General features: G+C 33.3%; 1 protein-coding gene and 1 long non-coding RNA gene across 2 annotated transcripts; one reads left to right on the top strand and one right to left on the bottom strand.

Moving 5' to 3' along the window:
- Window positions 1–4,701: 4,701 nt before the first annotated feature.
- Window positions 4,702–13,693, bottom strand: LOC127715197 (uncharacterized). Its single transcript, XR_007988217.1, has 3 exons — window positions 13,198–13,693; window positions 7,006–7,093; window positions 4,702–4,873 (listed from the first exon to the last, which is right to left on the bottom strand). It is a non-coding gene; the product is annotated as an uncharacterized LOC127715197 (long non-coding RNA).
- A 28,732-nt stretch (window positions 13,694–42,425) lies between these two features.
- Window positions 42,426–46,748, top strand: LOC127715188 (uncharacterized). Its single transcript, XM_052221228.1, has 4 exons — window positions 42,426–42,551; window positions 43,047–43,241; window positions 44,360–44,477; window positions 46,608–46,748. The coding sequence occupies exons 1-4, from the start codon at window positions 42,506–42,508 to the stop codon at window positions 46,624–46,626; spliced, it is 378 nt and encodes a 125-aa protein (XP_052077188.1). The 5' UTR covers window positions 42,426–42,505; the 3' UTR covers window positions 46,627–46,748.
- The last annotated feature ends 15,451 nt before the right edge of the window (window positions 46,749–62,199 follow it).

Below are 62,199 nucleotides of genomic sequence, written 5' to 3'. Positions count from 1 at the left end.
ATTCTGAGTACCATCTTCTTGTCGGTAAAACGTAAACATATAATTGCGCACCAGTAACCCAAATATTTGTTTCTAAAATTAAGCACACGGGCCATATGCAGCGTCTATCTAGCTCATATCACAACTTCAAAACATTATCTCATCACACTCTGAATTTTGAAAATTATTCATTGTCGATCCGGCCTAAAATTTTAACTGAATTTTTTTAGCAAATACGGTACTGTTCAAAAGGACAGGAAGATAATGTATATTTACTGCCTAATTTTTTAAAGGTCATCCAGCACTCATTGTATTGCCGACAAGACCGTTCTGATATGGAAAAGCTACATAGAATTTTGAAGAATGGTTTAAAATGAAATCATTTCCGGTGTCAATTTTTTATAAACTCCGCGTTGTGCACGCCATGGCGTGACAGCGTATATGGAGCTACGCCACAGAAAGAAAATTGAGTAAATTGAAGTTATATCGAAGAATATTTAAAAAATCAACTCTGCTAATACAGCTATAGCCAAATATAAATATACTTCCAAAGTAAGTTCTCGTTTGAGGATTGTGTAAGGTTGGTTAGATCCAAACAAGCTACCTTTTTGCAATAAAATGAAGATGTTTTATTATTAAAAGTATGTTCTCTCCATTCAAATTTCTACCCAAGCATCTTAAAAGTTACTTCACTAGATCGAAATGAAAATTCTATGACTTTCTATCAAAGAATCTTTATCATATTCTGATATTTAAAAAAACGATTTCTTGCATCAAAATTTAAAAACAAAATGTTTCTTTATTAATAATTGATTTTATAGCAGAAAGATTGTTTTGTCTATTTGACTCGCAAGTTTCACAATTGTATAACATTATTTTTGCTCTTTCAATTAAAATATGCCTATACCATATCTATTTTCTTGTTAAATTATATACTTTTCTGATGCACAAATCATTCTTAATTTATGTATAATGGCACTTCAAGTATTCCCTTATTCCTGTGCATATTTATTATAATGATTTGGCCTTGTATTTATGGTTCTTTTCTTATTTAAAATCACAACCGAAATTAATGACAGACGGACATATATAAAAAACTTAATGGATAATTGAAATCAAGATGTTTGAGTTATAACGCAAATTTTTGCGTTATTTTGCAAAGGTTTGCATTATAACGCAAAGGTTTGCGTTATAACGCAAAGGTTTAGGTTATTTCGCAAAGGTTTGCTTTATAACAAAAAGGTGTGCGTTATTTCGCAAATGTTTGCGTTATAAAGCAAAGGTTTTGCGTTATTTTGCAAAGGTTTTCGTTATAACGTAGGAAGAAAAATAAAAAAAAAGTCTTGTGGCGCTAATACGCTTCCGTAGTAATGTAGGTGTTTTCATGTTTATTTGAAATTTAATTGTGTGGTGGACCTTTTGTTCGCCCCTTAGGTGTTTGTGGATGGGAGTGTCCAGAAGAGAGAAATACAAACTTTATTACAATATATTATCATATTGCTGCTTATGTGCATTTTTTCTTATATATCATATATTTAGGATCACAATTCTAGTATATCATATCGATGCACCTCACTTGCCATCTTATTGGCGACTAATTATTTATGAGCTACTGATCTGCATTCTCAAATAAATTTAGGTCAATAACCGAGTGTCTTGGCTTGTCGAGTTCAACTGTAGAATGTGTTTATTTACAGTTTATTGTTGGCATCTATGTTTAGAAAAGTTTATACTTCTGACAGTTTGTTATAAATGAATTTTGTGCTTTGTTTCGACTTTTATATAATATTCATCGATTCTGGACGATCCCAAGACTTCATTCGATTTTATTTAATTATATATTTATATTCAATTTCAAATATTTTATTCGATAAAGCAGAGACATATATACGGAAGCGATTAAGCGCCACACAACTTTATTTTTTAATATTTCTTCCTATGTTTGCGTTTCAACGCAAACCTTTGCGAAATAACGCAAACCTTTGCGATATAACGTAAACATTTGCAAAATAACGCAAACATTTTGCGTTATAACGCAAACATTTTGCGTTATAACGCAAACATTTGCGATATAACGCAAACCTTTGCGAAATAACGCAAACCTTTGCGTTATAACGCAAACTTTTGCGAGATAACACAAACATTTGTTTTATCTTATTTCTTATTTAAGATTCAAAGGAAGCAGCAGTTATAAAAGGAGGAGGCTACATATATTAAAATGTATCCCCCTTTGTACCCATTGCAAAGTGAAATGCTTCAATATTTAGAACATATCTTTGACTTATAACAGCAAGCTATAACGGGTCCCAAAAATTATATACATTATATTATAATATATGTATATATATTTTACAAAGAAAATTGAGTAAATTGAAGTAACTGTTATATCAAAGAATATAAAAATCAACTCTGCTAATACAGCTATAGCCAAATATAAATATACTTCCAAAGTAAGCTCTCGTTTGAGGATTGTGTAAGGTTGGTTAGATCCAAACAAGCTACCTTTTTGCAATAAAATGAAGATGTTTTATTATTAAAATTATGTTCTCTCCATTCAAATTTCTACCCAAGCATCTTAAAAGTTACTTCACTAGATTTAAATGAAAATTCTATGACTTTCTAGCAAAGAATCTTTATCATATTCTGATATTTTAAAAAAAAAACGATTTCTTGCATCAAAATTTAAAAAAAAAAGTTTCTTTATTTATAATTCATTTTAAATTGGGCTGGCGTTACTTTCACTGTTTTCGAGCTATGCCCCTTTATAAATGGAAAAATTGCTAAATTTGCCGTTTCCACACTCTCACTTTATTTGCCTCAACCAATGTGATGAAACTTACATACAATGCTTATTACCACTTCAACAATGAGCAAACCCCTTACTTCATAGCAAGACATAAAAAGCCCCGATATCAATATATGAAAAGGAGGGCTGCTTCAAATGCCATCAGTACCACTGAGCCAAAATGTACATACATTGTATGATACATATGCGAATAATTGGCATGTTCCAGAGAGGTATACAGCCAGTAGAAACATAAATTGAAGCTGGTACTCCCGGAATTTATTCGCATAGGAGTATTTTAACCTAATTTTTCACAAAGCTTCTTTTTTTTATCTTTATTATACACAAAACTTCTATAGCCTTTTGTACTCGTCGCTTGCTATTTTAGGAGGGAAATGACAACTTTATTTGGAATTATTGTTTTTTTATTTCAAATCTATTTTTATTTTTACTACCAGAACGTTTTCTTGTGAATTTATAACTAATAGTGTCCTTGCTAAAACAGAACCAACATTGAAAGATAAAGTTTTCAGTGTTTACAGGGGAGGCATTATTATGACACTAGATTTCCTACTGACAGTGTTAAGATGCAAAGAAAAAATCCGGAAGCCCTGGGTGAAATTGATATCCAGAAACATTACAAAACATTTTCGCCCTTTACAAAGGCGTTTTCGGGTTAAATATATAACAGAAATAAATTAATAAATAATCATTAAAAAAATGATTATAGTTGAAATTTTATAACACAATCAAAGTATATCAAAATTATGTAAGCATCCTCTACAATGTAAACTTATCGATCCTTTAAATAAACTTATTCTAAAAGGTTACTAATTCAACACTCTTTGAATATTGTTTTTATTTGTATTAATATTGATTTTGTTATCAGTAAATAAGAATCAAATTAAATATTTTTTTTCTGTTGTGTATCGATCTGATGAGTTAAGATATTTTCAACTGATTTTTATAGTTTGTTCTTATGTTGTACTGTTACACCACTCTCCCAGGTAAGGGGAGGGTTGGTGCACCGTCAAACTAGTTTAACCCCGCCTCATTCTGTATCTGCCTGTTCCAAGTCAGGATGTAATTAAGTGGTTGTCGTTTGTTGCTGTATATCATATTTGTTTTTCGTTCATTTTATTTTGTACATAAATCGTTTGAATTGTTTTACATTTTTCACCTAGTCTCTTGTGAAGAGTTGTCTAATTGGTAATCATACCACATCTTCTTATTTTTATATTATGAATCATTCTCAAGTTATGAACTGAAGAAAAACATAAAACATTCGAATACGGATTGAAGTGACACTCGATATCCCCCTCTCCCTGAGTATTAGTGATAACAAGAAATGTTTCACTTGTTTGACATAAATATGCCGGCACATATCCTTTCAAAAGTTTGATTGTTTGATTGATTCTCTGTGTACAATTATATTATTAATCTACGGTATATCTAAGATCAAGTGATAAGATTGTGATAATATTTGTTGTGTTTGGATATCAACTGCAATAAAAAAGGATTATCTTTCTTGATTTGCGAGTTCTGAATTTTGAATTTTGAATTCTGAATTATGAATGATCCTTCTCGGCTTTCGTGACCACCAGCTCGTAATTGAAAGTAAGAGCAAGTCGGAAATATGTGTCCAACAGATCTTAAAAGCAATCATCCATTGAGCTGCTATCGAAATAGGAGTTCATTGTTTTCTGTAGGTTCTGAGAGATAATCATCTGTTGGACAGACAGACAGACAGACAGACAGACAGACAGACGGACAGACAAATGTACAAGAAGATTGTTTATAGCCCCCGCTCTTATAGTGGGGCTATAATTATTTTTTCCACCAAAAAGGTATTTGTCTGGTGACACAAATACACATAAGAAAGTTAAGTTTAAACATTTTTTAATACTAGTAACTGAATAAATAACTTCTATAAAAGCAGTCTTTTGTCACTATGATTAATCAAAACTGACTTTTGTCAATAAATTATATACATGTAACTCTAGATTCTTTAAAATTTGTCACATTTCTTTATTTTTCACAGTTTCTTCACACATGTTGTATCTTTAATTAGTCCTCTGTACCCAGCTAATATATGTTTGAAGCGATAGCCTGTAAAATAAGGAAAAATCATAATTAAAGTTTAATGAAAAACAACAAGTTAACTTAACATAATATTATAAGCCTTTCTTAAATCATGTAATGATGATCTCAATATTTTTGAACAGGAATTCTTTTTGAATAAAAGATAATTTAAATACAATGTGCAATAGTATTTTGGCATTTTTCAAATTTAATGTACATGTATAATTGATTAAAAAGTAGTACTGTAAAACATGTGCAACATAGGCTCATTCTACAATTACACAAAAATAAAATATTTGAAAATCGAATATAAGTTTATTTTTAGGTAGGTAGCATTAAATGAAGTTTTATTTTAGGTGGACATGCATGAATAGTTTTGCTAGTTACTATATTTCTTCGATTTTGTCCTCAATATGCATGAAGTATTTGCAACTGGACATTAACATTAACAACAATAAATCCATCAACAGATTTTTATAATATCCCAAACATATAAACTAGACGCTCTAAAGAGCATGTGTTGTTCACCTAGGCCTATGTGCATTTTCAACAATTTAGACTAGAATATTATTCATGACTAAAATCTCTTTTTTGGGGGGTTGAAATTGTATTGTTGATTTTTTTTTTTTTTTTCTTTTTACAGTTTCTATCTCATATCGTTTTTGGCCCAAAACTCAAAACGTGTCATAAATCGTCATTTAAGGGGAATAACTCCTACAAAATAACAACTGACAAGTTCATCTAAATGTTAGCAAATCTATTTGCAGATCTTGTTTTTGCTTTTTAAAATTTCCATCTATCTATTATAGTTTTCAAAATAAAAGGCAATAAAGGGCGCATGATACGCCTGTCGCTTTTCCAAAAAAAATAAAGTTCCGTAACTCCTCAATGTCATATCAGAAATTTCTAAAAATAAAACTAAAGGGTGGTTATTTTAATAGATATAAGACAGTCACCAAAGTTTCATGAAAACTGCTCAAAGCACTTTTGAGTTATTGTCCGAAAACTGAATAGTCCCCCTTTTTTATGAACAAAATCTATTAACTCAGAAACGTAAAATCTAATAAAAATGGAAACGGAGCTTACGTCAATAAATATAAACAATTTACCAAAGTTTCACGAAAACTTCTGAAAGCATTTTTGAGTTATTGTCCGAAAACTGGAAAATCCCCCCTTTTTAATAAATAAAACCCCATAGCTCGGTAACGTAAAATCTAAAATTTATAAAAATCGAAAGGTAGCTCACGTCAATAGATATAAACAATTCACCAAAGTGTCATGCAAGTTGGTTAAAGCGTTTTTGACTTATACTTACTCACGTAAAAAAATTGCCCGACATGTTGACGACGGACGGACAAAGGTATACCATAATACGTCCCGTAAACGGGCGTATTTAAAAGGGAAAAAAAAGTAAAAACCATCATTTAATCGTGATAACCCCAATATGGTCATCAACTGACGATTTCCGTAATACGACTTATTTGTAGATCTTGTCTTACTAATCATTGCTGCTTTAAATGTTTCTATCTATATCTTATAGTTTTCTAGATAATAAGCAAAAACGCAAAATGAATGGTAAAATCGTCTTTAAAAGACAATTACTCCAATTAGAAACCGACTGTCAATTTTAAACATGCCAGACCTATATTTAGATCTTGTCTTGCTGATCATTTTTGCTACATAAAGTTGATGTTTATCTTTTAAGAGCAATAACTTCTACATAAAACCGTCTATTTAATGCTTACAGAAAGATGGTAGATAGCATCGTTCTGAACATTTTGCCCCAGTATAATTTTCTCTATCTAAAGTGGTCTTAAAGATTATAGACTAAACTTGCATTTTACTCCTGCTCTTTTTTTAGCCATGTCGAACATGTTGGTTGGGGTTGGGTCATCGGACACGTTTTTAAAACTAAATACCCTAATGATGATTTTGTCCACGTTTGGATGAATTTGGTCCAATAGTTTCAGAGAAGATGATCATTGTAAAAGTGAACGGACGCCGACGACAGACGACGGACACCAAGTGACAGCGTTGGTGCAGGCGAGCTAAAAATGATGATCTGTCGACTGCATGCATTTTCAAATTTGTATTCGTGATACAGAATTATATTTCGTGTCCTTACTTTAAACTTATATCTATGACAAATAATAACTTACCATCTTATAATACTGCAGTTACATCAGCATCATGACATTACTTGACATTTGAATAATATGCAGACAGCTTTTCTACTTTAGTAAAGACCTAAAATAAAGAGTTAATTATTAATATTTTCACATACATGTATATTGTTTAAATGATTAGTTTAGAAGTAATTTTAAAAATAAATTTGATATTAAAAATTATTAGTTACGTTGCTGTACTTGTGTAAGACATCACAGATGTTATATTGAAGTTGTGCTTTTTAATCCGATGAGTCAAGGCTTTTTTCAACTGATTTTTATAGTGAGTTCTTATATTGTGCTGTTACACCTTTGCCCCCCCCCCCCCCCCCCCCCAAGTCAAGACACTCTTCCGTATAATCGTTGTTGACGTGGTATTTGAACTACTCTTTCTTATGAGTATATCACAGAAACAGATAATATTATTATACCTCAGTATGTTTTTTCTATATAAAAAATACTGAAATAGTTGTGCTATTTCATTCCACAGACTATTTGCCAGTCAATAGTTTCAAAGACTATTACCCCGGTTAATAGTTTTATAATCATATTTCCCGTACTTTTTCATACTTATTTTTCATTGGACAACAATGACGTCATTAACTATTCTGCTTGGATTTGTGCGCTTGGCAACGTCAAACTCTGATATCGTAAACGGTATAATCTGTTTGTGTCGGTCGTAATTTCAAATTAATATATCACTTACCAGAAGCAATTAAAAAAGAAAAAGAAAATCTTCGCGACGAATTTTTAAAAGATCTAAAATATAGTAAATGTATAATATGGGTTTATTGTCGTCATCAGAAAATGTGATTGCTTTGGTGTACAGTACTTTAGCTAGTCTAGTAGAATTTATCATACGCACGGGAATGTTTAAACAAATATTCCTAGTCTTGATTTCAGTAAATGAAATATTTACAAATACAACACGGACTATAAAAAAAACCTTATAGTTCATTTTGTTTATGTGACATTTTTCTTTTCTTTCAGATGATGTATGTAGAATTTTTTAGAAAGATGGTTTGTTCGGTATAATAAAACACTTATTGACTGGTTATGAGGGTAATAGCAAGTTTGTTGTCCCTTTGATACTAACTATTGCCCTCGGCTTCGCCTCAAGCAATAGTTGGTATCTCAGGGACAACAAACTTGCTATTACCCTCATAACCAGTCAATAGGTGTATATTATTAAATCGAGAAAAGGGTTATTTTCCTCGAGGTCTGTAGGAACGAGGGAAAATAAGTTTATTCGAGATAAATCATTTAATAATTTTGGATATTAACTTTGATGAAGGCCATAACTGTATTATTATACTGAACTGAACGTGAAGTTTTTATTTGAAAGACGTCGTGCAAATTGCCGCTAAAGGAGTTATTTTGCCTACGCGTCATTCCCACACAGTTATTTTGCCTACGCGCATTTTCCCGCGGGAAATATGGGGTTATTTTTTCGACGTGCATATTCCCTAACAGTTATTCTGCCTACACGCAGTCACCCGCGGGAAAGAGGGGTTATTTGTGATGGTTATTTTATTTGGATATTAACTTTTATGAAGGCCATAACTGTATTATTATACTGAACTGAACGTGAAGTTTTTATTTGATAGACGTCGTGCAAATTGCTGCTAAAGGAGTTACTTTGCCTACGCGTCATTCCCACACAGTTATTTTGCCTATGCGTATTTGTAATTGCATATGAATAAAACAACAAATTTGTGTTGGGGTGTCGGATTAATGGGGCGTTGGACTAATATGAAACAAACATTTTAAGCTTTTATTAAAAAATTTTGGGAAAACAATAAAATACGACTGAGTTTTGAAAAAAAAGTTTATGATTGGTCTTGATTTTTTTTTAATAAAGATAGAAACAATTTTTTGTCCCAAGTAAAAAAAAACAATGCCCCCTTTTTGGCCACACCGACACACGCCATTGGGGACACCCACTTTTACGACCCATTGTCTTGGTAGTTCTTTATGGCTAGGGATTATAGACGCTGCCCTAATGAATAGCTATTGGATAGTACTACAACGTGAGGGTAAAGAATTTCTGGGGTAAGTATTCTTAACGGCCGAAAATTTCGTCCGTAACACGGAAAAATGGTCAAATTTGATAAAATACAAATTGTGGTCACCCACTTGTTCAAATCCATTGCCTCGGCAGTTCTGTATGGCTAGGGATTATAGACTCTGCTTTAATAAATAGCTATTGGATAGTACTACAACGAGACGGCAAAGAATTTCTGGGGTAAGCATTCCTAAAGGTCGAAAATTTCGTGCGAAACATGAAAATAAAGCCAAATTCGATCAAATACGCATTGGGCCACTCACTTTCAAACCCATTGTCACGGTAGTTCTTTATGGCTAGGGATTATAGACGCTGCCCTAATGAATAGCTATTGCATAGTTCTACAACGTGAGGGTAAAGAATTTCTGGGGTAAGTATTCTCAACGGCCGAAAATTTCGTCCGTAACACGGAAAAATAATCAAATTTGATAAAATACACATTGGGGTCACCCACTTGTTCCAACCCATTGCTTCGGCAGTTCTGTATGGCTAGGGATTATAGACTCTGCTCTAATACATAGCTATTGGACAGTACTTCAACGAGACGGCAAAGAATTTCTGGGGTAAGCATTCCTAAAGGTCGAAAATTTCGTGCGAAACATGGAAATATGCCAAATTCGATCAAATACGCATTGGAGCCAACCACTTTCAAACCCATTGTCACGGTAGTTCTTTATGGCTAGGGATTATAGACACTGCTCTAATACATAGCTATTGGATAGTACTACAATTTGAGGGTAAAACATTTCTGGGGTAAGTATTCTTAACGGCCGAAAATTTCGTCTGTAACACGGAAAAATGGTCAAATTTGATAAAATACACATTGGGGTCACCCACTTGTTCAAATCCATTGCCTCGGCAGTTCTGTATTGCTAGGGATTATAGACTCTGCTCTAATAAATAGCTATTGGATAATACTACAACGAGACGGCAAAGTATTTCTGGGGTAAGCATTCCTATAGGTCGAAAATTTCGTGCGAAACATGGAAATAAAGCCAAATTCGATCAAATAAGCATTGGGGCCACCCACTTTCAAACCCATTGTCACGGTAGTTCTTTATGGCTAGGGATTATAGACGTTACCCTAATGAATGGCTATTGGATAGTACTACAACGTGAGGGTGAATAATTTCTGGGGTAAGTATTCTTAACGGCCGAAAATTTCGTCCGTAACACGGAAAAATGCTTACCCTAGAAATTCTTTACCCTCACGTTGTAGTACTATCCAATAGCTATACGTTAGGGTTCCGTTTATAATCCCTAGCCATAAAGAACTACCGAGACAATGGGTCGTAAAAGTGGGTGTCTCCATTGCGTATTTGATCGAATTTGGCTTTATTTCCATGTTTCGGACGACATTTTCGGCCTTTAGGAATGCTTACCCCAGAAATGCTTTACCCTCCCGCTGTAGTACTATCCAATAGTATTTATTAAAGTAGAGTCTATAATCCCTAGCCATACAGAACTGCCGAGGCAATGGGCTGGAAAGTTGGTGACCCCAATGCGTATTTTATCAAATATGACTTTTTTTCCGTGTTACGGACGAAATTTCCGGCCTTTAAGAATGCTTACCCCAGAAATTCTTTACCCTCACGTTGTAGTATTATCTAATAGCTATACGTTAGGGTTCCGTTTATAATCCCTAGCCATAAAGGACTACCGAGACAATGGTTCGTAAAAGTGGGTGTCCCCAATGCGTATTTGATCGAATTTGGCTTTATTTCCATGTTTCGGACGACATTTTCGGCCTTTAGGAATGCTTACCCCAGAAATTCTTTACCCTCCCGCTGTAGTACTATCCACTAGCTATTTATTAAAGTAGAGTCTATAATCCCTAGCCATACAGAACTGCCGAGGCAATGGGTTGGAAAGTTGGTGACCCCAATGCGTATTTACTCAAATTTGACTTTTTTCCCGTGTTACGGACGAAATTTCCGGCCTTTAAAAATGCTGACCCCAGAAATTCTTTATCCTCACGTTGTAGTACTATCCAATAGCTATACGTTAGGGTTCCGTTTATAATCCCTAGCCATAAAGGACTACCGAGACAATGGGTCGTAAAAGTGGGTGTCCCCAATGCGTATTTGATCGAATTTGGCTTTATTTCCATGTTTCGGACGACATTTTCGGCCTTTAGGAATGCTTACCCCAGAAATTCTTTACCCTCCCGCTGTAGTACTATCCAATAGCTATTTATTAAAGTAGTGTCTATAATCCCTAGCCATACAGAACTGCCGAGGCAATGGGTTGGAAAGTTGGTGACCCAAATGCGTATTTTATCAAATTTGACTTTTTTCCGTGTTACGGACAAAATTTCCGGCCTTTAAGAATGCTTACCCCAGAAATTCTTTACCCTCAAGTTGTAGTACTATCTAATAGCTATACGTTAGGGTTCCGTTTATAATCCCTAGCCATAATGGACTACCGAGACAATGGGTCGTAAAAGTGGGTGTCCCCAATGCGTATTTGATCGAATTTGTCTTTATTTCCATGTTTCGGACGACATTTTCGGCCTTTAGGAATGCTTACCCCAGAAATTCTTTACCCTCCCGCTGTAGTACTATCCAATAGCTATTTATTAAGGTAGAGTCTATAATCCCTAGCCATACAGAACTGCCGAGGCAATGGGTTGGAAAGTTGGTGACCCAAATGCGTATTTTATCAAATTTGACTTTTTTCCGTGTTACGGACGAAATTTCCGGCCTTTAAGAATGCTAACCCCAGAAATTCTTTACCCTCACGTTGTAGTACTATCAAATAGCTATACGTTAGGGTTCCGTTTATAATCCCTAGCCATAAAGAACTACCGAAACAATGGGTCGTAAAATCGGGTGTCCCCAATGCGTATTTGATCGAATTAGGCCTTATTTCCATGTTTCGGACGACATTTTCGGCCTTTAGGAATGCTTACCCCAAAAATTCTTTACCCTCCCACTGTAGTACTACCCAATAGCTATTTATTAAAGTAGAGTCTATAATCCCTAGCCATACAGAACTGCCGAGGCAATGGGTTGGAAAGTTGGTGACCTAAATGCGTATTTTATCAAATTTGACTTTTTTCCGTGTTACGGACGAAATTTCCGGCCTTTAAGAATGCTTACCCCAGAAATTCTTTACCCTCCCGCTGTAGTACTATCCAAAAGCTATTTATTTAGGCAGAGTCTATAATCCCTAGCCATACAGAACTGCCGAGGCAATGGGTCGGAAATGTGAGTTATGAAGTTGTATTGTCGGTATACAAGTACCATGAAAAATTTTATTTTACATCAAAATTCTATATTTTTAGTCGTTAATATGAGTTTTGAAAATCGCAAATGTGGGTTCAACATGCGTTAATACGAATCACGTCCTGGACTTTACAGATAATACTTTGTTTGAATCGTTGTCATGATGTTTTTATTGTGAATGCTAATTACAAAATCGTAAATATGAGTTAAAAATCTACAAACTGAAGTTAGAATTTTGTTAATGGGATATAAAAATCTTTGATTTTCTATATAAATCTTGTTTTCGAACAAAAATCTCAAAAACTATGATTTTAAAGAAAAATAAAAATGTCGCTCAAGTAGTTTTCCAAACGCAATTGCAGGATGACGAATTGCAGGATAGCTTTTCATAAAGAGAATTGCAGAATGGGAATTGCTGGATAGCTTGACACTAGTCAAAGCAATGCATTAAAAGAAGAATAAAAAACAGTTTTAAAATAAAAATAACGTAAATCGTTAGTTTTCCAAAAACTCTTGATTACTGGACCAGCGGTTGGGAAGAATAATTATTTCCAATATTCCGATAAAATAAAACCCCTAAAAAAACAGGAATTTGATTTAAGTTTTGAATATATTAAAAACTTTTAAAGGCATTTTACTTTGACGTTCTCCTGACATAATGAAATAGTATTTGATTTAAAAAGCAGGACCAAAATATTGGCTGTGAAATGAAAGTAGTTGTAACTCAAATGTATGTATTGACCTAGAATGGTTTACTTTTATAAATTGTAACTTGGATGGAGAGTTGTCTCATTGGCACTCATACCACATCTTCCTATATCTATTGATTTAAACTGTAAATACAAAAAGGATAATTCCTCACAAAAATATTACATGATTTACATTCATACTCACAATCAGGAAACATAAACAATTCCTCCCTTTTCTTTGTACTGTTGTGTCACCTCATGTCTATAACGCATTTTTTTTTTTAAATATTTTCCAAATTATAATCACTAACACTAATCCATAAATGAAATGCCGAAAAAGGACGTCATGCATCAATAAGAAACATTGCACTGACAATGAGGCTAATTATTGAATATAACCATTCAAGAGATCATTTGAGCCTTGAGCACTTTACAATATTCTAAGTTTGTAAGAGAATCTTACACCTCAGTTCTATTGTTATACTTCATAGTTTCTATTTCTGAAACAAGTGTAAATTGAATAGATCTATTGTTACGAATAACAATGGATTTTGACCACAGGGTGTGACGAGCGGGTTTCTGGAAACCCCTGCTTCTACATCCCGAAAACAAAGTCCATTGTTATTCATTACAATAGAAATTGATTATTTTCTAAATAGCATGAACATAAGAAATTACTAATAGTGTTCACTACAAGTTGTTTCAAGATATAAAAAACTCCGACAAAAAAAAACATACCCCCCCCCCCCACCAAACCCCTTTGAAGTTAAATGGTTGCTCCCTAAATACTCCTTTGCTTGAAGGTAAACTTTTTTATCTTAGTCAATTGTCTCTATTCTAAAGTATTGATCTTAAAAAAAAACAGGGATTCAAACTCCTGGACTCCCCCCCCCCCCCCCCCCCCAACTGAATCCCGGTCGTCGGGTTTCTAATCCAGACACACCTATCCCTCAGTGTGTCCGAATATGAATGTTTGTTTATTCTCGAGAAGGGGGGAAGGGGGCTTTAAAAAAAAAAACCGTAACATAAAAAATACTTTTATGATTACCTTCATTAAACTGATACAGGTAAGTATTTTGGGTTATAATATTGCTTTATCTCTAGTCTCTTCTATCAAATCCAACGCTTGACTCAAAAGGTCGTCCGTCTTATACCCCTCTTTATTGACAACTGCATACAAGGAGCATGATGTATTTTTTTTGTGATTAGAATGCACGAAACGGTCAACCTTGAACTTCTGATCCATATTAGCACCAGGATTTAACGGGAATATGTAAAACAACAACTTTGACATTTGTAAAATCTACTCACTTGTCAAAGTTTGAAAGAACATAGCCAAAGTAAGGTTACTAGTTTCATGTAAAAAAAATATTTCTCTTATAATTCATGGTTCGATTTTGTCAATAAATATGCTAACCATTCTTTTTCATTTAATAATCAATGTTAACAAATATAGAGTTTAGCACTGGGTGTAAGTTAGTTATACACCTCGGGATACGGCGTGTCTGGATAAGAAACCCCTCCGGCCTCCGGCCGTCGGGGTTTCTTATCAAGACACACCTATCCCTCGGTGTATAACTATTACATAATCCCTTACTTCATGATAAGTACTCGCTAACGCTAGTACTTAATCATGAAGAAAGGGATTATCATTCTCTTACATATACCAATTCACTGCACCACGGCCGACACTCGGCTAACCGAGAGATTGGTCGGTTAATCTATATTGAGTATGCGGCTATATGGGCGGTTGGTCTGTTAATCGGGTCGGTTATACATCTGTTAAGAGTAAAACGCACAATTTAAATGTTCAACTCTGTTAAATATACAGATTTTTGGCATATTATAAGAACCAAATAAAAAAAAGAAAAGTGTCTGACAAAATGATATCTATCATAGAACATTTTCCACCTGTAAAAACATTTCATAGTCGGCGCAAACTTCAGTAAAACTAAAAGGCATCGCGCAAGTATGTGGTATTTATGCTTTTACGCATAGCTATTGTTTCAATAAAAGGCGAAACAAACAATTTTAGATATCATTTAAAGGACACAAAATAGTACTTTGGTTCTAAAAAATAAATTGACATTAGTAAATATTTCATAATTGTAATATAACGTGAGTAATACCACGTTTTAGTGATTATTAGGGGAATAAAGTCTGTTAATGGGTTGGACAATTAGAATTGTGTCAGTTAAGAGTTATTTAGCCACGACAATAGTTTTGCTACCTTTATAATTTCCCATTAAAAAAGTTAAGAATGAGATGTACTTGAGTAAAAAAAAAATGACAATACGGTGCAACAGTATCCTTGTAGTAAGAGGATTTTTATTTTGACTTTCTTTGCATTTTATTGAAAGGTGTGTCACTGCAATATAGCTTGATATGGATTGGCCGCTGGAATATGCATGCATTTATTATTAACGTTTTCAATCAGCCTTGATTTTTGTTTCTGTTCAAAGAAGCACGTTCAAAAATCCGACTGAAAGTGTCTGTCTTATACAACACCGGGTACATATAACGTGTTGTCGTTCTCATATGGACATGATATTTGCCACTGGACGTTAAACCCTAATTCGTCAGCATCATCCAATTGGTTCTTTTGTTCTATTACTTAATCATATGTTGTTTACAAAACATTCTAAAGAAGTAAATGGAAAGAAGCGAATGCAGCTACATTTGATTATCTTAAGTTTTAATTAATTTTATTCCGTTTAATTACTTTCTACATAAGTGCAGAGGAGAACTGCAGTTGTGCGCTTGTAAAATTCTAGCATTTGTCACCAATTTGAGTACATCGCAATCCGTTACTGTTTCAACCACCCCCTCCCCCTGAAATTTTGTTTTGTTTTCACTTTACAATATTTACTGAGCTATCAGATTCAGCGGTTGACAGGAGGCCAATGTTTATCGGACTCCAGTCTCAAATAACATAAAGTGATATACAGTAAAAAAAATTGCAAAGCATCTATATAGATATCGTTGTCTATACTATTAATTTAAAAATAAGGAGATGTGGAATAAATGCCAAAATTGTTTTAACAATCATCTTGGAGGGTCTAAATAGTAAAAAGGGGTGTTTCATGTCTATATTCTTAAACAATTGTTATTTTTCTCTCTTTTTTAGCAATGCATCACTCTCTACTGTCCTTATCTATTATTCTATATTCTGCGTCTCCATCAAGATTCTCGTGTATACCATGAGGGTCCGGATTGGGGATGTTGTTTATTTCTTTATTCTTTAAATTGTTATGTCACTTTTCTCTATATTCTATTTATTTTTCTCATTATTCTTTCTCTATTCTTTGTATTTTAGCATCCCAATATATTTTACTTACTGATGTTTAGTTACATTACGACGTTTATCTCTGATATAAAAAAGCAGATGTGGTATGATTGCCAATGAGACAACTCTCCACAAGAGACCAAAATGACACAGAAATTAACAACTATAGGTCACCGTACGGCCTTCAACAATGAGCAAAGCCCATATCGCATAGTCAGCTATAAAAGGCCCCGAAATGACAATGTAAAACAATTCAAACGAGAAAACTAACGGACTTATTTATATATAAAAAAAAATGAACGAAAAACAAATATGTAACACATAAACAAACGACAACCACTGATTTACAGGCTCCTGACTTGGGACAGGCACATACATACATAATGTGGCGGGGTTAAACATGTTAGCGGGATCCCAACCCTCCCCTAACCTGGAACAGTGGTATAACAGTACAACATAAGATCGAACTATAAAAATGATGTATATACTGGTTACCAATGTAGATGACAAATTGGTGTCATTCATAACAACGAAACAGAATTCACATGATATATGCAACTACTCTTGAATGAAATTAATATTACTTTAATATTACACTTTTTGAAACCATTTTTATCAATTTCCAATTTCCATTGTCTAAATTTATGTTTCATTGTTCATGTGTTGTTTCCGTATATTTTAGCCACTCGTCTTGAGCCTACCCATTTGATCCGATAACTCCCCATAAAGCAATCAAATTATATTTTCATTGCCATTCATAACTCTTAACAGACCAAATAACAGACCGGGTTTTATACATCCGACCCATTAACAGACCAGGTTTAAATTGATTAATATCACCAAAATACAGATTTTCGTGTAGATTTTTCACATAATGATATTAATATGGTTAACAAACATAATGCCTGTCTTTTTTCGATGTTCAAAATATTGCATGCAAGTAAAATCAGCCAAGTTGTCATTTTGTGTACATTTTGTGTGTGTAAAATGTGTATAAATTTATTGATGAGTAACCCGCCTTTTCATTTTATTGATTGTTTATCGAAGCTAGAAAAAAAATAATTACACCACTGGATTCAGAACATTGAATTGTTTTGTTAGACATGAATAATTTTTATGATAAAAAATATATTCAAAAAGTTATACAATGAAACATACTGAACTTGCAAGTATTTTCTCCATAACACCTGATTAACAGACTTTAGCCAACCCAATTAACAGACCAACCGCCGATATAGCCGCATACTCAATATAAATTAACCGACCAATCTCTCGGTTAGCCGAGTGACGGCCGTGTGCACTGAGTGACAAATAAACAACGTTTTTACAGTCGTTCTATAGTTAGTGTGACAAGTCTTGCTAGGTCTAGGTTAGTCTATGGAAAGGTATATACTATGAAATTTAGAGCGAGGGGCTTGCCCCGAGCTCTTAATTTCATAGTATATACCTTTTCATAGACTATCCAATTTAGCACATATTTACAACTCGAGTAATCTTGTAATTGGTCTATTGATAGTTTATTTTGGCTGACTACTTGTATCACAGGTGTTTGTAAAACGGAGCTCATTAACGAAGTTTTGTAAATCTATTCACTAGTATCATTGTAAAATATGTGATTTCAAAAGGCCCTTCACTCCAGAATGAAAAGATGGTAGCTGCTGGTGTATGTATGTATACTGATATAAAACGGTGTTTTACTATACATGTTCTTCTTACATGGTAAGATGACAAAATAAATTGACCAAAAGCAGGCAATAATTAAATAGCAGTGGAAGCTTTACATGTTTTGAAAACATTTTTTAATTTCACAGTAAAACTAAAGCTATAAAAAATTTGAAACATATAGATAGTTTGTCCCCATAGATATAGTCTAGCAGATAGGCATTAAAAACCAACTACCAATAGATCAGAGATTATAGGTTTTGTGTTTTGTGTTTTTTATTATTATTTCAAAGTAAACACTTTAAGATTTATCAGAATATGTTTATATATATATATATATATATATAGGTGGCACATTATCTTCAGACATAATTACAGTTTTTCAATTCATGACATCGTCCTGAACATGCATGAAATATTTGCCACTGGACATTAAGCAACCAATAATCAATAAATCAATTCATGACGATATAAATCACCTTTCTTAAGAAAGTTTAAAAAATTATCAGCAAGTTGCTTTAATTTTCCTTCACAAGGTTTCATAGTACACACTTTTCTGTGTACAAAGTAATTGCATGGATGATACATTATCATAATTTTAAGATATCGTTGTACTCTAATCAAGGTATAAAGAACCATATGTTTTACCCTTTATTTAAATGATAAGATTTGCAATTGTCAAAAACATTTTTTTAGATCCAAAGATTTTAATAGCAGGATATTTAAAAATCAACGTGAAAACTAATTACAAACCATTTAATTTAATTTGGAACACAGCATTTTATTTCAAAATAGCCAGTGGCAATTTTTGTTTTAAATATCTTGATTACGATACAATGAAATCTTACCCTTGTGGTCATTCACGCGTAGTTACTTAGTACACAGGAAAAGTATGTACTATGAAAATTAGAAGGCAAATATAAGCAATTTGATTGGACGAGAAGTTGTAAGTATGTGCTAATAGTCGGATAGAAAGACTACAAACATTACCTCTGTACTGATGATTGACTATGATTTACTTTTGTTAGTGAATCTATTCTTTACAAGTTCGTTTAGTAACGCTTCATATACCATGATAATTACCTTTGTTTGATAAAATTATTCAATCAACACCTGATTGCGGTATAGAAACTGAATGACAAACATTTCGGCGCGGGACGTTTGCGTTTTTTCATAGGACATTTGCGCTTTTTTTAATGGACATGTGCGCTTCAATTTATAGGACATTTGCGCTTTTTATATAGGACATTTGCGCTTTTACAATATTTGCTTCTTATGACTTCCCTCCTATCTTATCCGGGCTAAGGACCGGTGAAGTTAAAGTTTTACACCCCAGTTCTATTGTAATACTTCATAGTTTCTATTTCTGAAACAAGTGTAAATTGAATAGATCTATTGTTACGAATAACAAAGGATTTTGACCACAGGGTGTGACGAGCGGGGTTTCTGGAAACCCCTGCTTCTACATCCCGCAAACAAAGTCCATTGTTATTCGTAGCAATAGAAATTGATTTTTTTTTTAAATAGCATGAACATAAGAAACTACTAATAGTGTTCACTACAAATTGTTTTAAGATATTAAAAAAAACACATTTTAGGAAATTCCAATTGCGAAAAAAAATTAAGCATCTATTTTGAATACAAAAATAATCCTTTAAATACCCCTTTGCTTGAAGGTAATCTGTTTTATCCCAGTCATATGTCTCTATTCTAGAGCATTGGTCTTTAAAAAAAAAATGGGGATTCTAACTCCCGGGACCCCCCCCCCCCCTCCCCCGGTTACCATTGGCCGATCTGGGGGTGGGGGTTCCGCGGTTTGGACCCGACTTTTATTTAAAAGATCAATGCATTTGAATGGTTGGACCCCCCTTTTTTTTCTCTCTTGGTTTGGGAACCCCAAGCTGGATCAGCCCCTGTTTGCCCTCAAAAAGGGAGTTCCTAAATATTAAATCTGTATCTTTATATGTTGAGCGTGTCTGATAGTCGGGTCACACCTATCCCTTAGTGTGTCCGAATATGAATGTTTGTTTATTTTGAGAAGAGGGGGGTGGTTATAAAACCGTAAGATATAAAATACAGTTATGATTACCTTTATTACACTGATACAGGTAAGTACTTTGGGTTATAATATAGCCTTTATCTTAAGTCTCTTCTACCAAATCCAACGCTTGCCACAAAATGTCGTCCGTCTTATACCCGTCCATATTGACAACTGCATACAAGGAGCATGATGTTTTTTTTGTTTGTAATAAGAATACACGAAACGGTCAACCTTGACCCGCTGATCCATTTTAGCACATGGATTTAACGGGAATATGCAAAACAACTTTGACATTTGTAAAATATACTCACTTGTCAAAGTTTGAACAAAGATACCCTAAGAAAGGTTACTAGTGGGGTTTCATGTAATAAAAAAATATTCTTATAAATCATGGTTTGATATTGTCAATAAATATGCTATCGGTTTTTTTTTTTTCATTTAATAATCAATGTTAACAAATAACGGGTTTAGACTGGGGTGTAAGTTAGTTATACACCTCGGGATACGGCGTGTCTGGATAAGAAACCCCTCCGGCCTCCGGCCGACGGGGTTTCTTATCCAGACACACCTATCCCTCGGTGTATAACTATTACATAATTTGCATTATGGTTAATACATTTCACCTTCACATCATGCAGTTCATAATATCCTAAAAAAAAAATACAGGGTTTTATAGTAATGTAACGTGTAACCAGGCGTTTATATCTTAAACGAACGTTCCAGTAAATACTTGGATCCAAGTTGTCCACAAACAATACGGCAATACTATAACTATCTATATTATGCACAATGAACTAAAATATACACACTGACTCTTTGCCGATATAAAGTAACAACGGACAATTATATATATACAAATATAATACAATAAAACAGCCTGTCCTCAAGATGGGACGGTCTGTCACTAAAAGACAGTATGGCTGGTACAGTCTGTCTGTATCAGACAGTGTGTGTTGGTACAGCCTGTCCTCCGAGTGGGACAGTCTGTCACTTCCGGATAGTGCGGGCTGGTACAACTTGTCCTCCGAGTGGGACAGTTTGTCACTACCAGACAGTGCGGGCTGCTACAGCCTGCCCTCCGAGTGGGACAGTCTGCTATGTCAATCCTATCAACGTGTACGTCCACTTTGTACCTAGTACAAAGTGTCCTCTGAATATCAAGGCTCTTCTAGCACTTAATATATCCGACGTACGCTCTGTTGAAGGATGACAGCTCATCGACAGCCAACCGACAGCCTCAAGTGCCGTTTCTCATTCTCTTATATACTCGTGGTCGATACTACTATTTCCTTGATAGGGATGTTCTCTATATATTACCCTTACGGAGCATAGAGAGTCCCTTACGGTCACCCCTATAACTCTCGACCCGGCCACTAATTTTCCCGCCAAACGTCTAAATCCACACAACGCTTCCTTCAGAGTGAAACATGCATTGATACAACAAGATTCTCCTGATTTGTAACCATAACCACCAAAAAAACATTACAGTAATTACGTTCACTGGATTAAAAATATTTAACCTTGCAGTTTCAGACAGAAAAGAAATTTGAAAATTGACAAAATCAGAATGAAGAAGCGATTCTGGATGAATCAATATGAAAGTAATGCATATGTCTCGCATTCAGCCACACACACGGCGCGATTCGGTATTTCTGAACAATTTTTTCTACAGTAGTGTGTGAAATTTCACTATGTCGTCATATTTGACAAATTGTGAATAAGGGAACCTCCCTGCTTTGTAAAGTCTTTTATCACCTTTTCCTGTAATGTCTGGTTTTCATGTTTTGTCGAGTCTGCGACTTTTGTTGCAGAAAGCTCGACATAGTGATAGTGATCCGGCGGCGGCGGCGTTAACTAACTTCTTAAAAGCTTTATATTTTAGAAGGTGGAATACCTGGATGTTTCATACTTTGTATATAGATGCCTTATGTTACGAAGTTTCCGCCTGTCACATGTCCATTGTCCTTGACCTCATTTTCATGGTTCAGTGACTACTTGAAAAAAGTTAAGATTTTTAGTAATGTTAATTTTTCTCTTATTATGAGTAATAGGAAAACTATATTCGGTATGTGTGTACCTTGCAAGGTCCTCATGCCCGTCAGACAGTTTTCACTTGACTTCGACCTCATTTCATGGATCAGTGAACAAGGTTAAGTTTTGGTGGTCAAGTCCATTTCTCAGATACTATTAGCAATAGGTCTAGTATATTTGGTGTATGGAAAGATTGTAAGGTGTACATGTCCAACTGGCAGGTGTCATCTGACCTTGACCTCATTTTCATGGTCCACTACTAGTTCTAATCAAATGTCAACATGAAATAAACTCACTAAAATATCTAATCACCTGTTCTACTTACTTTCTTACAACTTTGTTCTGTGTTACTTGATGACATTGGATGAAATGACAGTCAAGGAATTTCTATATCAAATTGGTTTTGAGTTAAGTTTTCTCAATTAAATAGTTGCATATTTCTCGTGTAGATGCCTTTTAAAGCAGACTAAACGGTATGGGTTTTCTCATTGTTAAAGGCTGTACGGTTGCATATAATTACTTGCATCAACTTCATTTGGGACTCTGTTTGATAGTTTTCTCATTGACAATCATACCACACCTCCTTATTTTTATATTATGTACTGCAAGATGTTCAGGTGAATTGTATGTTATTCAGTTTTTATACTGCAATCAGGTGTTGATTGAATAATTTTATCAAACAAGGTAATTTTGTGGTACACGAAGCGTTACTAAACGAACTTGTAAAGAAAAGATTCACTAACAAAAGTAAATTATAGTCAATCATCAGTCCAGTGGTAATGTTTGTAGTCTTTCTATACGACTACTAGCAAGACTTGTCACACTAACTATAGAACGACTGTAAATTAAAATGAAATGCAGTCCGAACTTACCTTGACCAGAGATGTGTTCACTGTTTAATGAAGTGAAACCAAAAATTGTCCACTTTCCAATACACTAAATTATTTTTTTCTGATTCTTCATTGATTAATAATTTTTATTCAAAAAATTACATAATTTATGATAAACGATTATCATATAAAGAGATTAGTTTGATGCCTCAGTTGTTAGTACTATTTCTATTGTTTAATTATTGGAATTTCGCCGTAAAGTAAGAAAATCTGAATTAAAAATTACACAGAATATACAAGTGGTTGCTGATCAGCAACCAATTGTATATTCTGTGTAATTTGATACACATGTTATCATTGATTTTTGAATGTGAAAACATTAAAATGTTCGTCATAGAGTACGAACACGTATAACGATAATGTTAAGTTATTGCTACCTGGTGAGCTCCTGGTTGATGTTGATTTAACATGTTTGTTTAATTTGTTATAGTTATCAGCAATCATATATACAAACTTGCGGTAATGTTGACCCTGTCCAGCACCGAACTTGCCATCGCAACTAGTCGCGCAGTTACTACCAGTAACAAAAATTAGATTTACAGGAAAATATAAGACATCTCAGTTAAAAAATCAGCATATAATAACAGAGTGAAGTAAATTATGGGACGTGTACACTTTACACTACACGGAAGGTATCGTTATCGATTCACAACCAACTGTGCTGACCACATGCTTAAATGGCGGACGTCATGCATGTAGATTATTCAGTGGATGTTTACTATGAGCTGGTAAATTATAAACATGATTTTCAGATCAGTTGTCAAATATTCAAATGACAGTAATACAATATTTCTAGAAAAATGATTTGAATGTAATATTCTAATTTTACTAAATAAAATGATAAAAATTATTTACCTCACTTATGACTATAATAATATATGTTCAAAATATTTATTACCCATTATTTAAAAAAATACATAAAATTAAACAAAATGCTTCACGTATACATATTAAAACATACACAACAAATTTATATTGTCCATGTCTTGACACATAGATGTCTCATATCATAAAATAACAGTACTAAGGCTCTGTACGCTACACACTGATCGATTATCATATACAGATGTACAGGGGGATAGGATGTCCAGTGTACTGATTTTTCCCAGAAACATGCCTCTTTTTAAATAGCTTAGAAAATGTTAGCATTGTTCAGCACTAACCTCGTCATCGCAACTACTCTTTCATAGTTTAGATAATCTACAGGCAACGTGTTTGCCCCTAAAATACAGATGTATATGTACGTAAGAAGCTCCTGTCCAGTGGATTCTACCAGGGCCATTTTTCTTTTGAGCTTAGCCTGTCCAGCACCAACTTATCTCCTTCGTGTTTTATAATGTCTACACGAACCATGGTATATTGCTAGAAGTATATTTAAAAAAATCTGTTCCTTACAAACTAAAACACAAAATGTAACCAAACGTAAACACTGTCATCAGAAGGGTATCATATTAAAAATAGATATATGCGATGCTTATGACTACAAAGCAATATCACCACAATGGCAAAACTAAAGAACATTGCTTATATTGTCAATTACCTTGTAGTGTATCATAGGTCAACAGAATATAACGTAGCCGAAATGAACAGAATGTCAAAAACTACTGGCCGTCAATTTTACAAAAACTGTCAGTTGATTCTCTTGCAGATATTGTCATAAAATATAGATTTAGATAAATGTTTGACAATCTCGACTATCGTTTTGAAACATAACTATATAAAGACAAATTGAAAAAGGCAATATTGTTTTGTTAAGCCAATTGCAACTGATTTTATTGTTTGTTCTTATGCCGTGCTTTTTCACCACTATACCAGGTAAGGGTGAGGTTGAGCGCTCACTGACTTGTATAACCCGTCACATTCTTTATTTGCCTGTCCCAAGCCAGGAGCCTGTAGTATAGTGGTTGTCGTTGGCTCATGTCTGTCATATTTATTTTTCGTAAATTGTTTTGTTATAAATAAGGCCGTTAGTTTTCTCGTTGAATTGTTTCACATATTACATGTCGATTACAAGTATACGGCATGGGGTTTTCTCATTGTTGAAGGCCGTATGGTGGACAGTATTCTCATTGACAATCATACCACATTTCCTCATTTCATATTGACTAAAAATATCGACTTCTTAGGAATTATTGAATGTGAATGACTATTACGCCCATGCTAATTTTTTTGGAAGAAGCTATATTAAAAAGAGATAAGCTATAACTGAACAGGAAAAATGATTCGCAACAATCATCACAAGCAGAGAAGTTTGTTCATGTTATTTATCTGAGAGATATCTGAATAGATTGATTGAAATAACGAGTGATAGTTAATAATCTAAACGAGTCGTGTCATAATTAGAATGTGGTCAATTGACCATATCAGAAACGATGTTGCCTTGGGTTTTTGATTGGTTCATACGTCATTAGCGCGGATTGCATTATGATGTTGTGCTTAACTTCTTTGACCAGATCTCAATCGACGATGAACATGAAGATCGATGCATGCACACTTGAAAACAATTATTCTGTCGACGTATCCCGTCTCGTTCCGTTTGGAGTTCATGTGATTACATCAAAATTTATTTTCTGGTTTATTAGTGTATTAAAAAATTTACAAATTTTGAACATAAGTGTTTTGCTGCACCCTTTTACTTGTTATAGAAACCATTCGTTGTTTTCTAATAATCAACAATTATATTCTACAAAACCTAAGTTGTTTGATTGAATCTAATAAAAAGTAAAACAACAAAAAAAACGAACTCTAAACGGAACGTCCCTAAGCAAATGGCAAAATCAAAAGCTCAAACACATCAAACGAATGGATAACAACTGTCATATTCCTGACTTAGTACAGGCATTTTCTTATGTAGAAAATGGTGGATTAAACCTGGGTTTGTAGCTAGCTTAACCTCTCACTTGTATGACAGTCGCATAAAATTCCATTATATTTAATTATAGATTTAATATATCTATTGGACGTATACTTTTACTGTTTCATGCCGTTAATATAACACAAACACTTCCTCAAACTTGTTTTGTTAACATCTGTTGATAAATTTTAAACCAATAAAATGCATTGTACTATTAAACATATCTTCCTGGTCTGACTATATGTCTCATTATCTTTTTTTTAATTGTTGATGATTCAATCACCAAACAGTCATTATCAAATAAATAAACGGTACAAATGCACATTTCGACGATGTGTGTACCTTCAGTTACGCTCGAGTCAAAAACTTTTGAATATCCAAAACCTAAACAAAAGGTGAAAATCTTATACAAAAGGGCCTATTTCGAATAAGGAATCAGAGATATGCATGAGCGAGACATAATCTTTAATTCAGAATGATTGCCACGAAATTGTTTATAGTTAATAGTACTCTAATTTGCATTTTCAAATGATTCTTGGTTTATAATCACATATCGTGTGCGAAAAAAGGTCTATCTGAAAGTACTTTCGAAAAAATGGTTTTGAAAGCAAAACGGTGGTGAGCAGAAAAACTAAATCGCTCATAGTAGATAAGCAAAAACCGTCTACTGTCAATTTTACAGGGAATTCAGAACGAGCTTCATCTTTATTTATATCATAAATAAATAATCTGAATCTCTGGGAATGAACAGGTTATATGTCTAACATAATTTCTGTTTAACCAAAAAATGGCTATAAGATCTACGGTACATTCACTTCCAAAACCGTTTGTCAGATTAACTTAGGGTTCCACAATATATTAGACTAAAAAGTCTAGTGGTGCAATCAGGGTTTGTTTGAGCAATGGGGTTTATAAAGGGGTACTTTGAGGGGCAAAAAGAAAGAGGGGTTTACTATAGAACCTTCGGGGATTTGATTTTTTTTTAAATTTTCGAATGATTATCACTTGAAAACAGTTAGTAACGAACACACTCTTTATAATTAGAAATGTTCTGTATGATAAAACACATCAAATGAAATAAAGGGTAAGTTCCCAGGGTCAACCCCAACCCCTGACATTTGAGAAAGTTCTAGTATCTTGTAAATGGTCAAGATCCCCACCCCTAAACCATATGTATTTTGGTTTGTCATGCCAAGATAATTTGATTATATACAGGGAAATCCCTGTAGTCACCCGACCCCCTGCCATTTCAGAAAGTTCAAATATAGTAAATGATGAAGATCTCTACCCCTAAGCCTTATATATTCTGATTTGTCGTGATAAAACACATAAAATGAAATAAAGGGTAAGTCCCCAGGGGTCAACCCCACCCCCTGCCATTTGAGAAAATTCTTGTATCTTGTATATGGTCATGATACCCACCCCTAAACCATATATATAATCGTTTATCATGCCAATATGATTTGAATGATATACAGGATAATCCCAGAGGTAACCCCACCCCCTGTCATTTGAGAAAGTTCGAATATCTTGTTAGTAGTCAAGATCCCTATCCCTAAATCCAATATATTTTGGTTTGTCGTGGTAAAGCACATCAAATGAAATAAAGGATTAGTCCCCAGGGGTTTACCCCACCCCTTGCCATTTGAGAAAGTTCTAGTATCTTGTAAATGGTCAAGATCCCCACCCCTAAACCATATATATTCTAGTTCGTCATGCCAAGATGATTTGAATGATATACAGGGTAGTCCCAGTGGTCACCCACCTCCTGCCATTTGAGAAAGATCGAATATCTTGTTAGTGGTCAAGATTCCCACCCCTAAATCATATATAATCTGGTGTGTCGTGGTAAAGCACATCAAATGAAAAAAAGGGTTAGTCCCTAGGGGTCACCCTAACCTCTGCCATTTGAGAACATTCTAATATCCTGTAAGGGGTAAAGATCCCCACCCCTAAACCATATATTTTCTTTTTTGTCATACCAAGGTGTTTTGAATGATATACAGGGTAAGACCCAATGGGTCGTTCCTACCCCCAGTCATTTGCATATGTTCAAATATCTTGTAAATGGTCGAGATCCTCACCCCTAAAGCATATATATTCCTGTTCGTCATGTCACGAATATTTGAATGATATATAGGGTTTATCACAAAGGGATCACTAATGCATATTACTTTACTGGACCAAACCCATATTTACTAGACTTTGCCCAATGTCCGTCGACCTTGGACAGTTTTACGCAGGCCAAGCTTCAAATACAATACTGTTATCTCTATTCTAATGCAGAAAAAAAATTCAGTCATTATTTCGGTGTAAAATTTCATAGATCTAAAATTTTGCGAAATGATGTTATCGTCATATGTATGCGTCCGGCAAGAAATAACATGTCAATAAGTTCTAGATGGTCTGCGCTGAAGTGCGATTGTCACGCTGAATTACGATGGTCTGCTCTGAAGTGCGATATGGTCCTTTCGCTGATGTGAGATTATAATGACAGGTTGATTTTTTTAATAAATTGATTTGCATTTATTATTGTCAGTGTATGACCTTAGTTATAATAATACGGCATACTAAATGATTTTCTGCAAGTGGACCTAATTCTGAGTTAAAATTGCATATTTACTTTGTTTGTCTAATGCATTTTTCGTTTACCGTAATATTATAATACAGGGGGATTGTCTGCTGTCCCATATATATATATATAGAAAATGCAACGCTCCATCGTACGCAAAAAAAGAACCTTGAGTAAATTTCGAAAACATCTGCTACAGAAGGTTTCCTTTGCCCTCTAGATCTCCACGAATCATTCCCTTTTTTTCATAGTATTTTAAAGTTTGTAAGCCCTAATTAACTTTAACATGTTTAAAACCCGAAAAAAATGTTTCTTACAAAGAAAATGACTTCTTCATCAACATAAAAAGCATTGAAAATATAGTTTGTGTTATCCATCGCACATCCCTCTTTAAACGAATACACGGAATATAGGGGAAGGAACTACAATCACATCAGGTACACTGAATTCTATTAAAGCTAAGATAAAAAGAACACATAAGACAAAACTTCAATTCTGTTCTTTAAAGCAACAGCAATATTTCATTCAAACAATAGAAATTATATTATACTAATCAATCAACTATTGGAGATAATCACGTCATTTGCTATGGTTGGAGTTGATCAGTCATCTTGTATAGCGTTTTGTAGGCTAGCTGTTTTTTTTTTTTGTCTTTTCGTCTTTTCTCCCTTTGGCCTTGATATAGGGTCTGGATGATGGTTTACAGAATAGAGAATAAAGGGCGTAAAATTAAACAATAGAGAAAAATTGAGCCAAAAAATAAAGAAAAGGAGAATAATTGACAAACAATAAAATGAATAGAGAAAAATGGCATAAAAACAAAGAGTTAAGGGATGAAGACCCCCCCCCCCCCCCCCCCCCCCCACCTTTTCCCCCATCTAGACCCTCATAATAATGTCTTCTTTTTTTTGTCCACTTGGTATCTTTTGCTCCCCTTTTTCTGAACCACTTTTGTGAAAAGGAAAACACAAGTGAACTAATATGATCAATTTTACTATGTTAAATCTTCATTGATTGATTTTTATTTACACACACAATATCTTAATTGTGTGTGTAAGAAATTGTGTGTGTCAAACATTTCTTTTTAATAAGACAGAAGAAAAGATAAAATACTTTTAATTTATTGATTTGTTAAAAGTAGAAATTTCATTGATTTAAACATTTATGTTGTACAGTCATTAAGCAACAATATAACCACAAATAATACTAAATAGTATGTAAAAACATAAATTTAATAATATACAAAAATAACATTCTTTTGCGTGTAATCAAAGAATTAATTCGATAATCATATTTATTTATTTATTCACTTTTTGTATCCTATTTATGACTAGAAATAATCGTTATAAAACATCGAGATGTGGTATGATTGCTAATGAGACAACTATTTACCATGCATGTTCGTGATTTGGGACAGGCACGTCAAGAATTTGGCGGAGTTGTTTTAACCTTGCGTTATTTTTACTTTGACTGATCATAATTATGTCATCCTGCCAGTATAACGCATGTTCAGGTGCGGATCCAGGATTTTGAAAAAGGGGCTGGGGGGGGGGGGGGGGGGGGGGGCTATAGTTAGACAACCTTTTGACTCATGCTTGTAATGTATATGCAGTTATCATATATGCAGCTCCATAAGGAGGGCCGGTCCCCTCTCCCCTAATCCGCTTCTACTATTATAAGGGTTTGGATTGGGGGGATGGGGTGCTTAATTTCTGTATTATATAATTTAGTTGGGCATCTTTCTTTATCTTCACAAATAACGCTTATTCTGTAGAATTCTCATGAAAATGATGATTGTACTATTAAATTGTTATTTAATTTGGTGTTTTATTTATTCTATAGATCGTTCATTTCTGCATGCAGTACTGTATTACTTAGTTTATTTTTATTTTTTAGTTATTCTTTATACTTTTCACCCCTTTTTCCTCGATTCCTATATTTTGTGCTCGTTGTTTTTTATTCATTATTCTCTATTCTGTAAACTCCATCCAGAATCTCTGTTACAATGTATATCAATATTGAAAGGGTTTTTCGAATATCTATAAAATAATGAGATAAGATTTGTATTACTGTGAATTATGAAAGCTTATTTGTACGGTGGCAGAATAAGGCCATGCAAGAAATATTTTCCAACTTGTTCCCACAACATAGTATTTTGTTCCCACAATATAATATCTTGTACCCACAAGAAAGTTTTCTTGTTCCCACAAGATAATATCTTGTACCCACAAGATAATATCTTGTACCCACAAGATAATATCGTGTATCCACAGCATAATATATTGTTCCTACAAGATAATATCTTGTACCAACAAGAAAGTTTGCTTGTTCCCACAAGATAATATCTTGTAGCCACAACATAATATATTGTTCCCACAAGATACTATCTTGTACGCACAACATGATATATTGTTACCTCAAGATAATATCTTGTACCCACAACATAAAATATTGTTCTCACAAGATAATACCTTGAACATACAAGAATATTTTTTTATTCCTATTATTGTGTAACATATAGCATAGACACGCTAAGACTTCAACAGAAACGGACACGAATCGAATAGGTAATATAAATATGCACATTTTCTATATACTATGGTGTTACAAATTAAATAAAGCAGTGATCATAGAGCATCTTTCAAAAGGAGTGCATACTTAACTCGAACAATATATGCAAGCTTCAAAGCCGCTAAATTTGACAATTTTTCAATTTTAAATGCATCTTCAATTTGTAGTATATACGTCCTCATTGCGACGATGACCTATGTAGTGATTTTGCATTGATACTGTTTTGTTATTCAACATTCTTAATCATTTTTGAACAGGAAATTGAAACACTCCCCCTTTTTACATAATTGCTTTAATTGATAGATTGATTGACAGCAACTAAGGACAACCGCAGAATTGCAGTCTCCTGACTTGGGACCGGAACATAGAGAGAGAAGCAGTTCTAAACATGCGTCCGATAGCTCTGTCATCCCACAACGTAAAAACAAACTGTTAAAACCAATTGAAAAGTGCTTGACTTATCATATCGACACAAAAAAACTTATAAAAGAGAGGTGTAATGATTCAATGAATTTCCCACAATATTTTCTAATAATTTGATAACACCAAGACAGTGTTCATCATTTCACAGTTGTAACGTGCTAAAATGTGTTAGGGGTTTTCTTTAACTTGCAGTGAGAGGAGTGTTTATACTCCCTTTTGAAAGATTCAATGCAACTTTGAGATGGTTATTGTTTTCAATTTTTAATCGATTTGGTCATTCAATTATATAAGATCGATTCGACTCGTCTTGAATACAAAATTGTAAGTATGTTCTCCTTGAGTATATTTTAGTAGCCGTTTTTCTTGTCCTGGCCTTCTATTACAATTATGCATTGTCTTTTCTATAGCATTTACGCTAAGATGCAAATTCGGAGTTCCATTTAAAGTAGCAAAATGGATGATCACTGTGCACAATTCTTACATAGGCTTTTCAGAAAAGGATATTCGTACAAAGAAATGAAACTTTTATTTGAGGACAATCTTAATGTCTATATCAGTTTTCGCCATTTACGGCGTCATGCCAATTCGATGGGACTTTATAAGCGTAAGCAACCCAATTTGGAAATGTACTATACTTTCATCCAAGGGATCATGTCGAAGTCCAGTGGGTCGCATGGATATCCTCTGGTTCATCAGATGTGCATAAAAACAACTTGGTAATAAGCATGGAGACAGTTCGGTTGATATTACAAATATTGGACCCAGAAGGGGTTTCAGGCAGAAGAAGACGAAGACTTAAACGCAGACAGTATATATCTCGTGGCCCAAATTACATGTGGCATATGGATGGTTATGATAAATTAAAACCTTACGGAATAGCAATACATGGCTGTATAGATGGATACTCTAGGAATATTATATGGTTGAAAGCAGGCGTGACAAATAATGATCCGAAAATCGTAGCTGGGTATTATATCCAAGCTATCATAAAGAAGAACGGATGCCCGAGATCAATGAGAAGTGACTTTGGAACAGAAAATATTAAGTACGTTGAACAAATGCAGCGTTTCTTCCATCGTAATGGGATGGATTCTGATCATTGTTACATTTATGGATCGAGTAACCAAAACCAAAGGATAGAGTGTCTGTGGGCCATTTGGCGAAAACAGTGTGCACAGTTTTGAAGAGATTATTTTTTTAAAGCAACATAATAAATTTGATGGCTCATATCTGGACCAAAGTCTGGTCCGGTTCTACTTCATGGGGTTGATTCAGGTACGTCTGACCTCAAATATATTTGAAACATGTGTTCTATGACATCATGCTTTAGTTTGTTATTGTTGATCCTTATGACTAAGTAAGATTTCAGGGGTAATGCTCTATTTTCATACTATAATAGTTACTTACATGTATATTGAGAATGTTATATTATAAGTAACCTGTCCAATGGTCCGTATATGGACCAGTTGTTTTATATTGTTCGATCCGAAGGGAGTGGTTCATATTCTCGACCAATATCACGGGTATCATTCGGTTTATCGAGTGAAATGATCGTGAAAGAATAACTAACGGTGGTCAAGCATTGCGATCAGATCGTGAAAGATCTGGTATTGGATCGTGAATAAAATATTATCGAGAAGACACATGCTCCGTCAGTAAATAATCCTATTTAATCAATTATTATGAAAATATTGGAAAAACAAGACTGTCTGTCAAAATGGTATCCGAAAAAAATCAAGCCTTAAACATACACCGTTTTTACAAAACTACAAAAGGCAGATTGCTCTTCGAAATTTCAGAGAAATGAAATTGTAAACAATAATGATTTTTTTTTCAAATTTTAAATGCATAAACTACTTTTTTCCAAGAAATATCGTTCAATATTACTGTTTGAAATAGTTCTGAAAGTTATTTTGATTTAGTTTATTAAGGAACTTTGAAAAAAACGGTAATATTTGTAAAAAATTGATATTACGGATCGTGAAAGATCGGGTACCGCATTTGGATGATCATGAAAGATCGAGTACCGCATTTGGATAATCATGAAAAGGATCGTGAAAGATCTGTTGCCGCTTATACGTTATTGCAAAAAAATCCACGAAAACGCTCGAATCTTTTTTTAAACAAGCGATTATTTATGCTTGTAATCGGTATATCAACAGATTGGATTTACATGACTTATTCCGCTTCACTTTTGTTGATGAATAAGGCTAAAATGGTCCAATGCCATTGAATTTGATTTTTTGATAATACCACACCGACTAGTTTTCTTATAAGAATATAAGGGTGTCCCTCTGTCCTGCATAAGTTTTATTTTGTTTGAAAAGTTAAGATTGTCTCCTCTGATGCCCATTAATTTTTATGCATAGTCATATCTGTAAAACGAAGATCCTAGCTGATTTTTGTAAAAAATTGGGGAAAAACATTGTTTTAAACAAAAGAGCAGAAAAACAACTGTCATATTCCTGACTTTCCTGGTTTTCTTGCTTGTTTATACGCCCACTTGTATGACAGTTGTTTAATGTTCCGTAATATTGCCAAATTAGGGGAGCAACACTGACAGAATTAATTGGTTTACGTGGTCATAGCTGGCATCCAGTAGCATACATCACAGACACACAACACAGCTTATTTAACGTTCAATAGATACCAGAAGATGTGGTTTGAGTGCCAATGAGACAACTCTCCATCTAAGTCACAATTTGTAAAAGTAAACCATTATATGTCAAAGTACGGCCTTCAACACGGAGCCTTAGCTCACACCGAACAAACACTCTTACAATCGAATCATACAAATACGCCAGCTACTAAAAGATAATGCAGTTGATAATGCATAGATATAAGAAGATGTGGTATGAGTGCCAATGAGACAACTTTCCATCCAAGTCACAATTTGTAAAAGTAAACCATTATAGGTCAAAGTACGGTCTTCAACACGGAGCCTTGGCTCACACCGAACAACAAGCTATACAGAGCCCAAAAAATGACAAGTGTTAAACCATTCAAACGGGAAAACCAGCAGTCTAATCTATATAAAAAACGGGAAACGAGAAATACTTATGAACCACATCAACAAACGACAACCTCTGATCATCAGGTTCTTGACTTAGGATACAGCCAGTATAGTAAAGCATAATTAAGGAGCCCCTTAAGTGTCATGTAAATATAAATATGTTCGTTTGCTGGATATTAAATCTTGCACCCACCAGTTTGAAAACTCGTGCGGACGACTTTCGAACTTGTGTGCATGACTTTCAAACTGGCGCGCATGACTTTCAAACACGTGCTCACGACTTTCAAAAATAGTGTTCACGACCTTCAAGATCTGGTGCGCATGACTTTGAAACTGGAGCGCATGACTTTTAAACTGTTGCGCATGACTTTCAAAATGGTGTGCATGACTTTCAAACTGGCGCGCACGACTTTCAAAGATTGTGTGCAAGACTTTCAAGAATTAGCGCACACGATTTTCAAACTTGTTTGCATGACTTTCAAACTGGTTCGCATGACTTTCAAACTGGCGTGCACAACTTTCAAATTGGTGCACACGACTTTCAAACTCGTGTGCACCAGTTTAAAAGTCGAGCGCACCAGATTTTGAAAGTTATGCGCACCAGTTTTTAGATGTCGTGTGCACGACTTTTCAAACTAGTGCGCACCAGCTTAAATGTCCGGCAAACGAAAATATTTCTATTTACCTGGCACTTAAGGGGCTCCGTAAGTGTCTTCTCTCATAATGACATATACACTAACCCGATAAAATTCATAAAAACTAAAATATAAGTACAAGGGTATACAAAATGATACTACGCTATAAAAATCCTCATATGTCCTTATCGCATCCTTGGACCAACCCACATAAAGAACGATAACCTGGGACAGTGGTGTAACAGATCAACAATTGAACAAACTTTAAAATTCAGTTGAAAAAGGCTTAACTCATCAGATCGATACAAAGCAAAAACAAGTAACAAAAACACAGAGTGGACTTATAAATCTCCATTACCCTTTCGAAAACAAAAACGCACACATTAAGATATTTCCAGGGGGAAACAACCAGACCCCCTCTCGCCTCCCTCGTTTGTGGATGCATTACGCATTATGTATACACAATATTGACCTTTCGACCATTTACGCTGCTGTAGGTCTTATTATCTTGGATGCCTAGTTACGCGTAGCATTGCCTCATAAATGAAAACAGGTCTAAATATGGGTAAAAATATATATATCACCAACAAAAATTAAAGCAATGATTTACGTTCTTAGGAAATAATTACACACTTCAACCAATTACTAGTATATCAATTGGTAAACAAATGCTGTTTCCACGGTTTTGACTTATTTGTAGATCCTTATCTCGCTAATCAGCTTTGAAATTAAATATGTTTCTCTGTGTGTAATAATTTTCAAATTAATAGACAAAAACACACAAAATTGGTAAAACAATTGACAATAACTTAGAATCTATATGTCTTTGCTCCGATCATGTCTTTCAGGAGTCATCTGATAATTTGATTGTAAATGAAAAGTTTGCAGATCTCATCATTCTGAACTCGTTTCAGATTTTTCTCTATCTTTAGCGGTTTTACAAGATAAAATACAATTTTGGCTAGAAAGACATGCATTTTACCCACTTGTTCTTGTGGGTACAAGATATTATCTTGTAGGTACAAAATATTAACTTGTTGGAACAAGAAAACGTTCTTGTGTGTACAAGATATTATCTTGTGGGAACAATTTATTATGTTGTTGGTACAAGATATTATCTTGTGGGAACAAGAAAAGTTTCTTGTGGGTACAAGATATTATCTTGTGGGAACAAAATATTATGTTGTGGGAACAAGTCAAAAAATATTTCTTGCATGGCCTTATTCTGCCACCGTACAAAACTGTATTTCAAGTTTAGCTGTAAAGTTAGGATTACTGTAACTGTACATTTAAATCTAATTTTGTAGTTCCCCCTTAACTGTTAACGTTTGTCTTTTTCTAATAAATAGGAACACATTTGGCAACTAAGGGATAGTTTCCTCCAGGTCTGGGAACTATGATAAGCAAAAACAGTTTAGTTAAGGTATAAACTGTATTTCATTGTTAGCTATATTCAGGAAAGGGTCTGAATATATCTAATAATATTAAACATTTGATTATATATAGCAGGTCATATCTCAGCTATACCATAACATATCCGAAAAAAGAGGTCTTCTGACAAATTCTCTTTAAATTATGATCTATTTATTTTTGTAAGTAGTTTTGCTTGGTAATATTGCTGAACTCAGCCTTTTGTATATTTTCCGACATACTTACATTCAAAAATTGGGAGTAAACATAGTGTTATTTATATAAATAAATTGCACGGACAGAGTTATCAAGTTTTTAATTTAATTGTCTTATTGTTAAAATTGTTTGTTGTTCATTCTGAATAATATCTCTATTAAAAATATAGTAACTCAAGTATTTTACTTTTAACAAATGCCTACTCTGACCAGATTATATCATATCATACTGACTTAGTAACCTAAAAAATACAAGTGATTGAATACATGTTCATTAGGTACCCTATCTGAGCAATAGAAATTGATGCTTAGAAATTGAGTAAACACTTCAAGCCCTCGTTCGCTTCAGAAGTGTAAAGTGTATAAAGTTTCGTGTAATTACGATTAATATGTAGGAGTAGTTGCGATGGCAAGGTCGGTGCTGGACAGGGTTATCATTCCCGCAAGTTGTATATATGATTGCTGATAAATATAACAAATTAAACAAACATGTAAAATCAATATCAACCAGGAGCTCACCAGGTAACAATAAACTAACATTATTGTTTTAAGTGTTCGTACTCTATGACGAACATCTTATTAATGTTTTCACATTCTAATATCGATGATAAAATGTGTAACATATTTTATTTATCAGCAAACAATTGAATATTCTTCAAATTTTGAATTCAGATTTTCTAACTAGACAGCGAAATTCCAATAATTAAACGATAATTAAACGATAAAATAGTACTAACAACTGACGCATCAAACTAATATCTCTATATAATAATCGTGTACCATAATACTTCATCATCTACTCTTACTATAGCTAGAAGTTTTTCTTTTATTAGGTTACAAGTAGATTCGATTGTGCATGTGTATGTACAAGATTACTATTGTGTAGTTTAAGTTAAGCTTGGAAATACACACAACATAGGTTTTACTGTCTAATCTTTATTGATTCTACAAAACGTCTCTTTTTAATATTTGTGTACAAAGATTTGTGAAAGGTAAAGGATGTATTTTTCGTTTATCGCCGACGAAGTCACATGTCAAACAGTTTTGGAATTCAAAGTGGTGACTTCCCTCTACTAGACTAAGATATATTGAGATTTAGTGTTGGTCGCTATCCAAACAAATTTATGGATTCAAAATATTTGATTAAGAATCTAAGCTATGAATATCGTTAGCAGTGATAAATTAGAAATACTTTAAAAAAAACTTTATTAAAGAGCTACTAAACTTACTCTTCAAAAATTCTAAATTTAGCTACACCAACCAACAGAGTTATATCAAGCACTCTGGAAGGTAAGCTTACAATGGAATAGTTAAGATGTACTTACTTAGCTTGTTTTTGAAAGAATTGATAAGAAGGAGTTTTTCCAGTAAAAGACTGTGTTCTTCCGTACAAGATTTGAATAAACAAACTAGACCCCTTTATCAAAAGTAATGCAATTTATATATTGGACAAAAACAATGTAATATTGACATCAAATAGTTTATGAATGAGTTTACATCAACGATACATGTTTGAGAAGACAGAAACAAATATGTCAGTGTGATTGTGCTTAGAATATAAGCATTTCAAAGATAACAGAAAATAGGAGTTGTTTTTATTTTTATTTGTGCACTGGTGTTTTTACGATATGTTTTAACCAACAAGGATTAACCAGGTTCTGCATGGATGTAGTTTTGTATTTCTTAACTATATTTTAGAACAGACAATCAAAGTAAAGTGTTCTAATCGATTAAACTAGAAAAATACAGAGGAGCTTAACATGATAAATAATGATATTAAAATTGAACAGAAGTATTCTAAAGCCACATGGTAAATTGTAGAAAAAGAAAATGTATGCTCCCGTTATTTGTCTACAAAAACAAATTAATAAAAACGTTTGAATGTTGATGATAGTTGATATATATTACGGACTACAAGAAATTATTGTAAAATTCTCAAATGATAAAGCAGAACAGAGGTAAATACAAGAACAATATGAGCGAGTACCGAAAAAGTAAAATAACAAAAATACCGAACTCCAAGGAAAATTCAAATCGGAAAGTCCCTAATCAAATGGCAAAATCAAAAGCCCAAACACATCAAACGAATGGAAAACAACGGTCATTTTCCTGACTTGATACAGGAATTCATTATGTAAAAAATGGTGGATTAAACATGGATTTATCGCCAGCTAAACCTTTCACTTATATGACAGTCGCATAAAAATCTACATATTAACAACAACGTGTGAACAAAACAAAGAGACATAATGATACGGGTTATAATCTTCTCATATATTTTATGATAGTATGATTCTAAACCCCTAACGGGAGGGATTGTGCTTAATTTTCATATGATGAAGACATAATCTTTCAATCAGTTAAATCGAGGTCTGGAGCTGGCATGTCAGAAACTGCTAGTAGTCCCTTGTTAATGATGTATCATTGTCATTTTGCTTAGTTTCTTAAGTTACCTTTTCTGACATCGGACTCGAACTTCTTCTAAACTGAGATTTACTGTGCGTATTACTGTGTGTTGGCTTATTCTACATTGGCTAGAGGTATTAGGGGGGTTGAGATCTCACAAAACATGTTTAACCCCGCCGCATTTTTGCGCCTGTCCCAAGTCAGGAGCCTCTGGTCTTTGTTAGTCTTGTATGTTTTTTAATGTTAGTTCATTTATATGTTTTGGAGTTTAATGTGACGTCCATTTTCATTGATCTAGCACACATTTTTTTTAGGGGCCAGCTGAAGCCCGCCTCCAGGTGCTGGATTTTCTCGCTGTGTTGAATACCCATTGGTGGCCGTCGGCTGTTTTCTGCTGTTTGGTCGGGTTGTTGTCTCTTTGACACATTCCCCATTTCCATTCTTAATTTTATAATAGGTAAAAATGTAAAAAAAAAATGTCCGTTATTATTTTAATTATTATATAAGTTCTTCTGCCTTTTTCTGATAGCGTAATTCACGTTGCGTAGAACCATAAATCTATATTTTGTTTGCAATGCGTTTTACAAACGAGTTGATTATGATGGACCAAATCTGCAATCGATTTTCCTGATTTCCCGAAAAATCAATCTTTTAAATTAAATCTATTTTAAGAATACGATATCTACCAAAGTATATTTACACTTAATGGAACAGGAAAGGAACTGAATGAAAATTTCCGAATGAGGTTGATTAAAAAAAAATCTTATTTAATTCATTGTAAATTATTATGACCAGACAAATATATCCCCGTCTTTCACATAATGTTATGTCTTATTTAAATGCGCATAGAAAATATCCATGAAACACGTTAAAAAAACATTCAGCTAATTCTAAATTGTTCATAATAATAAAATATCTTAAATCTGAGGAAAAGTTTGGTATGCGGTTGGCTTTGGTGGATTGGCATATCTTGAATATAAACTGTGGCAGGGAGACAAATGAAATATGCATATTCTATCATTTCATCACAAATATTTACACAAATAAATTTTAATAATGTTATCTTAGTAAAATAGTTCCAACAAATAAAATATTTCGCGGTATCAAATATATTCAAGCCGGTAGTTTTATCGTTTGAATTTTTTTACATTGGTAATTTCGGGACCTTTTAGTTTACACTGCGGTAAAGGCTTTGTTCATTTTTGAAGGCCTTACGTTGTATTATAGTTGTTTATTCTATGTCATTTGTTGTATTGTGGAGAGTGGTCTCATTGGCAATCATACCACATCTTCTAATTATATATCTTATCTTATATTTGTTCTAAAACCGAGCAATTGCCACATACCTGTTTAATTGTTCGAGCCATATAAAGATATTATCTAACAAACATTTTGCTTAAATATGTAAGACAAAAACGTATCTTGAATTTGCGGTAACAATAGAACTTTCCGGTTCTGTTTTTCGGTTGAATACAATTTTTCATTTAGTAATGATATAACGCATAGCATGTGATGAATTGTAAAATATTTGCTATACATCCATTGTAAAATGAACAAAATGATTTATATTTTATTATTATAAAAGACCAAATGTTGTTTTTAAAAACAAAATATGTTATCGTCGTAAACATATTCTTTTAGGGAAATGTTGCTATTAAAAATATATTTCTCACCAGGAACTAGAGAGAAAATATATCTCGCTTTTAGTGGATTCATAAGGAGCCAACACGAACGTCTTTTTCCTTTGATTGTCAAGGACGTTTAACACATCCATCATCATCATGCCATTCCCTCGTTAATAACGTATGGACCAATCAAAAACCTTAACAATAACATTTTCATAAGGCAACATATTTTCTAAAGTACTCCATTGACCCTACTCATTTAGATATTAAAACTTTAACCGTGGTTGTTTCAGGCATTCTCTGAATTACCTTTCAGTCAGCTAACATGGGGAAAACTGCTCTGCTCGTTTTGGTTGTTGCAATAACCATGATTAAACTCTTCAAATGTAAGTGTTTATTTCTTATGACTTTTAAATAATGATAGAATAATTTTACAAAAGTATGACAATGTAGGCAGAGGTTGTTACGTCCCTCATTGAGTGGTTTTGGAAATCAAATATAAGGGACTTATTATATTTTACCTGGGAGTTTTTTTCTATAAGGGGGTTCACATTTTTTTATAAATTCAAAGTGGGGGATCAATTTTATCTCTAATGAAACATTTGTGAATTTTTAAATCTTCAAGTATATCCTACATATAACGTGTGTCAAAGGCAAGTGTTTAGCATATTAGAATATTGGCATGTTTAATAGAGGGGGATCACATTTAAAAAAAAAAATATTTTAAGGGGGGGAAGTGATAATGATAAGTACCTAAATACAACTACCATGATTTGTTTCTGTCTAGTATGCCATGGCTTTAAAAATAAAATAAGGAATACATTTCTTTTTACTATTTCAAATAAGTACATCGCATCCTGCCGATTTCTTAAGACTTCCACGTTAGTTTTTTTATGAAAGTTTGTTTTCTCTAATGATATATGGATAATAACTGCAGTTGTGATGAATTTTGATTATTTTTCCGAAAGAGAATGAGTAGGTCATTTTTGGCCAAAATCTAATTTATGTCTGTATTGTTTTTCAAATACGTATTGATTTATTGAGATTATCAATTTATTTTCATCCTATTTTTGCGAAACACTAACACATTTAATTTACTGTATCAATTTTTTTTTCAACACAAATGATTTATCATTAGTACATTTGCAATATATTACATCTTAGTAAAATAACTGACAGTTTTGCTAATATATACCTTTGGGTTCGTGTTGTTCAATTGTTATTTTATCTGTGAAGTGACTTTGAGAATTGTTGCTTGCTTTGTTTTTTTTCGTTGTTTTTTTTTCGTACCCAACTATCTACTTAAAACAGTAATCCATTCAACAAGAAGCTGTCTCGGTGGTGTCATGGTAGCGTGTTCGTCTCGAGTGCGGGAGGTCTTGGGTTCGAACCCTAGTCGGGTCAAACCAAAGACTTTAGAATTGGTATTTGCTGCACCGTCACTAAGCATGCGGCATTAATGAGTAAGAGCAATTACTGGTCGGCTCGGACTCAGAATAATGTGTCCGGGTAAGGTGATATCTCTTCCTGTTGACTGTCGCTTTGTGAACTAGGACGTTAAAAAATCCGACTCAGCGTGTCGGTCTTATAGAAAGCAGGGTAAATATTCATATTACATTAACATGTTCTCGTCCTGAATATGCATACTAATTTCCCACTGGACGTTAAGCAGCCATCCATCATTATCATCATCATTCAACAAGAATATGCTAAGTTATATCTGTTAAAGATTTTTGTACTTTTCAAAATCGTGTTTTTATTTATCTCTAAATGTATATGTTATGAAATTACAGGCAAACCAAACTCTGCATGTACCGACCGCGGTGGATATTGTTCAGACTCGAATACATGTACATCATTAGGAGGCCACGTGGAAAAAATGACAGTACGATGCAAGTGCGGAAATGCATGTTGCAAATGTACTGGTAAGTAACAAATTTATTTCAGCAATATCCATCGATACAAAGGTGTCGTCCATACAAACTTACAACAACACACACTCGACTCTATCAATCAACGGAACGACCGGATATTAACTGTCATATTCCTGACTTGGAATAGCCATTTTCCAACAAAAAAAAATGTACTGACGATTTCATTATTTTGATAATAAATGTTATAGCAAGAAACATTAACAAAACCGTTATATTTTATGGCGCTCGTTACCAAATATTATTCGAGTCAATAAGTGATTCAGGAACTTGTTACCCACCTGACCAATTGAATGCATCTCATTTTATGATACTTTTGATCTTTTTTTTCAAAGAAACTATAGAGGACTAATATTTCTTTTTATCTTTTTGCCATTTAGGTATCTTTGTTTCTTCAAAATATTTTATTTGAATTAAGAATTTTGTTAATTCACCACATAACCTCTTTGCTGTGAGAAATCTGTTAATCACTAATCATTTTATTGCTAGACACATGCCCTGATGGTTCTACATGTATGAGTGAAGGTGACACCTGTGATGGAATGAAAGATACAAACGGATGTTGTGGCAACAGGTTTTGTTGTACATCTATTATGACAACAACACCTATTATGACAACATCACCTATTATGACAACAACACCTATTATGACAACAACACCTATTATGACAACATCTCCACCATGTGAGTAATAAACATGTACCTATCAAAGATAATCAAGAAATGTTAGGAGAAACATGTATAATTAAGTACATGATTGAAAATAATCATATAATATCAAATTCAAAATATAAATAATTTATCAAAAACGTGGATGCAAAATGTAAAATGGCGTGTTTGCAATTAAAAATTCAATTTTCAAGATTTCTTTTGTATTAGAAATTTTCAAACAATTTTTATATGACGGGACATTTAAATTTTCAACTTTTCGACTTTTTTTAAAAAGATTAAGCAATACACTCCAGTAGCACAGTGATTCAATACTTGTATTAATATTGTTTTGTATTATACATTGTTGTTATAAATTACAGAAAACAATTTTGAACTTAAAAAATATTTAACTCCCTCATGCTTAACTCTAATTTCCTGTCCGAATTTGGCTTTATTGTTATTCCATCCCGGTTATATTAGCTGGTAAAAAGCTTATCAAGATTTGTTTTTTTCAGACATAAACTAGCAACATTATTTGTAGTTATGTGCAGCTGGGGCAGAAAAAAATGACTCATGTCATTAATTAGGATGGTGATATTGATATTGGTACAAAAATAAAAATCTCTTATTTGATACGTCTATTATTTGACTGTTAGTCCCCGAGGGTTTCATCAGCTCGTTGACTCAGTTCGTATGTGCTTGCAAGACAATATGGATATTTGTTTCTTCTGAAATTTGATGTTATAAATTTTAGAAAACCATTTTGAATCAAAACATACATAGCTCTGAATCCATATCTTGGTCTGGCTATATTACTATTGGTTCTTTTCGATTATAATAGCTCCCAAACAATGTCTTAGATTTAAGATTTCGAAATCTTATGGGATCCAATATAATTGAGGAGATATTAATTGTAGACACGCGCATCATGGGCAGTAAAAACAAGTACCGTAAGAGATTTTAAAATGAAAATACAAACAAGGGAAATAAAAAATCTTTAGTGGCAGAACGACAGACATTAAATTTGATGAAAGATAAAAAAACAGCATTAAAGTACATTAAAATAAGCTATGCCAAAACTTAAATGACTATTGTTTATACTGTTGGGAATACATGTATCTGAATTATAAACCAATTGGATAATTTTACAGGTGATGTAGAATGTTATCAGCGTCAAGGCCTTTTTTGTGCTCCTGATTGTAGCAAAATCGTCGATGGAGGTCGCACTTATTTTGAATTTGGCGACTGCTGCGGAATGAAATGTTGCAAGTAAGTTTAAGTTAATAAATAGATGATATGATTATCATAATAACCATTTTTTTCCAAATCGAGTTCATTTTGCATCACTCTTGTTAGGATATGTAAACATTATGTTCAAGATGAGTAATCACACGTGAATGTAAGTGTAGATATGTACTATGATCGATATAGAAAGATTTAATGTGAAGGTGGCTCCCCAATCAAGGTGTTTTAAAAACAAACTTTTTCATGTGACTGTAAAAAGTGATATAACAAAAATATCAAACTCCAAGGAAAATTCAAAACGGAAAGTCCCTAATCAAATGGCAAAATCAAAAGCTCAAACACAACAAACGAATGGATAACAATTGTCATATTCATGACTTGGTACAAGCATTTTCTTATGTAGAAAATGGTGGATTAAACCTGGTTTTATAGCTAGCTAAACCTCTCACTTGTATGACAGTTGCATACAATTCCATTATATTGACAACAATGTGTGAACAAAACAAACAGAGATAGGGGCCAGCTGAAGCCCGCCTCTGGGTGCGGGATTTTCTCGCTTTGTTGAAGACCCATTGGTAGCCTTCGGCTGTTGTTTGCTCTTTGGTCGGGTTGTTGTCTCTTTGACACATTTCCCATTTCCATTCTCAATTTTATAATAGGTAAAATGTCAAAAATAAAGGTACAGCATTTAACATTGTGTTATAAACTTAATAACTGTAAAAACAAACAAGTATGTCAACAAAGAAAAACAAAAAGGCATATAGACAAAGCACATTAGCAAAAACGAAAGATAAGAATACAAAAATTTAACATAGCACAATTATACAATGACGGGATGTATAAATACCGAGCCACGTCAAATGGATATTACCAAAAATAGACTAAACAGTAAAAGTAATAATTTAAATAGACAAATAAAAGATCACTATAACACGTTATTAAGATGTTAAACGACGTCAGTACCTAGAATCTATACTTCAAGTCCTTGATGAAAAATCCTCGGACGTAAACATTTCTCTCCGATGACATATTTTTCTGCCGCTGCTGGTCATCGTGTATTATTTGTAAAGTTGATACGGAATATTTTTCAAGAAGGCCTTGGTATCTTCTGATGCACTTTTTTAGAAAAAGGACGAGACCTTCTTTGACATAACCCTGGTTCACTGCACTGGTGCATCACTAACAATTGTATCTTGTGTTATCTTCGTGTTGTACTTTTAGGATTCAAAATCTTTGTATTTATAAAATAATTCACATTTGTTTCATATTCAGGGTAATTCGAAGTTTGATATACTTTATAGTCACCTTTGAAGACTTTGACTATTTTCCTATCCATTATGTTTCTCTCATCGATGCATGTTCCAAATCTCCTTTGATTGATAGTTGAGTCGAGTATTTCGGTCAAAGTATTTCATTTCCTATAAAATACCTTTAATTACATGACATTGCCGAAATTTGAAGGCTGTCAGTTTGAATAAATACAATTCACATTGGACGTATTCCAATGAATAGAATAAAAAAAAAAATTTCTATAATTGTTAAAATTCGCAATTTTCCATATTTCGTACATGTATAAGCTTTTGAGTATGTTTCGGATTTGATAACTGCATGCATAGGGAAACTATATTTATATACATATCAATAACACAAAATGACTTGATGATATGACTTGTCCTATAGAATGTGCAAATAAAAGAATAATAAATTTGGACTAACTATACATGATAGTATAAAGGTAAACGATAACAAATGGACATTCGAACTAATAAGTCGAAAATAAACTGTCAACGCCATGGCTAAAAATAAAAAAAAAAAGAAAACAACAGTCCAAAAAACACAACATAGAAACCATAAGGTTTAGCAACACAAACCCCATAAAACGAGGGTGTTCCAGAAGAGTAAACAGATGTTGCTTAACATGTGGCACCTGTCGTAATAATTATTCAAATAGTTTGAAGCTCACAAGCATGCCTGATCTTCTGTTTTAGTTCTACAATTAATATTTATACTTTTTGAAATTTCATATTCACGGAAACTCATATACTGTTGGTCCTTTAAAAATATTGGCCTCATCGAAATTAGAATCTTGTATAGTAAATTGTGTACCGTGAATGTTATTACAAATTTTAACTAAAAAATATCTTATTATTTCAGGCTGGGTGACAACGACTAGTACTGATCTTTAATGGTGTTTTGTACAGTAGTGTGAGGACTCTTACCAAAATCCTGAAGCCGACAAAAAATAATATTTTGGGAAAATATCTACAGTTATAACTTAATAAAAATTGTATTATATTGATTATTATGCGTATGATACACTTTCCTCGAATAACTTTCGACACCAAAACGTTAGGAGGCCACATGTATAGTTTAAATTTATAAAAAAAAAACACAAATACTACACTCGTAATTGTCGTACATGCCATTTATTGTTTATTCATTGCTATGCCCTTTATTGCATTTGTTTACTTCTAAATTGACATACCTTATTTCAACCTAGCAGGGGCCTATTGGTTTTAGTAGTTCATTTACAGTAATCACTAGACTGTCAACACTGAGTTTGTGAGTTCGAATTTCACACCTTGCAAGGTTCGTTTGACTCCCCCAAACATCAATTTACTAGGATTGCCAATTTTCCTGCGTGAAGTCGATTGACGCACAGCGACAATATAACCTTGCCGCCAAGATAAAGCTAAGAGTGCTGAAAATGGCATTAAACATCAACAACTAATAAAGAATGCTAGTGATTGAGTACAAAGAAAGATAAATGAGACCTTAACAATGGGTAGTACAAGTTACACCCTACGTCATGTATTATATATGATAGATAGTACCGCAATAAATCAGTAGATAAGAACCATAATAAAACATATCTAAAACAATAGATATGACTGTTCAGTTATGTAGTGGTTTGCACAGAAATAACTGGAAAAAGTTCAAGTTTCCATAAGTATCGAGTGATATACAAAAATATATTACATTATAACATTGTATAATATCTTGTCTTTGCGTACTATTTACATGAAATTGTTTATGAAGTTGATTTTTTGTTGTATGCTTTACGTCCTGTGGCAAATATTTCAGGCATGTTTATGACGAAAACACATTCATAATAAAATACAATCGATACTTGCAGTATCTGCAAAAAAAAGGTTGACTGTGAGGTTAGACAGAAACTAAACCGTGCAACATCTGGTCACATACGGACATATGTCCCAGTAGAGTGACATGTCTTACGGTGGAGTGTTACCTTGAGAACCAGCACGTTCAAAATCCGTCTGAGCATGAATGGTCTCAAACAAAGCGGAATTTATATTCAGGTCTTTCCACTTTGAAGTGGAAAACCCTTAAACAGTCGAGGCAAATAGGAAATTGCATAATATTATGAAATATCCTAATTAAACACATTATTATGAAATTCAATAACATTAGTTATTCGAATAATTGTATTGCTATATTATGAGATTTCGTAATTCATAAAATTATGGAAATCCATAATATAAGAAGAAATTTTGATTTTCAATTAATTTTTTCGTTTCTTTTTTGGACCCCTTGACTATTTTTGGGAAATTCTTTAACCCGAATAATTCAGTCGCTATATTCCGCTGATCTACGATTACTCCATTAACGCCTGAATGCATTGACAATGAAAAATCGTCAATCAATCATTCGGAATTAGCTCGGGATTTACCTATCTCGATAAGATTGAGCTAATTGTTGATTGGTCACCTCTTCTACAGGGCACCAATCAAAATCCAGGATTCGTGAAGAGTTTTTATCGTGTAAGGAATTCAGGCCCTCGCAAGTAGGGGAGATCGATTACGGGGAGGGACTGAATTATTCGGGTTAGAAATTCTTTGGAGAAAAAAGATATTTCTGAGTGGCGTTTATATCAGGGTGTTAGGAACAACTGTCAGATTTTCTACGAAACGCCTAAAATTCTCCCGAATCCCCGCTATATGAATTATTTCGAATATTTGACAATGGGAGGTAATCCATATCGACTAAATGGGCAAATTGCGGTTATTGCTCTTTGATAATTATATTTTTATCTTATGTTGATGGTGTGAATTTTTAAAATGTCTCTATTACTTTGCAGTGATTTACATCTGTTTACATCTGTTTACTTTAATTACTTTTATTCATCTTAAATCATATAGTTAGGCCACACCAATTAAATTCCTTGTTCGACAGACCAGTCCCCATAATATTTTTGTGTAAACAAATTTTTTTTGTATGGTGTGTAGCGGGTTATTTAAAAGTGTGCACCACATTTTTTATGTTGTTTCGAATAGACAGAAAACATATTAGAGTCATTTCTTAAAATTTAATTCTAAAAAGAAGTGAATCATGATAAAAACGTTGATAACGTCTCGGTCACATGACAAAATTATGTCTATGAGCTGATAGACAAAACACTTTCAGCCAATCAGAAGACGTGTTACATCCAAAATTAAATTATTACTAAATTATCGTCAGAGCGTTTTAATCGACGTCAAATCGCGACCCATTAAACTGTTATAACGAGCATAAACACATATTTCTTATCAAAGTCAAGGACGGTTGTTCACAATTAACATCATGCAGATTTTCGTTGTTAGAATAAAGAAATTTGAAGGAGATATTTGTGCTAATACAGACACCTTTATACAAAACTGTGAGTTTCCGTACCCGCTGTATTTTGATGCACCTGTCCTAATTCAGGAACCTGTTTTTCAGTAGTTGTCGTTTGTTTGTGTGGTTCATAGGTTTTTCGTTCGATTTTCTGTCTGAATTGTTTTGTACTAGTAATTGTTTGGCACTTTATAGCTTGCAGTTCGGTGTTAGCCAAGGCTCCATATTGAAGGCCGTACTTTGACTTAGGGAGCAACTATTTAACTTCAAAGGGGGTATTTTTTTTGGATGGAGAGTTGTCTAGTTGGTACTCATATCCCACTTTGTATATACACAGTGCCAAAAAAATGAAAAAGACAAAGAATAAAAATGAGAGCACCGAAACGACGAAGAAACACACAACCAACATACATGTATAACACAAAAAACTAAAATGTATACACATTAACGAACACAATAAATCCCTAAAACCTTGGGTAAACTCAGGTGTTCGGGAAGGAAAAACAACTCCTGCTTCTTGCAAGACACCCGCCTTGTTTCTAATTATAAGTCAGGTCTTGTGAATGAGGAAAGACATCTATGAAAGTTCAATGAAAATCATTTAAGACAGTTAAAATAATTATTGAATTATTCAGTTCGATATCTGATGTCCTTAGAAAGTAACAGTAATACAAGAAGCCATAAATATGATGCAATAAAGTGGGCATTACATGTTGGTGAACAGAAAAAAACACATCAGCAGTTGATATATTAAAGAAATGCCAAAGTTCAAGTTGTAAATCAAATTTCATACCATCTTGATCAATATTGTATGAACCTATATGATTTTATGTTTCCAAAAGAAAAATATATAATTGGTCGCCTTTACTTTTGAAGCTTCTCTACAAAAATTTGTAATTTTTTTTTTTTTTAATTTTCAAATCGCTCGCTCGCACTAATTTCTGGAGTGGAAAAATCTGTAGAACAAGAAATTAAATTGTTGTGGCCTTAAAGACGTTAAAAATTAAACGTAGTTGTTAAGACTGTTGTCATTTGAACAATAAAACATTGATAAAATAATAAATACGTTTGGTGATAATGGTGTAATTTTTCCAAATAAAATAACGACAATTAACAAATGAATTTAACAGTTAAAAGTATATTTTGTTATCAATTTTGTATATGCAGATATTTACTTTATTTATTGCGTGTATAAGACACTCTGATAACAACATAATAAGGATAAAAATGGTTGCAAGTTAAATTATAAATGACATTGCCTTTTCTCTATTTTGTTGGGGTAATACATAACCTTTTGTTAAATGATTCATTGTTTAAACTAGGATTCACACATTTTGAGGAGAATCAAACCAGTTTTCAATCAACAAATTAAGTTGTAGACATTTTTCTTGTACATGGAAGAATCCTAAAATATAGCATTGATTTATCGATAAACTCCAGATTTAGCATTATGTCTTTTTTTTTAAACTGAGCCCTATCCGTGATCAAATGATTTCCTAAATAGTATGCAGTTGTCAAATTGTCATAATGGAACGTTAAGAATTAGGCAGTGGCTATTCGTCCGGCTAGCCGAACAAATAGTCAAAAATGTCTATTCATCCGGCAAGCCGGACAAATAGCATTTTTTCTTTTTTTCGCTATTTGTCCGGCCAAAATATAATGCTGAAGATATAACATCGTGTTTTGAAGGAGATAGATAATGCATGAGTAGTTTTAAAATATATTGTCCAACATCGTTTTATGAAAAAGAACTCATTCAAATAAAAAAATAAACTATACCTTTGATTCAGATTTTTTTATTCTAAAGGAATTTGGGGATGGGGGTGGGGGGTTTTGGGGGGAAAGGGGGGGGGGGGCAAAATAGATTCTCTCTTTTGTTGTTCTGCCTATGAATTTCCTGTAAGGTAAATAGTCGGGCCAATGATTATTGGCTTCATTAGACATCTATGATTCTAAAAGATCCTGAATTTATTGTTTCTGTGTAGTTTGATTAAATTAAGGTCCTGAAATGATTATGCACGTTTCTTCATTTAAATTGTTCGGCGATTTTTAATTCATAGGAAATTAGAGAAAAGGTATAGGCACGTGTAACATGTCCCAAAAAGTAGGATTGGGTTTTCGATAGAATTTAAAAAAAAATGAATATTAGATACAACAGAAAAAAATGGGGGATACCCCAACCCTGGTGTCATATTCCCAGTCCAGGCATATCAGTGCATTTTCATAGATCTCCGTTGTAGTATAACTTAAAAATAATGCATCCAAGCAAGTTTGATATAGTATTTTTCTGAATGCGTTTTGCCTCCATAAGGTAAATGGGGGTAAATCATTAATTTCACTTTGATTTCAGGCTTATTCCTCACAGTTAACATGTATACGCTATTGTTCTGAAATCACTCCTATAGAAATTTGTTTAAATCAATCACATTTTCTCTTGTTTTCTTTATGACATCGTTAAATATAAATCACGATCTCCGATTCTCAAAACGTCCATTGCATACGCGCGTTTGTTATCCGATACCTCATCCGGGACACTTTCCGCGTCACATGACACTTTTATTGATATTGAAGATTTGCGCATCCGCAGACGGATGGCCGGACGAATAGAGATTTTTACTATTCGTCCGGCTAGCCGGACGAATAGACACTCCGTAAGAATTAAGACACATACAAAATGCAGGGTATTCGTAAACGAATGATTATCTTCTGAACGTACACTATCTAAAAAAAAATCTAATCAGATTAAGTAGACACACTTCTGTATAATATCATTCCGAATGATAAGTTTATCCGACCAGCCTACAGTTATAACATCACAGTTGTTTGAATTATTACAAAGAGATGTCTCACTATGCCTGTGATCTTGATTTAAAGGGGAATTAGTTAATATTTTTATCGTTATGAAAGTGTTCATTATACAAAATATAAATATTTAACTTAACAAATGACAAGATGGGATACTGTGCAACGATTAAACAAATTAACACCGTATAAAATCGATATATTAAATTATTTCATATATAATGTAAAATTTATTCAGAAAAAAAGTTAATCTCTTAATGAAATTTATTTTAAAATTGTTACTGATAATCTTATTTTCACAAAGTCTTATACGATTGTTAACCCTCTTACTGCCAAAGGGACATTTATGGCTTCTACACACAAATCTTGTTGATTGTGTAGAACGTCAAAGGTCCATGGTAACGTCACAATACTGAGGGGCACTGACAACGTCAAAAGACGGCGCCAAAAGGACGATGTTGGCGGGAATGAAGCAAACTGAATAAAATGCATTATTTGTATACTTAAAACGGATGTCAAAAAATGATACAGGATCATAAGCTTGTTAGTACTATAATGCCAACTTATTTAACGTGTTTTCTAATTATCTAGTTCGTCATTTTCATTTAAAATGTTGCGTACTTTCGAGAAATTTGTTAAACGTTTTTTTCATACATCTTTCAATCAGAATATCTCATATAATAATCGCATTCCTAATCCTAATAAATAATCATAGAAAAGGCAACTGTTATACTTGATTACGCGAAATATTAATATTCACAATACAAGCTTTATTTAAGAGAACTTGAAAATTTCTTTAGGGCTCAAATGCCGTGATAGAATTCTCAGTGAAGATTTTTTTTTTTGTAAAAGTACACAAATGATACCCGATATACTTGTATTGCCATACGATATTTCAATACATTTTATACCCGTTTCATCATTGAAGCACTAATCTAAAACTATTTATTTTCATTCGAAATGGGGATGTTAAATTAGCAGGTGACCCAATGATTTCTTTTCCTATCTTACATATCATCCTTTCCCAGTGGCAACCTCAATTTTCAGCCATTCATCACAAATCTTTTACTTTGTAGGACCCACTGAGCAACATATTTATTCTACATTAAATTTCAGACGTCCTTAATATTGCATGAAATACTTGCCACTGAACGTTGAGAAGAGAACAATTTATCAAACAACAGATTTTAAAAGATATTTCGTGTATGCCAATTACAGTGTGTACTTCATCATAGAAAATGAAAATGAATTAGTATTGATTCAGGTTCACTTGTAGACAATAGAAATTAATTTTAGAGAATTTCTTCCCTGGCTTTTCTGTTTTTTTTTAAATTCGTATTTTCAAACATTTCTCTGAAATTTTGAGCAATAAGTGGTCAACAAAATAATAATAAACATGATTAAAACATAAACAAAATGAATATGGATAATAGCGTCTATAAACATTATTTTCTCGCCTACCGAAACAAGGCTTGGAATGCAAATTTTAATCTGACACGTTTGATACTTTACAACAAGAAGTAGTTCATAGAATCGGCTGCTCGGAGTTTTTATTTATTTTTATTTGTACACTCATTGTTTTTATTTTTATTTTTATTTAGGGCCGTTGTTTGTTTATATAATTATTTGAGAGATTTTTTAACGGTATTTATCAATTAAAACAAGGTTTACTAAGCTAATCGGATAACAAGGATAAATATATTTTAGTATTTTAGAGGTGGTTAAGAATCAGTTATGCACACCGGTCTATTCACTTGCATCAAACTTTTAAAAAGTTTTAATGTCCTTATGAATGTTATAAGTTGAAACTAATTCTGATCTGGTCTCCAAGATTATTTTTTTACGAAAGCATTATCATGATTAATCATTTAAAACTGATTTTAACAATAATCAAAACACTAGAGGTTTTCTTGATTTGTACGATTTATTCATATCAATTATTTATTACTTATATCCAACAAACAGGCATGATGAAACATCATTGATCCTGTATGTGTTCCAACAATGTTACAAAAGAGTGTGCGTTCAATAAGCATGATAAGTGATAAAACCTTTGAAGGAAAAATGTACCTGTCGGATATTTTTATCATAGAATAAGTTGTCGTTGTGATGCATCGTTCTTTCATCACATTTAAATAAAGAAGTTATTCAAAACATCTTCGTTAAACCTGGTTTTACAGCTAGCTTAACCCCCCACTTGTATGGCAGTCGCATACAATTCCATTATATTGAAAACGATGTGTGAACAAAACAAACAGACACAATAGGTAAAAATCTAAAAAATTGGGGAACAGCAGTCAACATTGTGTAATAATCTTAATCACTATAAAAACAAACCAATATATAATAAAGAAATACAAAAAGGCATATAGACAAAGCACATAAGCAAAAATGATAGACAAGAATACTAAAATTGACCATAACACAATGACGGGATGTAGAAGTACAGAGCCACGTCATATGTAACAAAGAAACACAAAAAGACATATAGGCAAATAACATTAGCAAAAACATGAAAAAGGAAAGACAAGAATACTTATAGAATAACTAATCGAAGAATTCAAATAGAGAAAAATATTCACCGAGTGACCGAACAACACAGTAATTCACGAATGCGCGTAGCGCATGAGTTAATTATCAGTGTTGTTCGGCCACGAGTTGAATATTTTTCGATATTTGAATTTTTTGATTAGTTATTCTTTTTATTACATTGGCAAATGGTCTTTTTTTCTGAAATTAAACTAAAATATGTAAGGAACTATATATTTTTCTAAGCATTCACAATTTGTTTTGATCCGACGTCATGACAACGCCTATTGTTGTATGACGTCAGAGGAGTGAAATAACCACGTTTATTTCACATGTGAAATTATCGGTTTTTATTTCACTGGGAAATCAATGTAATTCATTGCAACCAATGTAATAAAAAAATTTACCATAACACAAAACACAATAACAGAACATTCCATCTCTTTTGAAATTCGTCTGCGATAGCCCTCAAATCATTTAGGTCGATTGGTTATGAAATCACCTCATCTTTATATTCTTCAACTATTGCTCGGCAAACTTCGGGTAAAAATTTGCTTACAGTATTCCGAGCAACGCTTAAGTCATACTGCTAGGTAGAATACTTTTCACCAGTAGCTAATTGTCTTAATGTGATGGTAAATTTGAAACTAGGCGACAAGGCTCTTCTATATAGAGTATCTGTCTTCTTGATTCTTGGTTTAACTCTTTCAAATATAGTGCATCGAACATCTCTGGTGGCATTCTCAGAAAATTAAAGAAGGAAGGTTCATCCTCGAATCGTAACTCGTTCATCAACTGACCATAATGACCACACTGAAGTCTCCTTTCGGAGGATAACTAAGATCAACCCCAACAGGCCTAAAAGTCTAAAGTTTCTTTTTTATTCTTCTTGTTCGCTTTCTCAATAACAATATCATGGCCAGGTCGTTCGGATTGTGTTTCTGTGTTAATGATTGTAGAAGAATAACTACATTTACATGGTCTTGTATTTTCATGGTTCAAATGAAGTTGATGTTTCAAACAAAACCTGGAGAGCTTTTTTATATTTTATCTGACAATGACAATGAGCATGACTAGAACTCGAAATGGTCGTGGTATGAACGTATAGTCAGGTCGTAAGAAGAGCGTGATGAGGACGGCATGAGCGTGCTAGAATCGTACTATGGTCTTGAACAGGGTGATATAAACGTGGTAAAGTCGTAGTAGAAGCGTTGTTCGGTCATGGGGAGAACGTGATTGTCGTAGTAAGGTCGTAGTAACGTCGCTGTGAGATCGTAGCGCAGTCTCTCCGACTAGAATCGCGCTTTTGCTACGATGGTACAGCAACCTGTACGATCTTACCACGACCTTACTGCGCTCTCACTACGCTTCTACAACGACCTGATTTCTCCACGACCGCACCACGATTGGGTTGAACATGTTCAAAGTTGTTCCACGCTCATTACGATTATGAAAACCTTACCACGACCGTCGACATTTGAATTTATTTTTCGGAGATCGAAGTGCGATCGTTGTCTAGTGTGACGGGTTTATCATATTTTACTATATATATATATATATGTCGAAATGATAACAAATATTTGCCACTGGACGTTTGTTTAATTTCAATCATTTGTATAGTCAGAATAATGTTTAGGGTAATTATGAACTCCCTACAAGAAACCCAATGACTAAGAAGTTAACAACTATACGTCACCGTTGGCCTTCAATAATGAGCCCACATCGTTTAGTAAGCTACAAATGCCCCCAGATGACAAATGTAAAACAATTCTAACGAGAAAGAAAACGGCCCGATTCATGTACAAAACAATGACCAAAAAAAACATATTATTACAACTACAAACGACTACCACTGAAATACATGCTCTGAGTATACTGCATGAGACAGGGTTAAACTAGTTTTCTGAATACAAACCTTCCTCCTAACCTGAAACAGTGATGAATCAATAAAGCATAATAACAAACTATAAATGTACCCGAAAAAGGGCTTACATAATTAGAAATGAAATTAAGTTGATGAGGGCTTTGATCGTTAGATCATTACAAAACAGAAAAAAAGCATCTAACAAAACATAGACCGGACGTGGCAGGATATTTATATATACCTACAACAACAAGAAAGTCACTAAGAACAGATATGAGAGGACTCGCAGTCACTGGCAGTTTATTCAAAACCAATAACAACTAATAAAAAAACATGTTTCTAAGACTAAAATATCAATCAGTACACATCCAACATCTAATCTATTTAGTGAAAAGATGTCATTAACAGTCAAACAAAATCATGAATTCGTGAAATGCTGAGATACAGTGAATGTGCATAATGATATAACAATTATATTTAGATTGGTTTTATTTTTAGCGGTAACAAAATCACCAATATTCAAACAACACAGCTGTCTTTTAATAGCCTATAACAGTCTCCGGGACAAGTTTGCACTTCCGCTGAGTGCAAAAGTTGTCACCTTAATTTTTGGAGTTAAGTCAAAATGAAGTTGATAACTTGGTTGGTATTGGTTCCCTGATATTTGTCCTAAAAAAATTTGGCTCTAGCACCACTGTTGAAAAAGTTATGCCCCTTTTTTCAACAATTTCCTCAGAGGAAAAGTAGTTTTCCTCAAGGGAAATCAAATTTCCCTAAAGGAAAAAGATTTTTCCTTAAGGGAAATTGTATTTTCCTCAAAGGAAAAAGATTTCCCTTAGGGAATTTGCTGCATTAATATTTCCTTTGAGGAAATTCTATTTCCTCTGAGGAAATTTGCTGCTTCAAATTTTCCTTTGAGGAAATTCTATTTCCTCTGAGGAAATTTGCGGCTTCAAATTTTCCTCTGAGGAAATTTGTGGCTTAAAATTTTCCTTTGAGGAAATACTTTTTCCTGTGAGGAAATTTTGTCAACCGCAATTTCCTTTGAGGAAATTTTTAACAAACACTTTTCCTTGAGGGAAAATTCAATACCACAAATTTCCTCTAAGGAAAACATTGTTCTCCAAATTTCCTCTAAGGAAATTTCTGTACATCAACTTTCCCTGTAGGAAATGTTTTCCCCTATTTTTACTCATTGTTAATTTCTTCACTATACAAACAGTATGAACATAATGTTTACAAGACTTAATAAATGATACAAATGATATTTAAAACTTTAATAAATTTTTGACTCAAAATTACCATGACATACAAAAACAATACAGTGAGTCTGACTGTTTAGGTCAAGGTATTGTACATACTTTATATGACTTTAACTTTTGATTTATAAAATATTTTTTGTAGTATTCTGTTTTCTTTGTTATTGTTTCAATTGTATACATTAATAAGCAACCAATTTGAATGTCATACCATTTGTGGTGTTCTTAAGAATGCATTCATATTTGCAAATTAAATAATAAAATAAACACTTTTCTTGTAAATTTTAATTTTCCTCTGTTTCAGCTGCTGTGTACAGTTATTCAATCCATTACGTAAAAGTTTAATGCATAAATTATTCCATTCCCTAACAATTTCCTTCAATTCTTAGGGAAAACATTTTTGCAATTTGTTCTTCGAAGATCTTCTTCTGTATACATGTATTTGATATGAGAGAGCGATGTAAATGAGTGGATAAAGCTGGTGTTCCTTTCAACAACAAAATACTATTTTTTTCTTCATTTCTCCCTTCTTTCGACAAAAATATATTATATATAATATGTTGTTGCATTTATACAATTGTGTTTTTCTGCATCTATGATAGAACTCCATTTTGTTTATAGCCATTATCATGTGATTATGATGAAATTTCCTATTTCATTTTTGCAGGAAAGCACACATTCCATTTCACATTAATCCAATTAGCGCCGCACCATGTAGATAGATATCAACTTTCAGTTTCCTCTTCAGTATTGACCTATTGATCATGAAAACCAAGATGTCTGATCACCTATAAATACACAAAATAAACAAATAAAATGTTATAAATGGAGAGAGAATCAGCAATAAAAAAGCTTATTTTGTCATGTTTATGAACATTTTAAGAATATTTCCTTTCTTACTTGTGAGTTCTCTTAATTCCGTGCTTTTTGTCTATGGGTTTTTATATTAGTTGATTTTGTGCATTTTATCAATCTTTCGAGTTGAGGCAATTGCAACGGTTATTTTACAGTTTGTTATGTTGAGCTGTTAAACCACTGTCCAAAGTTAAGGTAGGGTTGAGTGCTCACAAACCTGATTTTTTTATTACATGTATTAGTTTTTATTGATTTTTAACTAGTTGTCAGTAACTGTGAGTACTAACAGATCTTTGTGTCTTTTCGATAAAGGGAAAGGTATAAATTTCCTGCTTAGTCCAGACTGATTATTTTTTTGCAGGAAATCTACCGGTATGTCATTTGTTGTCTGGTGAAGAGTTGTCTTATTGGCAATCATGCCACATCTTCTTATTTTTATATAACCTTGCCATATTCTGATTGTGCCTGTCCCAAGTTCGGCGCCTGTAGTTTATTCTGACACTAAAATTTAGTGGTTGTTGTTGTTTCATATCTGTCATATTTTTTTTTTTAATTTGTTTTGTTATAAACTAGGCAATTAGTTCTACAGTTGGGATTATTTCAATTTTTCATCTGAGGGCCTTTTATAGCTGACTACTTTGACAATAGGGCATGGATTTTCTCATTATTGAAGGCCGTCACTGGCCTATAATTGCTTTGTTAGAGCCATGATCAATAGTTTTCATATTTAATATACCACATCTTTTTATTTTTATAATAATCATGATAATCATCTTTCAAGGGCAATAACTTTTATAAAAGTGGCCTTCTGAGTCTTATCGAGAACAAAAACCAATGACTTTGGGACAGACGGACAGACAGTCAAGGGTTGACCCACTTTATAAAAATGAAAAGGGAGTTTATGTCAATATATAAAATCAATTCATCAAAGTTTCATAAAAATTGGTGAAAGCATTCTTGAGACTATCCAAAGTCCCAATATACAACAAAAACTTAAATCAGAATTTTTTAAAAATTGAAAGGGAAATTATCATGATTATGTTAATTGGCAATATTAATAAATGCATGCAATAATTTCTGAAATTTACAGTATATAGGCTTTTAACCCCACCATATTTTTGCACCTGTCCCAAGTCAGGAGCCTATAGCATTTGTCAGATTTGTATGATTTTTAATTTTAGTTTCTTTTATATATTTCGGAGTTTAGTATGACGTCCATTATCACTGAACTAGTATACATTTTAGCTTAGGAGCCAGCTGAAGCATGCCTCAGGTTGTGGGATTTTCTCGCTGCATTGAAGTCACATTGGTGACCTATGAATGTTATTTGCTCGTTGGGCGGGTTGTTGTCCCTCTGACACATTCCCCATTTCTATTTTCAATTTTATTTTCAATTTTATTATAAATGTTAGGCTTCTTGTTGATTTGTTTTACGTTTGTCATTTCGAGGCCTTTTATTATATTTACAGCTTTCTATATGCATAGGTGCTTGAGGACAGAATCCTGTTTTGAGCCCCCCTCCCCGAGTCCCTCCCCCTTATTATCATAAATCTTAGATTTTTCTATATATATTACTTATTTGTACCATATATATACTAGTATACCATATTTTTTCTCTTAATATGCATGTTTACTATCAACGTGAATCTCGACTCCTGTCCTCAAGCACCTATGTCTATATGGTGTGAATTTTGCTCATTGTTGATGGACGTACAGTTATCTATAGCTCAGCGAAGCAACATCACAACTGTTTCCAAGTTTGTGAAGTCAGAGGACTATATTCATCTTTCCGACTTTCGGATCATTTGTTGATTTTTCATGAATATGTGCCATTCCAATATGAAATGGCTATATCATGTCAGGTTAGATATACTGTTCCCAGATCATGTATATATTAAAAAAACCTTTAAACTAGGATACTCATTTGGGGAACTAATGATTTGTTGGGTTTTCCCTAGTCCAAATAATTATGACGTCTGGCAAGGCTATTTCAATTTTTTTCTGGGACGCCTAAATAGCCAAGTGCAAGACGTCATAATTATATGTTTCCCCACCATCGACATCGTCCTGTGGACGAAACGAGTTTGGCGCATTAACAAAAAGATCATGTCTGTAGTGACAAGTTAGTGTGTGTGCTTACCAATATTTGAATTTTATGAGCCTTCTTTCTGAATATTTTTTTCATTTTTTGGTACAATACTGATGTCGAGTGCTGTTGTTGTTGTGCTGTTTATTTTTTACAAAAGCGATCAAGTAATGCGGGGGAAGGAAACTTACTTAAAAGACCAAAATGAGCCGCAACTATAATAGGTACATAAATATTTTACTATGCAGTCAGTATCCCGATATACATGTATATACTCTTAGACTCATTTCACTGAAAAATCGTACAAGTGAAAATACTCGTTAGTCATGAACATTTTAGATCACTTAAAATTTAGATTTTATAACTTAAATTACGAAAGATGATGATAATTTGTCAAATGAGCCCCTGTAACCAGGTGCTGCATTTTCTAGCACGCGTCAAAAAACAGTTAAAAGTGCCGGGATCTGACAGAGCTTTCATGAGCTATTTCTGTTACTGTGAGTTTATTATATATTTATCACAAAAAAACTAATGCTTATTTCTTTTCTTTTAATATGAAGTCCCCACCCCTCCTCCGGCTTATCTGATTAATTTACGATCACTCTGGGTAAAGAAAGTAAGTCACAATTGCTTATATCAGGTATTTTAAATTCTGGTTGATAGTTGTCTCATCACCAATCATACTACATCTCCTTATTTTTTTTTTTACAATAAAGCTATATTTAGATGCGGTATAGTGAGTGATGAATGTGTAAACATGCAGCATGCTTGTAAATAATTGTTAAAGTACAGCACAAAAGATGCATAATATATCAAACTCGAGTCAACGCCATGTCAAAAACTAAAAAAACCAAAAAAAACCCCGACCAAATGACAAATAGTCTATAAAAACAAACTATAGCATACCAAAATATATAATTTGTGAAGACTTGCATACAACTAGGCCTATACAGTAGCTCTATGTTCTTATAGATCTCATAACATTACGATTAAAAGACAGATTATGTGTGTGTAAGTTTATTAGAAAATTCAACGAGACACGTCCTAATCAGGTAAAATCCAAAATAACCATTTACAAATTCAGATCTACTGTCTGTTGTATATTGCTTACATGATTGTATATTGCCAAACGAATAGATATGTTTGGTACGCCTGATGGCGGCTTCGAAGCGGAGACAAAAAGACCCAGATAAATGAAAGTGTAGAATTTTGTTGTTGATAATTTTTTTTTAAAGAACACTATAGATTTATATCTCAGAATTTGAATATAGCATCTCGTTTTCTTTAGATAAATTGTTAGCTATTACACTGGCTATAATAATTACCCCCTTATATAAGTATTCGCAAAACATGAAGTAAATGATCAATGAATATGAAAACATTTTATAAAGTATAAATATTGGTAAACGGACAGCAAGTCATAGGACTATTATAGTTTGAATAAATTAGTTTACAATAACTGTTAAAAGGTTATGAGAGAAAAATCTGGATGAATTTATTTTTATTAGAATGATCAAGGATTTGTAAAGTGAGAAGGATTGGAATCTCACTATACAAATCCTTGGAATGATTTATTTTACAGTAAAGGCTTCATATTTTTAATCAGTTATTTGTAAAAGAAAGGTGACATGTTTAACACAATGGAGCCGGTAAATTAACAAACTACTATGATGGATTTTTTTCTTTACAATCATTGATCATAATTAATTCGTTTTAATAAATAATGGTTCAAGAAAA

The sequence above is a fragment of the Mytilus californianus genome, unplaced genomic scaffold (assembly GCF_021869535.1).
Source record: "Mytilus californianus isolate M0D057914Y unplaced genomic scaffold, xbMytCali1.0.p SCAF_9, whole genome shotgun sequence".
Lineage (NCBI taxonomy): Eukaryota > Metazoa > Mollusca > Bivalvia > Mytilida > Mytilidae > Mytilus > Mytilus californianus.
This window is presented reverse-complemented; position numbering and strand designations above follow the sequence as displayed.

Bases quoted from the DNA above. Each gene is read 5' to 3' on its own strand.
- LOC127715188 (XM_052221228.1), top strand. From the start codon at position 42,506: ATGACAGTACGATGCAAGTGCGGAAATGCATGTTGCAAATGTACTG. The intron at 42,552-43,046 runs GTAAGTAACAAA...TTTTATTGCTAG, and splicing joins TGCATGTTGCAAATGTACTG to ACACATGCCCTGATGGTTCT. The intron at 43,242-44,359 runs GTGAGTAATAAA...ATAATTTTACAG, and splicing joins TATGACAACATCTCCACCAT to GTGATGTAGAATGTTATCAG.